This window comes from Macrosteles quadrilineatus, unplaced genomic scaffold (assembly GCF_028750875.1).
Source record: "Macrosteles quadrilineatus isolate MER2022 unplaced genomic scaffold, UCM_ALF_1.0 Scaffold_3__2_contigs__length_128488019, whole genome shotgun sequence".
Taxonomy (NCBI): domain Eukaryota; kingdom Metazoa; phylum Arthropoda; class Insecta; order Hemiptera; family Cicadellidae; genus Macrosteles; species Macrosteles quadrilineatus.
Genome location: NW_026542596.1, coordinates 93,678,444 through 93,750,532, shown reverse-complemented (window position 1 = coordinate 93,750,532; position 72,089 = coordinate 93,678,444). Strand labels below are relative to the sequence as shown.

Here is a 72,089-nt window from a genome sequence, read left to right as displayed (position 1 = left end):
AAACAAGTCTCCGACCAACATCAACATCCTGTTAGGTCTGCTGCCAGAATATGAAATGAAGTGTGGAACTGGAGAACGCAGTGCACTGCCAAACTGTGTTCGTCCATGCACTTTTTCGAGTGTAGGAGTTTTGCCAACGGGTATCAGGTAGAAAGGGTCCCCATCCATGAATTCCACATACTACGGAGTTATGCCAACGGTTGTGGGTTGCGAGAGAGGGGGAGGGGGAGAGAGAGAGAGATTACACGTGACCGTGAGTGTGGCTTCCGCTAGGGGTGGACAAACCAGGCAGGATGCTGACTGTGTTCAAAGTATTGGAGTTATGCACCTCGCACCTGTGACTGTGAAAGGAAATGTATTGAATTTTTAACCTAACCTAACCTAACCTAATCCACTGCGACAAGCGCATAACTGCCAAGCGTAGACAACCCTGACAATCGCTCTCCCTCCCTCCCTCACACTCTTTCTCCCACCACCACCGTTGGCAAATCTCCGCACCAAGAGGTGGCCGAAGGCATCCCCCCATCTACCTGACACCCGTTGGCAAAACTCCGGTTCCCCACTTTTTCAACATTTTCTCACGGTCAGTTCTACGTGGACACGTACTCTCGTCAGCAAAACATCTGATTTATTTTTTCCGCTTGGTAAAATAAAATACCCCCGCCTCAGCGAACTTGCAGACTAAGCGAATTTACATTTACCTGGAGATAATAAGGTATATTAAAAAAAATTGAAATATTGATTAGCTTAGTGTGAAGTAAACAAAATTTCCAAATTCAATTTAAGTAAAGATTAAAAAAATGAATTTCAGGGTACTCTGGTTTTTATAATTTTTCACGTATTTATATATAATATATACATTTGAACGGATAGTGTTTTTGGCCTCTGGGGGTCTCAAAACAAAAAAGTAAATCGGGCCCGGACCCAGGTCTTACCATGAGACCTACGGTAATAGCTTATTACCTATATGGGAAATTCGTTAAAAACAACAAATTTATTTGGTTTTTTATGGTCCTTTAACAAAAAACTCCGAGTGCATCCAATGCTGCACAATATATCAGTTGTGGTCTACTAATACTTGATTAAAGTACTTAATTTGTATACATTCTATTTCTTTGAAAATATTATTATCCTAATAAAGTACCTACATTATTTTTATTTATTTTATTACGTTCATAAAATCATTAATTAAGTTGAATTGAAATATAACATGGCATATTTTGACTATTAGAGGACACCAATTTAGGCTTGTGTTAGTAATAAAACACAAAGAAAATCTTAGGATAAGTGTTGACACCATATACATTGATTGTAATAATTAGTTAATACTGAATTTTATATAAAAAAAAAACTCTGTCAAATACTTTTAGCAGTTTGAATGTTCTTGTTTTGAATTTTCTAAGAAACTGGAACCTACACAGCTTAGAGATTAATTGGATCAACGCGTATCTGTCATTGACTGGTTTGCTTTGATTAATGTCTCAATGAAAACAGCAGCAAACTTGTTGAATGTTTGGTGTTTAGGCAGGTCGAAACTCCGAAGGAGATTAGTTATTAATACAAAGCAATGGATGTAAACTTTACAGGAAATGCTGATATTTCGGTTACTTCTATTTTAATATAGTTTTTTAACGTTTTTTGGTTAATTTACTATATTTAAAAAAATTAATAACATTTGATTTTGTTACTTAATTATTATAACACTTACTACGTAGTTATTATATATACCTTCTGGCATACATGTTTTACATGGTACCTTTTAAACTATTATTGTAGGGGGCCTTTTGATTTTCTTCAGAAAATTATATTTGGAAATCACTTCCGCTATATAATGTATAGTTTGCTAAGGCCATTAAGCGTTTACAGCATTATTTTAATGTTTTAATACATCGAAGAGACATATAATCAATTGTCCAAATCTTCGCTTGTAAAAGTTTACTTGTACAATATAAGTTCCAAAGAATTAAATATAGACCATCAGGCGTGCTGTGGTTACTATAGGTTCTGGCGCACATCGCTGGGTGTGCCATGAAGTTACGGTGTACGCGCTACTTATACAAGGTGCTCCCAGCGGTGTGCACCAGAACCAATGGTAACCACAGTAACCGCAGCCCGGCTGACAGTCTATATTTAGTTATTTTTATCTATGGTATTATGCACAGTTTAGGACCCTTTTATATTTCATGGGTTCTCCACGAACGTGTTTTTTTCACACGTTAATCTACGTGTAAGTTTGAGTTAAACTTTTCCACTATCACCCATCACAATCGTAATCATACTTTCCCATGACGACTAAAATGTTGAAAAGTTGTAGTTAGTTATCAATAACACACTAAACCATTTCCAAAATTATACCAAAATGAAAATCTGTATCAAATCAGGTCTCAACCATCTTTTATCTTGTTGATGAAAATATACTTAGCGCTCCAATAGTTGAATAAATTTGGTTGTGTTGTTATTAATTTTAGTTTATGTTAATGTTAAATGAGCTTAAGGTCTTATACATGATATAATGTTTAGGATTGTTAATGGCCATTCTGTTTATCTTTTCTGTATTCACGTTTAGGGGATTGTTAACTAGGATTTAACGGAGTGCACTACATAGCTTTAAAAATTACAGCTTATTTTAAAGAGTTTGTTACAGAAAATCAAAAATTAAATAAGTCAATTCATCAAAGTAAATCTCTGTATATACCCACTCAAATCTCAAACTCGAAAATGTTAATGAAAAATAGGGGGAGAAATTAAAAAATAATAGTGCTGCACCCTTTTGCTAAACCTGATAACTTTTTAATGGCATTGAATATCATAGAACACACTATTGTCTAGTTGAAACAGCTGTCAAAATGCTATCCTTTTAAATAACTCATAAGGTAAAGATGAGAAATTCCAGGGGGCGGAGCCAGAAAGGATTTTTGAGATAAGGATAGGCTTATCGAGAATATAAGCTATCATCATTCATCATGCCAAATTTCAGCCCAATCCGACCAGTTATAATGCCTGATTGAACTTCAAACAAACAAACACACAAACTTACACATTTATAATATTAGTATGAAGTATGATATCACTAATTTGTTGACTACAATAATTAGTTATTAAGTGAAAATATTTAACTAAAAAATGAATCTACAAGAAAACCAATTCCCTACCTTGATAGAGCAGTATCACTAGTGCAGATCAAACTTGTTGGTTTGTGTTAATGTGTTGTTTCATGCTGCAGAGTTAATGAGTTACATTACATTCTCTAGGGATATCTGCAGGAAATGCTGCTGGGGTTAAGTTGTTCGACAACAATACAACTTAACAAACAACACAACTCTACATCTGTACATCATACGTTCCAGCTCTGGGATTAGCTGTTATTGCTTTATGTTGGAGTTGTGATACATGCTTACCTTCTTCCTGTACAATTCCCTCCCCCCCCAAAAAAAAAAAAAAACAAACAACAAAAAAACTACTAGACATACCATAATATTGATTAGGAAAGTCCAAAATTACACTAATTATAGGTGGTTGATTTACAAAGTAATGTGGCAACTGATTTAGTAAGGAATATGGTAAATTATTTAGCAGTGAAGAAGGAAATTTAATACCAACATTGGAAAATTATTAGAGACTCTACTTCAAACAATATACATTCAAAAACATAGAAACTAGACATTCAGTTACTTAATCATCTATGAATGAACCCCAACATTGAATCAATATTCCGTTAGATCCCACAAATATAAAGTTGGCAATTGTATGTGTAATTATAGTTTGTGATCATATTAGAAATCATAAAAAATCATCACACCCAGTAAAGTTTTATTTTGTTTTAAAATTGTATGTTAAACTGTTGAACAAAAAATAGGTTTAACCACATTATAGTGTGGAATACATTTACTACAATAATATAAATTTACTACAATTAGTTACTGTACTGTTCAAGGTACAAAAAAAAAATGTAAAAAAAGCGAGCGCCACGAAACTATTCAAAAAGTATTTTATTATTTTATTATTGTTATAAGAAGGAATATATATTTTGAACTTATTATCTGTTCAAGTAAAATAAGTGTCAAGAGCCAAATTTTGGGAAAACTGAAAGAAACTGTGTCAGGAAACTGTCGAAAGTTTGGGTAGAACAAGTTTTAATGATTGTTAAACGTCATAAATTGTTCGTTCCTCTTTAAATTACATTGGATCAATTATTCAGTTATATAACTTTTAGGCCATTGGATAAAGTAAGATTTTTTTAAATTCACTTATATACCGCATTACCTTAAGTGGTTATAAAAACTAACCCGGTTTGTGAAAGAATCGTGAATTATACGAAATTTACATAAAAATCTTAGAAAATCGTATTCGCGTTTGTACGAATTGATATTTTATCGTCAATCATTTATCGTAACGGCAAGATTGAGAATGGTCTACGAAAGATTGCAAAAATAATTTGAGAACAAAATTAATAATTTATTTATGAGTTGACGAACCTATTTTATAGAAACATACATATTTTGTTTACTACAAATATATAAAAGGTTTACACGAATAATTTGAAAAGCATTTTACGTACTAAACTAACACTTGAAAAGGTGGAATAAGAATCTGACCACGCACAGAGATTCAGCAGAAGCAATCAAACTCTTTACGTTAGTTTAAATGTGTGAAACGTAAGTTAAACGAAGTGTAACAATCTTACGGTTAAAATATGACACTGTATATTTTAAATAATATGTCTTGTGTTCGTGTTGAATCTTTGCTAAATTGAGCTCTGATTAAAAAAATATTAACTTTATTTACAACTGTTATGAAGTTGTAAATAAAAAAAAGTAAAAAAGCCTTTTAAATGTATAAGAATTAACCGATCTGTATTCTATATGCTGGGCTTTCTAAAATTGTAATTCCTCTTAAGTTTTGTCCCGTAGATATACATAGTATATTCTTCCACAAATTACAGATTGATTATACATTTAAATAAACACTGAAATACTTGAAGTCTTGCTTGGTTTTATTCAGTAAGCATTTGGACCAGAAGTTATAATATACGAGTGATAAAAGGTGGATGTTTAAGAATTTTACTTACCGTTTTTTAAAGTAGCCTTTCAGTCCAGTTCTTAGAATTGAAAAGTTTCTCACAACAGCATTGTTTACTTTCATAACAGCATAGTTTTACTAACATAAGTAACGGAACAATGAGGTTCAAGGATTGAGAGAGAAGAAGTAAAATTGTAATGATTCGTACTTCAACTTATCAGATGTTTAGACCAATTAAACTGTTGAGTGGTGCAATTAGTGTTCGGTACAATGTTTCGTTACATCACTGTCAGTGTGGCAATGAGAGGTAATAAACGAAAACTATTTTTCATGATTGTAATAAATTTAAGTAGTCAGGTTATAATTATTAAACAAGATGTTGTCAATATTAAGGTCATTATGAAGTGGTTCTTAATGACCTTGATATTGACAACGGATCTTGGGAAAATTCAATTAATTTCAAATTGTGATTTTTACCATTCTTAACCGTTGACAACGGTTAAGAATGGTAAAAATCACAATTTGAAATTAATTGAATTTTCCCAAGATAGAAGTAAAACCGATTGCTAATATTAAACTGACACCTTACAATACAAGTAATAGTTTCATGTTAAACAAAATTTAATTTAATTCACTTGGTAATAAAGTGTACGCACAATGTTTATGTAGTCGAGATGGTAATATAATTTGTATGTTTTTAAACCACATCCACAACCATAAGACTTAAGGGTAAAATCTGCTTTATTAATAAATAATGCACAGTTTTAGCCTGCGTTATTACATAAGTTTATAGCTCTGACATAAAACGACAGTACCAGGTTAATTCACATGAACATGACTGGTTGAGCTGGAAATGGTGCAATACTGACAACTGTAAATCCTGGGATGAGTAATAATGAAAGTCTATAAACATCTTGGCCATCAAACTTGCTGAGACATGTTTTAAACAATGGATATTTGTCATGTTTATCTATCTAACATAAATATTTAAAATCGTTAACTCAGGTTTTGTCATTAAATAACACTATTGTTTTACAACAGAGTTTAGTTGAGATTGTTAGATAAGTGTTGTAATATGTATTGTGGTTTTACTAAAATAGTATTATAATTATTATCCGTCATTATCAGTCATATAGTAGTTTATAGTATTATCAGTCATATCGTAGTGTATATTATTATCAGTCATATCGTAGTGTATAGTATTATCAGTAATATCGTAGGGTTGCTGGTACTAGGAAGCTCTAATACGTTCCTATTTCATTTTAAGAATTTATTAGAGTGTAATTTTTTGATTATACGAAATACCACTCGTATTTATTAGATAAAATTGAAAGTGTGGTTGCAAAGATTATTATGATGAAAAACTGCTTTGGAATCAATAATTTAGAAACATTTTCTTATTTATGTGAATTGTTTAGGTTTCCAAAGTTAACGTTTAAGAAAATAAGTTATTCAAATCAGTTAAAAATGTTCAGCAGAAGACTACAATCCCTTTGGTAGTGTACTTTCATTAAGGTAATCAAATATATTTTTTAATGTAAGCTTGCTTGGAAATATTGAGTGGACTGGTATATTAATACAAGAATTTACCGTTATATGCATTTATTTATTTGCTGAAGTTTTATAATACAATAATTAATAACCAGATTTATAGAGTAGGGTAATCATGGTAATCATGGAGTAATCATTGGGATAACGTAATCTTGACGACGGTCCAAGCCACAGGATGTGAATTATCAGACTTGCCAGCTTACATCAGAAGATGGTTACTTCATACTTTAGAACTAAGCTGACAGAATTATTATAGGGTTTTATCCACATCGAGGTTATAGTTGTATTGCTCTATACTAACAAGTGATAAAAAAATTAAATAATTTTCAATTTGATGATTTGTACTGTAAATACTGTACAATTTAAATTTCTACTCTCTACCCATAGTATATGGAGAAAGTATTGTTTTTGACAACATTTTCGAGTTTGAATTTTGAGTGGAAATATCCCTACACAAAAAAATGGTTTTCGAAGTGATGTCTGTGTGCGTGTATGTATACAGAGACGACACTTGTGGTCTGACTTTTATGAAATTTGGTATAAGGGTACTGCCAGAGTTTCTTTTCGTTATTAGGAAATTTAAATTTTTAATGGCGATTTTCTCGAATAAACACCATAACATAATGGCTAAATCGGGTTTATACAAAAACGGTCCGAACATACATCGGTTGTACATGCTACATCATTTAGGGAACCCCTAGTACTTACTACCTTTTTCTAGCTAATTCTTATTCACATAGATTTGAGCAAGTGCTAGAACTACGTAGTACGAACTACGTAGTATGTACTAGTTTTTATTCACTTCACCCAATGGGAGAAAGTATGCCCAAAAAAGAAAGTATAAAAGTATAAGAAAGAAAAGAAAGTATGGGAGAAAGTATGGTTTGATGATACCGTTTTTTAGAAGTAAAAAAGTGTAAAAAATGATCAAACTTTATATTCAATTTCTTTTTAACTCGCCGTAAATATATTTCAAGTATTAAATATTAGCAATACAACATTATTAGCTTTCTTAAAATTGCTACCATCAACATAAATGACGAATCATATTTTTTCTTCATAAAAATAAAACATAGTTTCTAAATTAATAGCGTCTTAAAATGTCTCTCTAAGAAGCAATTAGCAGAGTAAAACTTAACGTGTTTCACTTTCAGTGGAGTTCTTGGCACTTATTTGGTTCATGTTCGAACAGACAACCTTTTCCATTAATATTCAGAGATTAAAGTTATCATAAATGTTTGTGACCATTATCAATAGTTGATTGACTTTCATAGCTAAAGGGACTCTAATTAGTAAAATACAATGAAACCCATTGACTGAAGTTTGGTTTGTGCTTGCTGGCCAATAATTTTACTGTGAAATATGTCATTTATTTTATGTAGCAAGTAAATTTTTAAATCATGTCAAAATCTGCTAATCCTAAAAATTGACAGATAAATCAGGTATTTACGCAGTTAAATATTTATTGGTAATCCGCAGACATTAACACTAACACCATCATAAAGTAAATTTGTTTACTTTTTATTTGCTATCAAAAGCTATGTTTGTATCGAGTATATGCTCTTCTGTTCTAAGCTATAAAAAACCATAACGTTATAATTCTAAGTTGTTTGTGCATAAACAAACATATCATGTTTTGATTCTGAAGAAACATGTTGTTTGTTTACCCTAGAAGACCGAAGCTTGTCATGTGTTTAATTTCAGCCACAATTAACTAGTGAAAATCATCCTTTATATTGCTCTATTATATGTTTGCTGAAACTACTGTGGAATAATAGTTGTAATTTTATATTTATTCTAGAAACTAAGAAATATGATGAATGCACTTTAATATAAATAGTTGTAAAGAAACAATAATGTAATTTCAAATGTACCACATATTTCTTCAAATTTTCTACCCACTAATAAAAACAAACTTCACATTAAACTATAAAATGAAACTGTTTTCAAAATTAATGTCTGCATATAATGAGGCCAGTTATGCCATTCTAGCTCTATGGAGCGAAACATTATGCCTAATTAATTTTCCCGTTATTTGGAGCTTGTCCATACTTATATGACACAAACAGTAAACTTTTAATGCAAAGGGTTATAGCTTTTAGTGCCATAACTGTAAACAGTAATGTTTTAATGCAAATTTAAAATAAACAATCTATGTTATTGAAGGGAGTTTACCAATGCCGGATAAGCTCTCATTTCCTTTGACACAATCCCTTTTTTTCTATATATTCGGTCCTGTTAAATGTGGACACACGGCTTTATACTTTAGTTCAATAGCAAAAGTTAATCATTAAGGAAGTTGACGGATTTCAGATTAGTCCACAAGGTGAAGTCTACTCTCCAAATGCTAGAACAGCTATACCACCTACATTACAGCAATAAAACACGAAGAAAAAATATGACGGTTGTTGAAACAAGTATTACAATTTCAGGTTATACTGAACTTCATTAACTACCTATTTAAGTACTTTTGCATATATAAAAAATAAAACTTTTATCAGAAACTGGAGACTAAACAACTTTGAGATTAATAGGTCTAACGTGTATCTGTCATTGACTGGTTAGCTTAGATTAATAGTCTCTCTGAAAACAGCAGCAAACTTGTTGAATGTTTGGGGTTTAGGAGGCTTAATCCTGTGTTGGCGATTGAGTATTATCTGATTTGTGAGGGTTAACAGAATGTTGCTCTTTTAAATACTTTTAGTTTGGAAGTTTTAGATTGAATTTATCAAAAGTTCCTCACAGTGTTGGGATGTGTAATAAGTCTTTAATAAATATATTATTCAACACCAACGTGAATATGAAACTTTAATTTCTACCTTTTAAGAATTAAGTATGACATTAGTTGAGTAAGTTTAACAAAATTAATTTATCACGTCAAACCTCTCTAGACCTGAAAGCCACTCACTTTTAAAATACAACTATTTTTTACTTAGCCATAAAATAAACAACAAAGACATGTTTTGCCATATTATATGTATACTAGCAGAGTGCCCATCCTTCGTATGGGGTTGGTGTATAAGTATACAATTCTTATTGCATTTATTTAGGATTAACCGATCTGTATTCTATATTCTGGGCTTTCTAAAATTGTAATTCCTCTTAAGTTTTGTCCCGTAGATATACATAGTCTATTCTTCCACAAGTTACAGATTGATTATACATTTAAATACTTTAAATACATTTAAATTTAAAAATTTTTTTATTTTTTTTTTAATTTTAAATACTTGTGCTTTGTATTTGCAATGGGAGACGACACGGTTTTTAGAAAATTTTGTCCTTTTAATTTAGGTTATGCTATATTATAACACATATAACATAGCCATAATAATGTTCTACAACTGCACCCAAACAATAGAAAAAGTAAATGACCAAATATTCGCACAATATCACAAATTATTTATAAACTAAAAATATAAGCATAACATAAAGAATCCTACTTCGACAGTTCCCAATGTGTATCACCGCTTTTTGTTGCTGCTTGGTTCAAATTAGCGGTTGAAAGCTGTTAGTATTTTAAAAAATGCCCTTTTTTGAGCTTGAATGTTTTTATTAAGATCAATTGCGTCAAGAAGCGCAAACAATATAATCAAGACATAACTTCCACAAGAAAACTCATTCCCAACCTTGATAGAGTGGGATTCGTGTTAATGTTTAGTTTCTTGAAGCATAGTTAATAAGTTGATCACAGTCACTAGGGATATCTGCAGGAAATGGTGCTGGGGTAAAGTTGTTCGACAACAATACATCTTAACAACACAACTCTACATCTCTACATCATACGTCCCACTGTGGGATGAGCGGATGTTGCATTATGTTTGAGTTGTGATAAAACTGTACACGATTGTAATCTAGCATTATTACTTAATTTATTTATAGTCCCGTCACGTACTATGAAACCTCCCTAGTTGTATTTATAGTAATAATAGCCCTAAATGTGTATTTAACATATTGTATACTGTATACCTGTGACAACTCGGGGAACATTTTTAAAACTATTATTTGTGGAAGAGTAATATAACTACTAGCAAAGTAACCGTCCTTCGTTCGGAGATGAGGTATATTTCACCCGTAAGAAAAATCCCGTGTTTTATCCATGTGGAAAAATCAGTGTTTTATCAGAAAGTTCAGCGAACACATATTGTGATATGTTATAGCATTGCCCTACTTAATGAGTTTCAACTACGCACCAATGTCTAATGCAGTACTGCCACTCACTTTTGAAATACAAACATATTTTACTTACAAAATATTTATATGCATTTTTAAACTGAATAACACTGAAATAGTAAATAATCAATATTAAAATAATACATTACTGATAAAATTTTTTTTTTCAATATAAGAATTAACCATGAGTAATAGGCCCTAAGTTTATAATTTAAGAATTCGGAACTGTAAAAATAGTTTTCCTCTGTAGTTAAGACAGAAGAAGATAGATGCCACAGATAAACCGAAGATAACACAAAAATACCCCCGCCGCAGCAAACCTGCAGACTAAGCGAATTTCCATTTGACTGATTGGATTTACACTGAAATGTCTACTTAAAAATATAACATTTATTCCCGATTTAAATAGAATTAGTTTAACAAGTACTTAGGTTTGCTGCATCAGGGAGGGTAAAACTGTTTTTTTTTGTAAAATGTTAATAGTTAGTAAGAAATAAAAACATTTTCCAAATTTGATCAAAATATGTTCATAAACAAGCAAACTACAACAGTTTACTCATTCTCCATAAGAATAACATGGGAATTTTAAATTTACAATTTTTTGGAATTTTCTCCGTAACCATTAGGCGCATAATAACGCTTCAATATACTAAATTATTTGTTTTTTGAAGCTCTACAAAATGGTTTGGAAATAAATTGCTAAATTTTATGTTTTTTGGGTCAAAAATGGGAAAAACCTATTTTTACCCCATAAAACCCCCCGTAAACACCCGTTCCCATGGTCCGATCATGCTGGATCGCGAACTCGTTTGAATAAACGTAGGTTTACACGTTTGTACCAAATTTCATCAAAATCGGATCATTTTTGCTCGAGTTATCGTGCTGACGGACACACATATATATATATAAATATATAAATATATATAAATATATATATATATATGAATTTGAACGGATGGTGTTTTTGGCCTCTAGGGACCTCAAAACAAAAAAAAATCGGTCCCGCGTCCAGGTCTTACCATGAGTACTACGGTAATAGCTTATTCCCTATATGGGAAATTCGCTAATAGGCACGTTTATTAAAGCAGCAATTAAGCTATTAACGAGTGCTGTTAGCGAATTTCCCTATAGGGAAGTAGCTATTACCGTAGGTCTCATGGTAAGACTTAGGCCCGGGACCGATTTACTTTTTCATTTTGATGTCCCCAGAGGCCAAAAACACCATTCGTTCAAATTTTTATATATGTATATATATATATATAGATTTATATATATATATGTGTCCGTGAACACGATAACTTGAGTAATTTTTATCCGATTTTGATGAAATTTGGTTTGAAGGTGTAAGGCGGGATAAACTTGAATGAGTTCGCGATCCAGCATGATCGGACCATGGGAACAGGGTTTTATGGGGGGTTTTATGGGGTAAAAATTGGTTTTTCTCACTTTTGACCCTCCAAACACAAAATTTCCCAATTTTTACCTAAACCTTCTTAAAGAGCTTAAAAAAACAAACAATTCAGTATATCAAAGTGTTTTTGTACGGTTATTGGTTACGGAGAAAACTAAAAAAATTGTGAATTTAAAATTCCCATGTTATTCTTATGGAGAATATTGTAAAATGTTGTAGTTTGCTTGTTTATGGATATCTTTTGATCAAACTTGGCAAATATATTCATTTTCTACTAAGCAATAATTATTTTACTTAAAACACACACTTTTTTAGTTTCCTTGTGGCAGCAAACCTAGGTACTCGTTAAACCTAATGTTATTTAAATAGATCGATTGAAAATCAATTCAGCCAAATGGAAATTCGCTTAGACGGCAGGTTTGCTGCGGCGGGGGTATTTTACTAATGTTAAACATCATTTACAGCATCGTGCACTTTATTCCACGACCGAAGAACTTCGTGACTGTCTTCTAAAGTTGACTAAGTTGCACTCAATAAGAATGTAACCCCAGTTAATGTTGTATGTAGATTTGCTACTAAAGTTGTTTTTTGAACACTCTTAAAATACAGTTTGACCCAATGTTCAAAGTAATTTAAGGGAATTGATTTGACCTCTAAACAATGGTAGAGACTACTTTACTCCTAACTTGAGCGAGTCTAGACCAGCTGGTAGAGGGCAGAGCTCTACCCGCATTTAGTCCTTTACAGAGGTCCTGGGTTCAAATCCCTTCAATCACCAATGGATTTTTATCCACGTGATAATGCCACAACCCTGTAGCTAAAAAATAAACAACAAAGAAATGTTTTCCCTCTATTGATGTGATATGTGTTACAATTCTTTACCTATAAAATATCTTTCCAGCAAGTTTGAACGGAATTCTTTCTACCGTAAAAGATTTATTGTTCAACAAATATGTGGTTTGATATTTATTGGTCTTGAGGCATCGACAAGCCTTTTTGGTGGAAGTTGTTTGTGTTTTCATTTAACCTCACCGAGGCTTACTTACAATGGTCTTTCTTTTATATATTTTTACTTGCCGTAGAGATATTAACAGTAATAAAGCTATGACGGATATGAGGAAAGAAGTTATGTGAGCTAAAATCGTGAAGTATAAAAATTGCTCTGAAAAAATTACAGTTTTTAACAAAAAGTTAAAACAAATTTGCAATTCCTTACTCTTGGAGCATTAAAAAAACGTGGTAATCCAACAGGCATTCAGTAAGCTTTTCAGTCATGAAATACTTTAATGTTAAAAGAACATTGAGTTATAAAACATACTTACTATGTTCTAATGAATTTCTAAAATTAACTTTCTATTTCTATTATAAATTAAATACGGTAACAATTTCTCAAATCAATTGTCAGTTGTCCAAGTGAAACAACTGTTAAGGACCATCTCTTGTTAAACTTAAATCAGAGTTGTTTCGTATTTGTGTCAAGAAACTGTCGAAAGTTTTGACGGAAAAAGTTTTAATGAGTCTTAAACGTCACACTGCTTCTTCTCAACGCAGTACATTGCTGAAATTTCAAACCATTGGATAAGGAAAGACAATACACGCTTCCACATTTATAACTTTTCACATTTAATAACACTCGCTAATACTAGGAACAACACACTAGCCATAACTCTTGAACATGCTTTAATCCTCTTAGTGAACTTAAGTAGATCCAAGCTTTATCCATAATGACGCATTAGGAACATTAGCGATGAAAGTAAGCTCAAGCTTTGTAGAGTATTTCTAATAATGCAAATCCAGACTAATACCTTTGGCATTACATTTCTAGGGAGGAATACAGCCTTTGTATTCTTTCCCAGTTTTCCTTCTCGTGTAAAATTGCAGCCTCGATTCAATTATTTGGATGCTGTCGTATATTCGTATATTATTCGAAAGCTCTATTTTCCTCTGTATTTATAAGTATTGTGTACATTTCTAAAGAAGTCTCTTGGAAAACTTGTTGGCATCTGTTTTTCCAGTGTAATATCTATACACTACCATGACCTCATAACATGTTTTAATTACTGAAGTTATAAATAATCAAATAATGAATTTAAACCAGTGAACGTTGTAATTGAAAATGTACTAAATAGTACTTATGAAAAGCATTCAGTAATAAAATCATATTTTGCATTGTTAACACGTTGGGTGCTGATGACGGGAATTCCCGCAATTGCTTAACATTGAAATAAATGCAACTTTTATGTTCAAACATGTCGACAGCACAAATAGTGTTAAATGAACACACAATCACCAAAAGCCATAATACTCATATACAAAATGAATTATTATAGTTGGGAGGAAAGACTAGTACAAATTAATTACGAAAATCAATATGCATAATCCGTTTTATGTTTGTGAAACCACGTCTAAGACGTGTTCACTTATCATATGACGTAAGTGTGGAATTTGCATTGTTGATCAGCTGTTCACAGCTGGCGTTATTGCATAAGTTTATTACTCGGGCATAAAACAACAGTACCGAGTAATTCCTCATAAACTTTGAATGGTTCAGCTGGAAACTACACATTACTACACTATAAAACCTCTGATGAGTAGCTATAAAGCTCTCTTGGTTATGAAATTTGCAAATAAATGTGTTTAACAATCAATAATACTCATATTGAACCAACATTGATTATAGTTGATAAAATGGTTTAACCAAACAGTTTACTGATGCACATAAAAATTAAACATTCATGGTTAAGAAGATTAAGTTAATTTAGGTTTCAAGTGCTTTTGCAAGTTAGAGAATAGAGTTAAAGCCTCTCTCCTCACTCAGATTTAAGTTTTTGTTTAAAATACCTCTAATTTATTTCTCCTCTAACTATTGTTCACTGTTCAGCGAATGAACATTTCTGAGAACGTACATTCTCCTGCGTTTTATGATAAATGGGAGAAAAGTAAATCATCTCTTATATTGTAAAACACCTGTTTTTAGGCGTAGAAGTCTTTATAGAACTTAATAACGTACAGGGTGGCGCAGATGGATCGGGTGGTTTTAAAATACTTGTCAAACTGTCAATTTTAAAGGTATTGGATTGAAATAAAGTGCAAAACGTGTACTTACAATGGAAGTTTATTGACAAAAGATTTGTTAAGTTAGTTTTTAAAAATTACATCCATCAAATGCCTTCCTTCTCGAGCAGCCTTCAACTTCTGAATTACGGGTCTACATGAACAAACCCCGGACCATTCAAGAGTTGAAGGCTGCAATTCACAACGAAATCACATCAATTCCTGGTGATGTGCTTGAGCGAGCAATGCGGAACCTCAAGGACCGACACCAAGAATGCGTAGCTCGAGAAGGAAGGCATTTGATGGATGTAATTTTTAAAAACTAACTTAACAAATTTTTTCTCAATAAACTTCCATTGTAAGTACACGTTTTGCACTTCATTTCAAACCAATACCTTTAAAATTGACAGTTTGACAAGTATTTTAAAACCACCCGATCAATCTGCGCCACCCTGTACAATTATTTGTCTATTTAAATCAATTTTAAGTGTGATAAAAAAATATGTTAATTTATATTTTAACTAACTACGATAAAGATGCATATTGCAACTTTGTAAAATGTCAAAACCAGTTAGCTAAGAAACTACGGGTATGTCAATAAATAAAAAAAGTTTTTGGAAATAATTCTTAACTTATTTAACAGTTTTCGAAGTTCGTGCGAAAACGGGCAAAGGGAAATGAAAAAAAATGTTTAAAAAATAAAATATATATTTTGTTCACATAATTATTCTACAGTATCATGTGAAAAAATACAATTAGTCACATATAACAATTTTAATACCGGAATGTTAACTGTTTTGAAATAAACACAAATTTATTACGAAAAAAAACTATATTTCATTTTTACTTCTGAACGCAGATTGGATGAGGAGGAACATTGCAGAGACACTCAGTGTTGGGCCAGTCTCTACTTGCACTCAGTTTGTCTCCTACCTGCATCTTGACATCACCAAACTGACACTGCAACTCTGTAAAGTGACAGTGATTAGTTACAAACTGTGTACAGTAAGGAGGAACTCTACAGAGACACTCAGTGTTGGGCCAGTCTCTACTTGCACTCAGTTTGTCTCCTACCTGCATCTTGACATCACCAAACTGACACTGCAACTCTGTAAAGTGACAGTGATTAGTTACAATCTGTGTACAGTGAGGAGGAACTCTACAGAGACACTCAGTGTTGGGCCAGTCTCTACTTGCACTCAGTTTGTCTCCTACCTGCATCTTGACATCACCAAACTGACACTGCAACTCTGTAAAGTGACAGTGATTAGTTACAAACTGTGTACAGTAAGGAGGAACTCTACAGAGACACTCAGTGTTGGGCCAGTCTCTACTTGCACTCAGCTTGTCTCCTACCTGCATCTTGACATCACCAAACTGACACTGCAACTCTGTAAAGTGACAGTGATTAGTTACAATCTGTGTACAGTGAGGAGGAACTCTACAGAGACACTCAGTGTTGGGCCAGTCTCTACTTGCACTCAGTTTGTCTCCTACCTGCATCTTGACATCACCAAACTGACACTGCAACTCTGTAAAGTGACAGTGATTAGTTACAAACTGTGTACAGTAAGGAGGAACTCTACAGAGACACTCAGTGTTGGGCCAGTCTCTACTTGCACTCAGCTTGTCTCCTACCTGCATCTTGACATCACCAAACTGACACTGCAACTCTGTAAAGTGACAGTGATTAGTTACAAACTGTGTACAGTAAGGAGGAACTCTACAGAGACACTCGGTGTTGGGCCAGTCTCTACTTGCACTCAGTTTGTCTCCTACCTGCATCTTGACATCACCAAACTGACACTGCAACTCTGTAAAGTGACAGTGATTAGTTACAAACTGTGTACAGTAAGGAGGAACTCTACAGAGACACTCAGTGTTGGGCCAGTCTCTACTTGCACTCAGTTTGTCTCCTACCTGCATCTTGACATCACCAAACTGACACTGCAACTCTGTAAAGTGACAGTGATTAGTTACAAACTGTGTGCAGTGAGGCGGAACTCTACAGAGACACTCGGTGTTGGGCCAGTCTCTACTTGCACTCAGTTTGTCTCCTACCTGCATCTTGACATCACCAAACTGACACTGCAACTCTGTAAAGTGACAGTGATTAGTTCCAAACTGTGTGCAGTGAGGAGGAACTCTACAGAGACACTCAGTGTTGGGCCAGTCTCTACTTGCACGCAGTTTGTGTCCTTCCTGCAAACCTTGAATGCCTGTTAAAAAAGATTTTCGTTTGTAAATTGGTTTGTTGAAATATATGTTTCTATGTAATACAATAGTTTCAAGGTCACGCAACTAGTTTGAACTTCATGAAGAGGTCATCTTCAGAGTCCAGGGGATGTCACAATAACTTCATCGGAAGTTCGATGATACACATATTGTACATTTACACACAAACACGCTCACGATCACGAACATAGTTACGTAAAAAAGGTACATTTACAACGATTAGGAGACAAATGAAAATGGTAACTTATGGATAATGCATCACGACCGGGTGGATGTACCGTCTGGACTGCCTTACCTTCATTTGTTAAAGTAATGTATTTACTATTACTTAACAATATGTTTTAGCAATAAAAGTTCTTATAACAGTAGAACCTTTGACCAATAATCAATGGTAGAACTTTTGAAATAGAATAATGAATCAACCAACCTGAATTTGGAGCTTGGGAACTGCCTTTAGCGGTGACTCCTGAGACTACCGAGTCGGATTTTTCAGCTGAAATATAAATATAATAATAAAGTCGTTCCGTTTTACTAAATACAGGTGTCCGAAATAATACGACTACTACATAATTCCTACATAATAATATAACATAATATAGTTTACCATTGTTCATTAGAAATCCGACCAACCGGTTTATTTGGGAATGTTTAAACTGATAAAGTTGCATTAAAGAAATATAACAAGAGTTTGCAGGTGATAGTAATGTAATAAAATCCTAGGATATATTGTTTGGTTGTCTGAATCAGCAGTACTTTTCTTAAACTTTTTATGAACTTCCGTTACCTTTCAAAACGTTGTTTAGGTTATATATTTTGTTTAATCAAGATTGCGGTTTCTTAAAAATCAAGATCTCGGGGTTCAGAGTCTTTTCGTTAAGTGTACAAAAAACTAAGTTTGGAAAGTAACTACAGCTTTTTTACAACGTGTGAAATTATTCTTGTTAGTATTTTTAGGATACATCGGAAAAGATAAAAATCTCTTATACTAATATTATGCAACTTTAAATTCTTTAAGACGATAAGTTTTGACACTTGGTGAAATATAGTTCACAGGACAAATATATGACAGGAATTACGATCCCATATACTTTTAAATTTTTATTCATTTATCCAAAAGTTAATAATAGAAAAAGGTGTGTTTTAAAGACAGATACGTTGGAAGTTATAGGGCCCCGATAGTAGACACATATTCTTTTTATTATGAAAAAATGAACGTTATAATCTTCTAGTAATATTTGTAGTAAGATTAAAATTGTAAGTTATTGTGTGAACTACTGCACGAAAACTATACAGAGCTACTAATTTATCTGTATCAAATCGAAGAGTGAAAGTAGTCTACGGTTTAACTCACGGCATCGCCAGCCAATAGGACAGCAGTCGTTGTCCCCGTAGTATACCGGCACACAGCCTTCAGCGATGCGTCCGCCATAGTGCAGCTCAAGGTTACAATTAACTTTCTGGCAGAAGGGTTCAACTAGAGTTCCTGCAAAAGAGCAAACAAAGATAAATTTATCTAATGATCTAAACACATTTATTCAGTACTACCTTAGGCTAATATGTTCATTCTATCGTGGTACTCGTAGATTTATATATAAACAAGGCTTCAATTTCCCCCCAGATAATAGACCAATCACAGTTCACTAAACATTGATTGCTTTGTTAGAGGCACAAATTGCACTGAGGCACTTATCAGCCCAAAATACACACTTTGACCGGTAATAATGCTTTTAATCTGTTAGATAATGCACAACACAACACTTAATGTATTTATGTTGGTTTCCTATGTTATTTAAGTTGCCAAAATTTAATATAAATCTAAAAAATATATTGTCTCTAAATATAGAGTAATTAAAATCCTCATAGGCCTTTATTTATGCTGTTAATTTATAGAGCTGCAACTTTTATCTTTGAATAGAAAAATGGATCCCTACCCAAATTTTAATTATATATAAAGAATTGGCAACAGAAAACACTCAGTTTGATTACATGTTATTGAATTGTATATTTTTCCCCATACAAAACAAAAAATCCATGCATCCAATTCAATTTCGATTATAATGTTAAACAACTGAAAAACTTCCAAGGCTTTTTCTGCTGCTCAGCCAAAGAAACCCTAAATAATAAAGAAGCCCATGCCGCAATTGTTTCATGTAAACATTGTAATTCTTCTTAAAATTTGTCACATTAAATATTGGTTAGTTAAATATTGGTTAAAATTGGTTCGATGATCTCACCGTTGAATCCAGCCTGACAGATGCACTGGAAGCAAGGTTCATCCTCTGGGTAGAATTTCTGACCAATCTGGTATTGCTTGTTGTTATATTGACACACAGGTCTGGCAGCCTTCTGTTCAGGACTTTGGTCTGAAACTGAAACTACAATTGTTAGCCAATTGTAATTTTAAAATAAAACTGTAGTACATACATGGTAGCCTACGTCAGTTCATATGTGGATTATCACTGACCCCTGGAATTTGATAGGTTGGATTTGATTTATACGGTTGCAACACATCTGACTGCATACGAAGTTGAGTGAAGGATTTGTGTTGAATGCATGAAATGACAGTTTAGTCATTGACTAAGATCAACTAAAATCTTCTCCAGACAATTTATAAAAACAAACTTTCTAGAACAAGTGGGCCCAGTTTGGAATCATAAAGAATCTACTGATTGACTTTTTTCACATGAACCAGCCATATGCAAAAAACAACGCAAGCGTGATGTCTACCCAGCTACTCAGTTAAGAGAAAACGTCTTCCATATTTACTTCTTACGAGTAGTATTTCAAAGTCGGTTGGTAAAACGATATCGTACGGCCAAAACTACTTTGTCTAACTACTCACTCTGTCAATGTCAGATCCTTCCCTGAGGGATCAATTGTTCCGTAGTTTGTTTGCAACAATTCAGCTCTATACTGCTTGACATATAAAATATAGCGCTAAGAGACCAAGTGTTCAGAAACTGCCAACAACTACTTGCTCTATAATTTAATATTCTCCTGTGGGACCGAGTGTTCCAGACCAACAATTGTTTTGTGGTATGTTTGCTATTTAGCTTAGTTGTATGGCTCAAATTTCTGTCAAAGATTATAAACGCCCTTAGAGACCAAATGCATGGTTCTCGTAAATAAACAGCCAAACTCCGGGAAATGGTTCTATGGGTCAAAATAAAGAGAAAATCATGAATGAATTGTTCCAAAGTATTTTTGTCAACCAGATATCAGCCATTTTGTATTCTTTATTGAAATATATTTTTTTATAGAATCCTGCGTCACTTCGTGACCTAAAATTGATAAATGATAAATTTGATATATAGTTGATAAGAGTGAAAACAATCATTTCTCATCATATACCTATTATTTTCATTATGTGTGCGTTCTCTTTGAGGCATCTTAGTAAAATTACAAAAATGCTAATCAAACATACAATAAAAACAAAAAATCCCTTCTTTGAATTTTAAAGAAATGGCATTACAATATTTTACTTAAATTTTCTAAAACATCAATAAAACATACTGTGAAAACACAAAATCCCATCACAACACAAAATCCAACGTAAGTCATTTTCTTCTTTACATTTTATACAAATAGCATTGCAATATTTTACTTGAATTCACTGAAACATCACCAACTACAACTACAACACCATTTTCGTACGGATGTAAGAAAATGTAAACTTGAAACAGTTAAGATGATTGACGACAGAATTCAGCACTGACTCTGAAAATTTAAAAGGCCTGTAGGACAAAGGGTTTTAACAATATATCATACAAACCACCAAAAGGTACATCTAGAGGATAAGAGCTTTAAATTGACACCAAATATGCCTATAAAAATAAATATTTAGGGGTAGATTTGCTGCACACAAAAATCCAATAAATTCTTTTAATAATATGGATTGTCAAATGTATCGTTATATAAGTTGAGATGTATGTTATAATGTTAAGGTAGAAGAGACCTATTTTGGAAAATAATAATAACTTGGTGCAAATTAAAATTTCAAATTGGCCAATTTAATTTGTATGATTTAAGCTACTAAAAACGGAAATTTAATAAAGAAATGTTGTAGACTTATGCCTATACGCTTTAGGCCAGTCAATAACAGCATTCAACCTCGCAAACGCGCATGTATCTACGATTTTTTTATATGTTGTTAGGTCCCCTAAGAGTAGTTTATACCAAGGTTTGCAACCCTGAAAACCCTGTGCTTCTCCCATGATACTTGAAAAACTGTAAAATTCTGGCTATTTTTTTGTTTTATTAAAAAAAACTGATAAAGGAAGCGTTTATCAGGTATATGTGTCCTGTACTTTTTTAAAGTTAACTAAATTTGCAACAATTGGAACCCAGTTTGAGCCCATTAAGTCAATTTCTTGCAGATATACAGTTAGTAAAAAATAGGACATTTTTTTCAAACATTGAAAGATTATCAGTAGGCTCATTTGCCAAGATGCGTGCAGGCTGAAGTAATGATCATAGAGAAAAGTCTTTAAGAAGGATTTTGTAGAGAATTTAATAAGCTTTAATCCAATTCCAAAGTTGTGTGTCTAGGCCTTACAGTTTCACAAACAAATTTAAAAAATAAAAATATAATATTTTGCGTAAATGTTGAATTTGGGGTTGTATTTCTTAAAAAGATTCGGACTCTACCTTCAAGACATGCTTGGCCTAAAAAAAACACATGAAGTCAGACGAGTATCGCACGTTCACAGGGAGGTCCTCTCAAAACGTCGCTCTGATAAGTTCTGGTCTGGTTTGTGGACATATTTGACCATACAACAAGTACTGATGAGGTCCATGAAAAGCCAGGGTGGGCTCAACATTTGCGAGGAGGTGGAACGTTTCACTGAAACTACGACTCTAACATCAGAACAGCACGTTGATATGAGGGCATCCCAAATTGCGAGAGACACTGCAGATACCAAAAAAATAAAGATCTGGTTCAACACCCACCTTCCATTTCCAGTCAGTGATCGCCTATTTTCTATCCACAGTGGTATCGTCGGAGGCCCTGATAGCAACTTCCACTTATCTTAAGAACTGGGAGCAGGAGGAGTGAAACAAATTGTTGGTAACAACTTTGGTAAAGTGACTTTTAAATGAAAGGACAAAGTGAAGACCTTGACGTCAGGCACCACGTCTGTAAAAGTATTCAACAAGAAAGTTGATGTTGATCTCCTTATATATTCCAGAGGGTCTGCGTCACAAAACAATCAGATGTACAATTGAAGAATTGAAGCAGCATTTTGCGTATGAGCTAGCACCGTATCCACTGTCTTTATTCACTTAAGAAGGAATGCGCAAGGGCACAAAAATCTTCCTTCTATTCAGCATTTACACCGCTCACTGAAAACATCATCCCAGGAAACGAAGCGTTCATAGTGATTGATGGTGGTTACATCTTGCACAATGTTATCTGGCATCGAAATGATTCAGTCAGATGGGTGATGTGGTGGGATATGTCAGCTATTTTTACTTTAAACCACTTTGGTAAAAACGTTGCTGTGGTAATTGATGGATACCCCCAAGATGCAGCTATGAAGAGCAGAGCACTAAACCAGATGAACGCCTGTGACGCTCTACTTCTCTCTCATGCAGTGACATTTTGTTTGATGAACTAATGCCCATCAAAGTGTCCCAAGCAAAAATGCTCTCAAATGAATCTAACAAACACCGACTGATCACCATGTTGTGTACTGAATTTGAGATGCATCGTATTTAAATACATCAATCTCAAGAGTACCCCGATTCTGATATAGTGAGGACTGCCCTCTCCAAGAGTTCATCGTTCGATCAGGTTTTTATCATTGGGGAGGATGTCGACCTACTGGTGCTCCTCAGCGGATTAAGCTCTGGAGTCTGGACAGATGAACGTGTACTTCCAGAAAGGCGGGAGAGGTGGATCAGAGTGTGCCCAATATCCAGCAAATTCAGTATATTTCTTAGTAATAATTGTTTGTTTTTTAGAAGCCATGTGTTACATCTATTATCTATAAAATGTGAATTTCACATCCTTGCACTCTTTAAAGAAATAAACAATATAATCTTAATAACAATAATCTTAATAACAACAATCTTAATAACATTAGTCAGTACCTACATTGATGACATCATTAACGCCTAAGGCCTAGACACACCACTTTGGAATTAAATAAAAGCTTATTAAATTCTCTACAAAATCTTGCCTAAAGACTTTCTCTATGACCATTACTTCAACCGATACACATCTTGGCAAATGACCCTACCGATAATCTTTCAATGTTTGAAAAAAGATTCCTATTTTTTACTAACTGTATATCCGCAAGAAATGGACTAAAAGGGCACAAACTGGGTTCCAATTGTTGCAAATTTAGTTAACTTTAAAAAAGTATCGGACACATATACCTGATAAACGCTTCCTTCAGTTTGTTTTTTCAATAAAACAAAAAAATGAGCCAGAAATTTACAGTTTTTTTAGTGTCATTGGAGTAGCACAGGGTTTACAGGGTTGCAAACTTGGGTATAAACTCCTCTTAGGGGACCTAACAACATATACAAAAATCGTAGATACATGCGCGTTTGCGATGTTTGCCTTTTTTCGTGTATATATTGACTGGCCTACTTATGTTATGAACATATGATAATTAAGTCTAATATAGTGGGCTACTGTCAAAGTGTAGGTCTAGTCAGTGTCAGTGTTGGTGTTATTTTGCAACAAATTTTCAATATAAAGCTACTTACGGCATATTTGATCCACATGACAGCACTTGCCGTTCTCATAGGTCCTGTAGCAGCCAGGCGGAGGTGGTCCGATAAACAGTTCTGGACATTCTATATTCACACACGTGAAGGACATTCTACAACAAACGAAATCGTATGTTTCATCAGTCTTTTCGACACGAGATGAAGTTTAATAAACAAATTGACGAACTTGGTGGAAAATGAACGTTTTATAATGACATTTTGCCCGTTTGAGAAACTATAATATTTGTCGTCACACTGCACCATTCTTAAGCAAACTAAGTTACAAAACGAAAATAATTCCGTGTAAAGATACGTTCCCGAGATGACGTCCATCTTGTTTTTAAATTTTGCCATTGAGAAAACGCAGCTGTTTAATAAGGTGTATTATTTAGTCTATTGCGTTTCTGTTCATTATACTAGGTAGATATGGGGAAGGAGCTGGTCTTGTGACTAGAGCGCGGGACTTCGGTGCCTGAGATTCCGGGTTCAAATCCCTCCAAATCACCAGTGGATTTTATATAAGTGATAGATAATGCCATAACCTAAATTATGATGGTCTGATCAATTCAGGTCTAGCCTGAAGTAATGTGAAAAAAATCCCGGGCTCGTGCCTAGCGTCCTAGGGGAAAAAATACTAAGTAGATATCGATGTGTTTCACTATTGCTTTCTTAAAGATCTTGGGCTTTAAGCAAAACACACTTTTTCACCTTGTCATGCTTATTACATTATTCAACCTAAACAAATTTGAGACCCCTTTGACAACAATCCAACAATCGACTACATTGGATTGAAAAAAAATCGATACAAATGATTGCTTACAATAGAATTAGTGAGAATAATGTACTGCTGAAGTGTAAGGGAGCAAACAATTTGTTACCCCTTATGCGGAAAAAGAGTTTCTTTACACCCACAACGCATGTATTGAAAACGGCTGTTTTTGCCGCAGTATGATACATAAGCCACTCAAATCATGTACGGTACAACGAAAATACATTTGATGCACCCCTCCGGACCCCTTTCAGAAAATCCAGAATTGTGGATTAAGTGAATTTCTGTCTAACTTCCTGAGTTGTTGGAAAACAAAATAAACCTCTTAAGCGAGGATAACTAATTAATTGACCCTTTAACTACATCTTTCCATTAGAAATTGTTGAAGCTGTTTCTAGCTCACATTATATGCACTAATCTCCCCATACAGATAAGAGAATGGTAGGGTGACAGTGTCACGGTTTTCAGCAGAAAGATCGGGAATTGGCTTCTCGGACTGAGCGATGATGCTGCCGAAGAGCTAATCAGATCCCAGTACAGGACATAATGAAAGTCGATGAAATTCCAAAACTAAATTAGGCTAACAATTCCAAACTACTTCAGTGCTGGCACCCTCATTCAAGTATTCTTAGTTATTATATTATAGACCTGTTCAACTCATTTTAAGTAATTGTTCATGTTAATTTAGTCTTTTTTGCCAACGATATGGCAAACAAAAAATTTAACTTCTTTTAATAGTTATTAATAATAATGATTATTTGTTTATTTTGTTAACTTGTTCGTGAAGTGGTGAGCGACGGAGAAGACTCTCCCCACACGCAGATGTACAGTCTTTGTGGGGATTTGTTTTTTTCTTTGCTCATTTGTTTTAAGCCACGATTGTACTCTGATTTGTAATTTTGGAAATAAATATATTCTTATTCTTAATTATTTTCAAATTCTAAGAACTTACTTGTTATCTGGGAAAGACCCGGCACAGCGACATTCTACAATGCATACATCTTCTGTCTCCTTCAACTGGAAGCCTTGCTCGTATTCCTTCCCCTTGAAGTGACATTTCGATGACGTACGTTGGTTGATTGTACCTGCACACGTGTTATATATGCTAGGAATACCACCATGGTAAATTATACTTATACTGTGTTGAAGACATGTAATGCAAAAGTATCATGACAAATTTAATAGATTCTATTGTATTTTAGATTTTCTTTTGGACTCTAATTACAGATGTACTGTAGATGACTTTTTGCAACAGTTGCCATACTATACGCCATGTACCAGTAGCTGTGGTGCGTAGTTTCAGACTAGGCTCACAGTCATTGTTAGCTTTTAATAAATTTTCTTGCTGGATTGCTTGGCTTACCACCTAGAATTGTAAGAGGAAACTTATGTTCGTTTACATAGAAATTTTGTTCTTGTAAAAGTACATTATTTTGAGAGTAATTTACAATTTTAATGACTCATAGGTCCGATTGTGGAATCCATAAAATCCATCTTTACAGTTAATACAATAAGGGGGTTCTTTGTAACTTTCTTTTCTAGTAGCCCAACTTAACCTTTTTGGATATTGAGGTGTCATTTTAAAGCTGTTGATCCATTGGAGGGTGAATGGTAACAAAAAAGGTGCTGTAATTGAAATTACATGAATGTTAGACTCCCCCCCCTTTGCTTTCCATTTATTTCTTGAGTTATCTTTTAAAAATTCAGTGTTGCTGACCGTGGTCCAAATTTCTTTAAAACGAATTGAATGTGAAACGGACTTTGCTGATCCTTTAGTTTGTTTAACCAGGTTTAGTCAGGTTGTAAACATACGGAACATTTTTTGAAAATAGATTCGTAATAGGTTACCCCTTTCTAATTGTAACCTTATTGAGGTAGGTTTAAATGACTATTTATGATGTATTTGTAAAAAATATAAATTTTATTTATAGTTCAATTAATAACTCTCTCAAACAAACATATATTTGACACATATGTTTGAAACATATATTTGAAAGCTCAAAGGGTATTGCATGGATTGGACTCGTTTTGCCTCTAAAAGTTAGGGTTTAACCTATTAAAATGCGCATGCTGCGTAGGGGTCCATTTGTATTTATAATATAAATAATTTTAAACTGCACTGGTGAATTTTCTTGCTCCTAACCAGTACTACTTTAATAAAAAAATTACAATAGTTAGATAATTTAAGTCAAAGGACTCATTAAAGTATATTTCTGACGTATCAGAACTACAGAGAAGATAGAGGCATATACACAATTACCAGCAATGGAAGTCGGGGCAGATCTACATTATCGCAATTAATTACGGAACTCTTTTATACAAACTCAGAAAAAGACAAACAAATTGTAATGTTTTTATTGTTAGTTTAAATTACAATTACAATTAATTACTTACTACAATCGTAGCTCAACGGACAGCCGTCGGCCCCCATCTTGGCTGGCTTGCATCCGATCTCTTTGTAATACTCCTTCTCGTAATTTTTGCACACTCCTGTAATAAATATAATCAAAATAATGTTTACTAACATTAATCAGGAAATAGTGATTTGTGTAGCCTAAATACTGGGTGAAGTGGTACTTTTCTGCACACGAGAGAAATGTTGCGCACGAGCCGTAGGCGAGTGTGGAAGGTCTTTCGAGTGCACCAAAGACAGTTTGCACTCGCGTTACACATTATATTTTACCTACAATTACTATAAAGTGCACCATCACTGATCGTTGTCGTAATATCTTTAAGTGTCCAGCTTATTTTCAAGCGTACACATATTATATATTACGTGCCTAATAAAAGCACTCTTTTTTGTGCTGTTAGGTTGGGAAACTGGTGTTCGGAAAAAAAGAAAAAACTTTGCGACAAAAGTTTCTACATCGAACCCAATGTCAATCATTCATTTAAGATTATTTGCTCTTGATTAACAGCAAAGAAGAAATATTTATATTCAATTTTAAAGATTAACGTTTAGATAAAAAAAAATATTAAAAATACGTTCACTGTTTTTGTGTGGCAGAATCAAAATTGTTAATGTGTAAATATTACTTAAAACAATTTTTTAAACAATATTATAAAATTTAAATGTTCTGAAATGTAAGCCCCAGACATAAAAAAATATTATGTAGAGTTCAATACTCTGCTAAAAGTTTCACTGAAAATCTGCTTTAGGATAAGTAACGCTGATTTAACAAACAAAACTATTAAGAACTTTGTTTACTCAAACAAACATTGCTGACCCACCTTTTACGGTATTTTGATGTGTGAGAACTTTGACCATTTTGTTTGCAAACTGCACTGAATTATTCTTTAAGCACTCCTTATGCTAGTTAATTATTTATCTTCAACTCTTGAATAATTTAAAATAAAATAGTTTTTTTGTGGGCTAATTATCTTTAATAAAGGCCAACTCTTTACAAAACAAACTTTACATCTTATTCTACATACATCACTACATACATAACTTTACATCTTCTTAGGCATACTATTATTAAAATTTCTAATCTACTTATCATTGCTTGTACACTTAAAATTGATCAACTTAGCTTTTAATTGGGCATTTTATAATTTTGAAACGGTTGGTTCAACCTAGAAGAAAATGAAAGGGAGTTTAGGTCAAAGAAGAAATCGGTCAACTATTTTACGATAACTGTAATAAATGTTGGTTATGATATTCGTAACACAAGGACGCAGTTCCAGAAAATACGGAACCAAAGCATCGACCTCCGCCATAGAGTAAACAACGTCACGCTGTCTTTACTTTCTCTATGGATCAACGACTCCCGCCAAGGCGCTCCACGCGCCACCGCGCCGCAGACGGAACTTCACTTTCCTCTAAGGTCGTCCTTCCTGGACTTATTTTTGGAACAGCTGTTCCCGGGAACTTTTCACCTGTCAAATCTACCTGGTTCGTAATTTGTTGCGTTTGGCGTTGTGAAATAATCTTGTTGAAACAGGAAAACTAAGTTTGTAATAGATGAAGTCCGGTTCTATGATTAGATTAAAAAGATAGATGGCATAGAACCAGAAATGATTGGGGAATGAGCCTAGTAATCAAAAGAACTACGAATAAAAACAATTTACATTACTTAAGTATCAATAGTCCTGTTTTAGAATCTAAATTATTCAACTTAATTTTTATGAGATAAACAATCAAATATGTACCAGGATTGTATCTCAACAAAAGGTAACCTTAAAATTTGCCCTGAAGCTAAACTAACGTATTTCTATGTCATCTACACATTTGAAAATTCAAATAGTTGGTAATTGTTTATGTTCGAATCGTTATTATAAAAAGGTTTTGAACTCGTTCAACCTAATTTAATGAACAATTTGTTAATAATAAAATCACACTTAAGTGATTTTTTGTTTAAGGCTGAACAATAATTGAAACGTTAAATGAAATGTACGGTAGTTATTTTATTCTGAAACAGGTTTAATGGATCCTTTTCATTAGAAATAATAATTTCTCTGTTTAAAATATTTCTTAGAAATTTACTGAGGAGAAAAAGTTTATTACGTCGTTTAAAATCAGTAACAAAATTAAACCAATAAACTTAACACTTTTAAACTGACAGAAACACGATGAAAACAACAGTTTGTTTTGCTATATAAGAGGATTTTGAATTTGCTCGATTTTAGATACCCTAACATGTTGATACGGTAACATATTTTGTAATGTTGACATTTGAAATAATAACTCGTTTGAGCCAATATTTTCGAAGGCTTTCATATTTAGATTTTCAGAAGTTGGAAAGCATATATACTGTAGTATTTTGCGAAACCACTGTAAGCAAAAAGGTGTTAAAAAATGTATTGCGAAGCAAACCCCTAAACTTTTTTCTACGAAATCAAAACAATCCCACAAGCGAAGCTCGACCACCCAAAAATCTAGTTAACCAGCAAATTGCGAATTGCTTCATTTTAAAGTTAGATTTCAGATAAGAAAGCAAGACTATACCTTATCAGTTCACATTGTTGCTAAAACGACCCGTAATAACACGAATCTTTACATCCAGTGTTTACTTTACTCATAAATTTGAATTTATAATCAGGGAAACCAACTTTGTTTCATACTCCAAACAAAGACATGGCAAGGAGGTAATTGACGTATTGTTGGAAAATTTTGTAGCGTCAACAGGTTTATGTTCGATATGAACGTTCTAGGAGGGAAATTTTTCAATATTTTTATGTACTAAAAGTTTAAAATCAAGTCATAAATGATTAATACAAATTTTTCCAGAAATTTAACAGGCTAAAAGCTAAGATGATTATTATTACTTATACGTTTAAGCTGACCATAATACCAAAGGACTTACATTATTTAGAACTTAATTTCAGTTGTTTGTTTGAATTGACTTATAAAATGTTATATAAAGGAAAATCTGGAAGAATGCCTTCTGAAGTCATAAACTATCATATTCTATTTCACTTCTTTCCTACGTGTTTAAAATGTGTAATTGTTATTAGTACAATCATATAGTTAAATGTATACATGTCAGTTAGGCAATGTTTTACCTGAAATTACGAATCACAAAACTGCCGTAAATGAGATGGTTAACAATAATTGAAAAAAATATATTTAATGTATTTAATAATTATTCTGTATTGCTCAGAACAAAATGGCTCATTTCAGCTCCTAATTTTGAAGGGAAAATTATTTAAGGTTCTTTCGGTGCACTTCACGAAATAAAATTGTTTTGAGAAGTCTTGTATAATTCTAAGCTAAGAAAACTTCTATCATTAAGGTCTGAGGAAAGATTCAGTTGGATAAAATTTAATAATAAAATGTCTCATTAGGCCATTTAATTTGATAGCAGAAGAAAAGTAATGTGAAAAATCCTCTTTACAATATGTTAAATGAGAAGGCGGGTGATGAGCCAATTCATTATGAACACTATTTTAAGTCTTACAAGTCTTGTGGAAGATCCTGAAGAAGAAAAACATTTTTTGGAAACTGAACTGTGTGAATTACATATTCAAAACAATTCTGTAACATAGTAATTTAATCCTTTCCTTTTAGCGAATTTTCCCATATATGGATTGAGCTATTTTGCATTTCAACATATTTTATGTTAATTTGTTACCTACAAATTTTTTCCACCACTAATTCATGCAAAACGTTCTGTTCAACATTCCTGTTTTCCTACACATTTTAATTTCCTGGTTTTCTAAAGAAAGATTATTGTATCGGAATACTATTAGTTGCTAAATCTTCAATAGTGAAAACATAGTTTGATATTGTGTGTAAAAATATATTTTTGATGGGAATTACATGCCTTAATTCAACAAATTCTTATGTCTGTCTGTCTATCTGTATATCATTTGATCACGATAGAAGTGGGCAAATAAAGCATAATTTTAGCATAGTAAAGATTTTAAGTTTTGATAAGTCTATGATAAACGCATCCTACGTATTGAAGATAGGTGTTATTTGAGAAGTACAAATATATTTGTCCCATAAAGACTTTTAAAATCTAAAAAATGCCTAAATTCTCATTGTATTCGTAGCTAACATAAAAATAACATCTTTACTGTATGGATTCTTTAATGATACCAATTATTCTAGGAACAACTTGACGTTCTACATCCAATTCTGATACTTTAACTGTTTTATACAATATATAAAAAACCCTATACTCTGGTTACCCACAACCGCTTGAAAAGTATACGTGAAATTATAAATTTTGTAAATTGTTAAGTTAAAAAAAAATAAATAGTCTATGAAGAAATTTAATTTTCAATTTATGGCGCCATACTAAATCTGGATGATTGAGTCTAAATTGAATTTTTGAAAACAATAAAACTGCCAATCCCATTAAAAAATATTCCTCTCTTTCGCACAGTAAATGTTTGTTCATAACTAATAAATCATAATATCGTATGTAAGCTAAGTGCTTAGGATTATTGATTAATAATTAATCAAGGTAATTGAACATATTTGTGTTTGATAATGGTAATACATGGCAACTAATTAACATAATTAGTTTTATGATCAATATTCCCAATCAGTGGAAATGCAGTCTATTAACTTATTTATTCTATTTATCAAATTCGTAATGTGTAATTACATAATTAACTAAATTTCCATTTTTCTGTTTAGGCCAACTTCAGAAACTGAAGTTTACAAAAACTTAATGTCAATGTTTAAAACGGATTTCTAACATGTTTTAGTTCTAGTTCAATTCAAGAACTGCTCTCTAAATGCAGAAAATAAGGAAAACTTGGGTTATAAATAATTTCACGAGAAGTGAATTCACCTTACACACATTCATTTTACCAGGTTTGAAATATGTTTGGCTGAACATTTCGTGCTCAGTCATTTGCGAATATGTTGACATAAATCCAAGTATTCTTATCAAATATTATTTAAGCATACCAAACCATGTTGTACGAATATATTCAAAACAATATCCGGATTCTAGGACTTGTTACAGAGGATGTGTGTAACAAAACGCCCTAAGCAGCAAACCTGCAGACTAAGCGAATTTCCATTTGCCTGATTAAATTAGTTGTATTCAAATATATCCTCAAAACAGGTTAGATTTATTCCCAACTTAAATAACATTAGGTTAATGGTACTTAGGGTTACTGCTATGGGGAAGGAAAAAGTGTTTTTGATCAAATATCTAAAGATAAAAATGAATACATTTGCCAAATTCGATAAAAACTATAAACAAGCAAACTACAAGAGGGGTTTTCCTCAGTAAGAATATCTTAGCAATTTTAAACGTACAGTTTTAGAAATTTTCTCCGTAACCTTCATCGTATAACAACGCTTAAATGTAGAACTGTTTTAGCTCTATAAGATGAGTTTAGTAAATATTGAAAATTTTATGTTTTTTAGGATAAAAGTAAGACAAGTTTTGGACATTTCAAACCCCATAACAACCCCTAACCCAATCTTGCTCGTCCTCAAACTCATTCAAGTTTATGTCACCCTACACGTTCATGTCAAATGAAATTAAAATTGGACCAAAATAAATCGAGTTATCGTGTTCAAATATTACATATTATATTATATTATACTATATCATAGTATATTATATTATATTATATTATATTATATTATATTATATTATATTATATTATATTATATTATATTATATTATATTATATATACCTCCAACTCATTATGTAGCCTTGCTCATGTTTTCTTGTACTGCGTCGATTTTGCTTGTTCTTGTTGTCGATCATAAGAGAATTATTATAATGTTACTTGTTCTTTGTTTCTTTATTAGTGTTAGCAAATTACTAAACTTGTTGTTTCCCATGTTCTTGTTAAATTGTTGTATATTGTTGTTGATCGTAGTAAGATTTTTGACACATACTATTTATTAGATTATTTTTAGTCTGGCCTATCTTCATGTATGTATGAGATGTATTATGTATAAACCTGATGTAACGTTTTGTCATCTTTGTATGTATATGTAAAATGGAGTTTTCCGTTTATAAATAAATAAATAAATATACAAATTTAAACGAATAATGTTTTTGAACTCTTGGAGTTCAAATCAAGAGGTAAATATGTTCCGGGTCTAGGTAAAACATATTATGAAACAATCAGCAAAAGATCGCTAACCACCAAAAATTACATACAAAGTAAAAAAAATGCAGTAACTATTTTCAAACTCACTAGATACTATTTCAAATTCTCCAATAAAACATAAATCGTATCAGCTGAAACATAACTAAACCACCTTAACTGTCCATAACATACCTGCAGCAAGAGCTAGGATCGCCGATGTCGTTATCAGAGAGGTCCACATGGTGACAGATAGGCTACAACACTGAGTTGATTCACTAGACGACCAGAAGGTACAAGCTATAAGGTAGATGCGCTCCCCACCATGGGGGACTGCTTGCATAACGTGACCTTGAGCATCTGGGGGCAAAGGTCAAATGTGTAATATGGTGGCTACCGGTTCCTCTATCACCGGATATTTTCCTATCGTACTTCAGCTTCCTTGTTTTGTCTTAGAAAGAAGGAAATCTACATATAAAATCTATTTTTAGTTTATGGAGTACAGTACTTTAAATATTAAATTTGCTAGATTTTAATATCATGTAGCATTTGTTTTAATTATAATTTATTATCCTTGGTTCCTGAAATTTTTTTTTAATCGTGCTTTGAGATATTTTCTCTTTTTTGGTGGAAGAAGTACTGAGGAATTAAAAATGAAATGTTGCAAATATGGTTATCTATATTATTAATACGCTACATGAAACTAAAATAAGGCATTTTTGTTTTAAGAACTAGCTCCACAAATTATATACTAAAATGGTCGCCTAGGTATGTATTTGCAAACTGACCTTACATTTGTTAAGTCCTAGTGGCTCTGTTGTTTTAAAGTTTCCATGTTATCCTTATGAAGAACATATTTGTTTATATTATGATCAGATAGATAATTTTATAATATTTTAGCTGCGATTTAAGGAAACGTGTGCTGCAACCATTTACTTACTTGGCTTAAATAACATATTTACTATTTGAATTTGGGTTAGCGTAAATATTACAATGGAAGAAGGCGAGAAAGCCTAGGCAATTTGATACACTAAATAGCTTATTTCCTATATGGGAAATTCGCTAAAAGAAAACAGAATTAACATTGTGATGCATTTCTTGAGCAATTATTGTAAAAGCCGATTTGCAAACTTTGGAAACATAGGAAAGTCATTGAATACCACCAAGTAGAAGAAATAGACATTCTTTTTTAGAACTTATAATCGTTATTATGGACAACCTAATGAGGCTACGTCTATGAGTGGGAAACATTTGTAGAAAACACTTAACAAAATCAGCTTTTGGAAAATTATAAGATATTTACAAGAAATGTTGATTATATCGAACTGTTATGTGCATCGTGAGTATTTCCATAATATGTAAATCGACTCTTATAAAGTCATCGGAAATTATCACTGTAATTCGTTTTAAGTTATACTTCGCAATTGCTCGAATTCGAGCAGCAGGTACAATAGTAGTTTATTATGCACTGTGTACAGTCCCTTAACTAATTACATTCTGAAGACTCGTTTGGCCATTTTTCTTATTTTCCTCCACGTGTTGAGTTTCTAGATGGTGTTTTTGGATGTAAATAATGTGTTTCACTTGTTGTTATGTATTGGTTTTGTAAAAATAATAGCTAGGCTAATTGGATTGTCTATCAAAATGTATTTCCTCGCAACCAGGGCTTTCTTTGTTATTTTAAACATTGAAGGGCAAAAATAATATTTTACAAATGAGGTGGCTAAAATCTTTCCCAGTATTTGGGTGTCAAGCAAAACTTTTCCACTATTAAATTTCGGAGGTTTTCATAAAACGTGTTTAAGTGCTACAATATGTTATTTAAGTATAAACTAACTTCATAATCTTTCAAAAGGCATTTTTCCTCACATACTTGTGTTTTCCTTACTTAATGAGGGAAAAAAGAGTTATTTTAGAATGAGAGTTATTCGAAATATTAATGACTGTTAAGTTTTCCCATTTAAATTTATGATTTAAATTTATTACATTATTATATTTTACATACATACAGTATGGTCAATGTGTTTTAAATAGTGTAGTCTGGTTTAAAACTGGTAATAAAAAAAACACTATAAAATATATAGTCTCCGTTTATTTTGTTTTGAGAACAATTGTTACACTCTATTAAATAGGCCTAATTAAAAAAAGTAACTAATATTGACTAATAGTACATAATATTTATTTTATATTGCAACTTTGCCAATGCTAGAAAAACCTATTTGCACAGGATATCTGTACACATGTATGTAGGCCTAAACTCTGGTTACATACATGTTAAACCCATCGGTGTATAATAACATCGATGGTAAAACCAAATGCAACAAATAATGTGATTGTTTCCAACCAAACCAACCAGAGAACGTTTAATGATATGTACAACGGTATTATCAAAGCAGGTATAAATACATTTCGCTTTCAAAAATACATACTGTATCACATTTAAAAAGAAAAATCTATTTTCAATTAGGAATATACTAGTAGATCGATGTTACAAAATCTAGCGCAGGGGACTAAATTTACAATCTTTGTGCAACAAAAACCATTATGATAAAATATATAGCAATTTGAATTATGTAAATTCTTCCATGGCCGTATAAAACAAAATTGACTATATTTCAAGCCCTAAACTTTATTTATAAATGAACATGACTATTTGTTAATGAACTTTCTTACCTCTAAATTCACGATACTACACCAATGAATGAAGGACCCAACCATTTGTGAATAATGTCTCATTATCAATAGAATAGTATTATAGAAATCTAAATGTATATTTATAAGAATATTGCTGATGGAAACTTTATCAATATTTTAGGAAAATCATTTAATGCCTATTAGGGGGAGATTCCTATCTTGGACATTGTTAATAACACTCATGCACTAGTGGTCAATTATAAATCAATATCGTCAGTTAAACTGAACTTTGGTTTTTACAAAATTACGTTTTGCTTGCCAGAATAATTAATTAAATTACAAGGGGTTTTTAAACGCATTTACGTAGTCAAAAGTTGAAGTGGTGTGAATAGTTTTAGGTAATGGTAAACATAATGCTACTGGTAATGATATGTCCAACGGTGTAAATGTAGGAATAGTTAATGAATTAAAAATATATCAAACACAATTTTTATCATCATAAAAACTATTTGTGCAAGCGGAAAAGAGCTAACCAAGTTTATGGCCTCAAAACTGGAAGCTTGCCACTTGGGTGAAATAATGGTTGAAGATTATGTTATCAACAACGAAACAAATGGGAAACAGTATATTCCTGATAGCGTTAAAACTTCCAAAACGAGGTATTTATCCCACGGGGAGAGCTTTGTTTTGTTGTTTCGAAGATTGACAGCACTTCGGTTGTTTTCTCTAATTGTGTGGCAAACAAACTTTATTCGGCCAGATCAGTATAAAGAATTTCCCATATAAGGAATAAGCTATTATTGTAGGTCTCATGGTAAGATTTAGACCTTGGACCGATTTACTTTTTCGTTTTGCAGGCTTTCGTCGCGTCAGGGGGTATCGATCCATAAAATTGTAATGGGCCCTTTTCAACTGTGACCCCAAAATTGGTTCGATACGTTGTTTAATGTTAAGTAAATGGAGGTTATAATTATAGACGAGTATTAAATTATCGATACAGTAAATTTGGTGTTTTAACCAACAACCCAATAAGAAATATTTATATTTATAATTTAATTACCATTGTAAAACGCTTTTGTCCAGTGATTTTAGTTGATTCTGTTTTTTGTTAGTGAAAATCAGTTAGGGCGATCTAAGACCGGTGTGTGGAACATACAGCTGGCAATGGAGTGATAAGTGAAGGAGTGGACACTAAGCATTCAAAACAGGTTCATATTTGAACCAAAGCCAGAGTCTATGAATTGAATTCCAAGTCTGTTAAAACACTTCCAAGTCATCACTGTTGGAACTTCTAGTATAGAATATGGAATACGGGTTATTCTAAACATTCAATGATGATTCAATCAAAAATTGTCTTACTGTGTTTGATAAAAAAAACAAAAACTACTATGGTTTTACTAACTTGTGATATTAAATCATGGGTATTTAACGAGTATTTACATGTCTCGATTAAAAGTTCAGTTTTGGTTTTTACGTTGCTGACATAAGATGTGTCAGTAAAATTTTGTCTTTTTGTAAAGAAATTGTTCATATCACGGACATAATTACATCAATAATTGTGGACAAGTAGTTAGAAAGTCACATACTTAAAAGCGTAATGATAATGTTAACCGGTAATAATTTACTCCAAGGATCGAACCAGGCTCAATATTTGACTAAGTTCATTGAGAAATAAAAATGTAAACTTAGTTTGGTAGAATCGATTCGAATATAAAGTTATAGTTTTGGTATTGGCCATAGTTTACAGTTATGTACTATTACTATCTCATAATTGCATTGATATAATGTAGCTAACAAAAGGGAGGAATTGGATACTTTTCTAGGCTTAATGATCAGTTAAGAAACATTTTAGTTTGTCATATGGGTAGTTTGGTACCATGACACAATGAGTATTTAGCAAAATCGGCAGTTATTAGTTAACCTTTTCTTCGTCATTTTATTTTCAAGTTAATCAGATCATAAACGGTGGGTGAGGTTGAAAGGAGTCCCTTTATCCATCAACGAATGAAATTCTCACATTGACATATTTACTATAATAATCAACTTATCACAACTAAGAACGGCTACAATTGCACCGAATGATTACTGCTGCTATGGCTGCATACTTTTTCTTACTCAATAATTTTAGTCCATCCCTCTATAAATAGTATACGGAGAAAGTATTTTTTCACCAACATTTTCGAGTTTGAGTTTTGTGAGGATATTCGCCCCCCCACGGCACAAAATAATTGGTTTTTGAGAAAATTCCTGTGTGTGTATTGGTGTGTGTAGATTTGAACAGAGCTTCATACGAAATTCGGTACGTATTTACTAATCCATGTTATCTCTACGGTTTTGGCAGTTTTATTAAAACTTGATTCATAATTTGGTGATTTTCCAATTAAATCCATAAATTGACGGAAAATCTGATTAAAAAGGAAATGGCCCAATAGATTTTAAATAAAATTAAGTATGTTGTAGTTCTGTTAACAAAACAAGGTACAACCCCTATTGCTGTTAAAATAAAGATAAGAAGTTTTTTTAACTTATGGAATTTTACACAATAATCTAAATCCACAAAAATAACGGTAAAATTAGATTTAAAAGACTGCTCAACCGATCTTGACACAAATTTAGTATGTTATATTCATTTTAACTCTAAACAAAAGTGTACAACTCCCTATGATGTACAAGTTATGCTTCTAAAGCTATTGCAACTTCGTGATTTTCACCATAAAATATCATAGTTACTCCCACCAAAGAATAAGAGTTGTTGAAAAGCTAATGAGAGAAAGTATGTGTAAGATTGCTGATACCGTTTATTTTGTATTATGAATAGGCCTAATCTGATTCATTTAAGTTTAACATGAATGAGACCAATTATAAATAATAAACACAAATATTTAGGGTGTAAACAATATTAACCATGAATTAATTTTCATTTATATTTATAAACATGATACATTAAAACATAGAGGCTAGTGAACTAACTACCATAAAATCACAAGCATAAGCTTGCTAGCTTATCTCGTTCTTATCAAGAATGCCAGGTCATTAGTTTTACAAAAAGGAAAACTTTTATACTTTAGTCTACAAATTAGAATACGAATATAACCTAGATTGTGAAATGTTAAAATTACATCTACGTACTTACAATCACCTTGTTTTCAATTCAGGTACAACAAAAGAAAACAAACTGACATGCGGGTCCGCAAACGAACTCAACAATACACATCAACAACTCATTGTTTATCTGAAACATAACAAAGGGCAATAACAGTAACAACTAGTTGCGAAAGTCACTAATTGGCGTTACCTACTTCTACATCGTTCAGCTTACCATTCATGGCGGTAGAAATTTGCTAGTAGTTCAAGTATTTCACATATAATTGGTTTAAGAGTCTTTGGAGCCTTGCGGCCACCTTGGATTATTTCAAACAGCTGTTGAAGGGCTATTTATCATCCGAGAATATTTTTTAATACCAAAGGTATTGTAATTTAAGTATCGAGTTAACTGTGGGATCAGAAATTGCCTTTGTAGTTTTGTCATTGTTTTCGAAGGGAGTCCATGGAGGCTAACGGCAATTTTGGATTTGTCCACCATAACAATAATGTTAATTTTGTTAATTTCACACAGCCACTAGACTTATTTACCATCCCAAGATATTTGATAATGGTTTAATTTACCTCTGTCAATAGGTATTATTACCTCTGCCAATATATTTGTTCAAATACCAAGGTGATTGTAATTTTCATATCGAGTGCACTGTGGGATTAGAATTTTCATCCTACTTTTGTAATTGTTTTATGAGTTATAACTTCTAGGCCCCAAGCAAGAGTCCTTAAGCAAGAGTTAAGAAACCCACGTCTTGAACTATATGGCATTATTTTTTTTATGTTGTTTGTCGGTTGATTTAGTTTAATTTAGTTTTAATTTAGTTTTGTCGGTTAGTTTTTAATTTAGTCGGGGTTTGGATAAAAAAAAATGAGTTCCCCCGAAATTCACACAAAAAACTTTCAAAATCTTAAAATGAAACTTCCTGCTAAGATTGCACGACCACCAAAAACATATCTCTGTACATTTTCTTGGAAAGATATTTGATGGGGGGTTTTGACTTTTTTCACCCTGTATAAATAATGATGTGCTCAACTGACGAAATGGTATTAAAGCAAATGGAAGGTCTTGGATTGAATCATGATCCTGGATCAATTGTTTCTGCTTCCAGGGTTAAAACAGAGTTAGGGTTATCTGCCATGAATTTTACAAATGGCTGGTTTTGCCGATCCTTTATAAAAGTCTAAGGATTTGAATTAATCTTGATCGCAGTAATAGATTAGAATCGTGTTCGTACAGGTTAATAAAAAAAGCCTACACGTAAATATGAAAAGAGGAAAAATGCCTCTAAATCTTAATTGAGTGGAAAACCCCTCTGTTTGAGGGGAACCAATAATGGAGGGCTGTAATTAATTGCCAACTGATGCACCCTGGCAAGAGAGAAATGCTTTCGATTTTGATGGGCAAAATAATATGAGAGTTTTTTGACGGTCCAGGCAAATTTTGTTTTCTTTCATCTTACAAAATCACATGCTTAGATTGTCGATGTATGTTCCAGGCATCTGAAACGGAAAATAAAGGAAAAATTGTTTTGGGTGATGGTTGTCATAATTGAGTGATCTTTATTACCCCAAATCTGTGGGGATTCATAACTGTACCTCTTTTTTGATTTTCCAATTATTTTTTTCATTTTCCAAGCTGTTATTTCAAGATGAGATTTTACTGTTAATTAAATTAAGTGTAAAATCTGGAAGGTCATCACAATACTTGTATATCTTAAATCTGTTGATGAGGGTGTATCAGAAATTCTTTGCACCATTTTTTGATGATCATCAATAAACCCCTACCCTCCTCTCTTTATTTGACCTTTTATGTTAACCAAACCATTTGCATTTTTGCTTATTTCCAAGAGAAGGCTCAGTGTGGTTTTATTAAAACAAATTAATATCGAAACTTGTTATGATTAGTATACAAATAAACAAAGAAGTGATGTGTAAGTAGACATTTAATCATAAATAAAAAAAATCAAACCAGTTATTCACAAAAAGGGTTTCCAAGTATATAGAAACGTGTAATATATATATGTGAACTTTCAGCTCAATTATCCTTGAACAGGAATTTCGTCTAAAATTAAAAAATATAGGATGCAAAAGTGCACACACATTTTTACAGTATTCCAATATCTTCGTTTCTAGGTTAATTGAGACATTGTTTTGAATATTTTCCTTAGTAAGATTCTCCTCTATACTCGAGCAAAAGCAATATCCTCTTCGAATACAAACAATTAAGCGTAGCTTTGAACGCTATTGGTGGATTCCGGCAAATATTGGAATGGAACACACTGAAACACAAGCTGCTTCATATTCAGCACGAGTTTTCATGTTTTCGATTAAATATTCCATAAAAGTACTAAGATATGGATCGTAATTAAACTCTGAAATTGAAACAATTTTAAAATCATACAATAGAAATTCTTGAATCAGGTAGTTATATGGTAAATACAAATTTTTGATTGAAATGTAGTATAATAAAGTAATTTTTACTCTCAACAAAATGCCATAACCTGTAATTGTACATTTAAAAAATAATGACAATTTGTATATTTTCCTTATAAAACTCATAGTTACTCCTGATTACCTATTGTTATTGTTTCACCCTTACTGTATTAGGATGATCAATACTAATGTTAGGCTGATAGAAGAAAGTATGTGTCAGTTTGCTGATACCTTTTATTCTGTCACACAATAAAACCAGAAATATAGTACCTAGAAGAAATCAGACCAATAGAAGCAAATACCAACCCATCGACGTTATTGGTTGGATTCTGATAATTTTATCTCAACCTCGGCATCGGCTTACACCCTTTGTGAGAGTTTTGTTATTCAGGGATTATCCTCTGAAATGATTCAATGTAAAACCAAATATAGAATTCTTGTTATTGAATGCATGTTTTAGTAAATATACTAAAACATAATTTGAAAGGGGATGAGTACAAACTGGGTTTTGGTGAAAAGTCATGATAAAAAAGTGTTTAAAGGCTTAAGTTGCTGTTCTTAATTAAAATTTGTGTTCATAAATAAATTAACTGAAAATATGCAATTAATACATCAAAACTTGAACAAACTTCTGGGAGCCGTATAACACATCAACGAAAAAATTGAAATAAGTTGAAGACATTAGCTTAATTATAACAATCAATACAAGTTCAATTAATACCCCCGCCACAGCAAACCTGCCGACTAAGCGAATTTCCATTTGTCTGAATTGATTCTCAATAAAATTTATTTAAATAACATTTTAGGTTTAATGAATACCTAGGTTTTCTGCTACAAGGAAACTAATAAAGTGTGTATTTTAGTAAAATATTAATAGTTTAGTATAAAATAAATAAATTTGCCAAGTTTGATCAAAATATATCACCAAAACAAGCAAAATACGACAGTTTACAATATTCTCCATAAGAATAACATGGGAATTTTAAATTTACAATTTTTTGAATTTTCTCCGTTACCAATAACCGTACAAAAACACTTTGATATACTAAATTATTTGTTTTTTTAAACTCTTTAAAAAGGTCTAGAGAGAAATTGGGAAATTTTGTGTTTTGAGGGTCAAAAATGAGAAAAACCATTTTTTACCCCATAAAACCTCCCGTAAAACCCCGTTGCCATGGTCCGATCATGCTGGTTCGCGAACTCATTCAAGTTTATCCCGCCTTACACCGTTAAGCCAAATTTCATCAAAATCGGACAAAAATTACTCAAGTTATCGCGTTCACGGACGTATATATGTACAGGGTGTCTCAGACCACCCGGCCGGCTTGTATAGCTCCAATATAAAGCAAATGGAAACCTAATTGCAACTGGAACCCCCTATTTTGACCCCAAGGAATTCAGCTAAATTATTTTCAACCCTAAAAAAGCACCCCAAAGGGCAGATTTTGGGGGGTGGGGGTGGTTTTTGGGAAAATTTCAAATGTAAAGGGGGGTCGTGTTATACCTCTTTTTAAAGGTCCTTTAGTCCTGAGTATTTTAGTGGAAAAAGATTTAAATTATCTTCATCCCTATTTACAGGGTGTTCAAAAACTTACAAAAAATAGACTTTTGAACTACTTTTTACTGTAAAGAGGTGGAATTTTGTGGGGGGTTCAAATTTGCATAACACTTTAATTAATAAATGAGCTTTCAAAAAACTCTGGTTTTAACCCTTTTGCTATCTTTTTACTTATGTTACGCATTTTCAAACTTTTTGAAGTTTCAAAAGCTGTTATCTCAAAATTTTCAAATGGCAACATGGGTTTATTTACAAACCACATTGTAGCCCTTAAAATTTTCTATAATTTTTGTATTTAATGTTTTTTGGTATCTTCATTGGTTAAAGAGATATAACGAAATTAGTGTATTTTAATGTTTTATTAAATGGTATTCAAAGTGTTTACTGTTGCAAATGTACACCTCTAGGTCTCAATTAAAACAAATCTTGTCTAAAAAAATAAAATAGGACTCAGATTGTCGATCCTGGAAGATTTATAAAGGAAAGAACACAACTGCAAATATTCTTAGTTATTCTACAATTCCATGGCTCTAATAGTTCTTTGAATGAATAATTTGTTTGAATCAGCATTAATAGCCTACATACCGATGGACTTCTACAAATGCTTAAATTGCCTTCCATTTTGTTCCATGCAAACCCCAACTCTGTTATGCACGTAGTACTTCTTCTCCACTATTATGGTACTTTATTGCTATTTTACTACCGCAGGTGCATTCACCTCTTGTACAGATCCAGTAAGTTCCTTATAATTTGTTTTATCTGATCAAACGTGACCAGTTTCACGCACACGCTCATTGATTTCATGATGATTTTTTTTTATTTACCAGTTAGACAGTATTCATTCAAAGCACTATTCGATCTTTGTAATTGTAAAATAACTAAGAATATTTGCAGTTTTGTTTTTTCCTTTATTAATAATCCAAGTTTAACAATCTTGGTAGTATTTTAATATTTTAACATAATTAGTTTTAATTGAGACCTAGACGTGTACATTTACAACAGCAAACACTTTGAATACCATTTAATAAAACATTAAAATACACTAATTTCGCTATATCTCTTTAACCAATGAAGATACCGAAAAAAACATTAAATACAAAAATTATAGCAAATTTCAAGGACTACAATGTAGTTTGTAATGAAACCCATGTTGCCATTTGAAATTTTTGAGATAACAGCTTTTGAAACTTCAAAAAGTTTGAAAATGCGTAACATAAGTAAAAAGATAGCAAAAGGGTTAAAACCAGAGTTTTTTGAAAGCTCTTTTATTAATTAAAGTGTTATGCAAATTTAAACCCCCCACAAAATTCCACCTCTTTACAGTGAAAAGTAGTTCAAAAGTCTATTTTTTGTAAGTTTTTGAACACCCTGTAAATAGGGATGAAGATAACTTAAATCTTTTTCCACTAAAATACTCAGGACTAAAGAACCTTTAAAAAGAGGTATAACACGACCCCCCTTTACATTTGAAATTTTCCCAAAAACCACCCCCACCCCCCAAAATCTGCCCTTTGGGGTGCTTTTTTAGGGTTGAAAATAATTTATCTGAATTCCTTGGGGTCAAAATAGGGGGTTCCAGTTGCAATTAGGTTTCCATTTGCTTTCATATTGGAGCTATACAAGCCGGCCGGGTGGTCTGAGACACCCTGTATATATATAAATCTATATATATATATATATATATATATATATATATATTAATAAATAATATGTAAAATGAGTAAAAAGATAGCAAAAGGGTTAAAACCAGAGTTTTTTGAAAGCTCATTTATTAATTAAAGTGTTATGCAAATTTAAACCCCCCACAAAATTCCACCTCTTTACAGTGAAAAGTAGTACTTATATAAAAATTTGAACGAATGGTGTTTTTGGCCTCTGGGGACATCAAAATGAAAAAGTAAATCGGTCCCGGGCCTAAGTCTTACCATGCCACCTACAGTAATAGCTACTTCCCTATAGGGAAATTCGCTAAAAAGATTATAGTATTTTAGAATTGAATTTTGGACATTTTCTTTGTGATCTTAAATTTGTAATTTTGGATACTAAGAACATATTTAACCGAAGAACATTTTTGAGGAGAAGTTAGCTTTAAGTATGCCTGCAAGCGTTAACCAAGCCGATTAAACGTATTTTCCTACATCACTTACTCGATGTACTTGGCCTTTAAGGTTTAAGAGTAATACTACTTCCATATACTACTTCGAATAAATATCTAAGAATTTGGATAATATGACATGGACATAAATTAGAGTCAAATCCATTAAATTGTAAAGCATGTGGATGCTTTATGTTAAATTGTAAAAGTTAGTAACTATACAAAAGAAAATCTGATTTATATCCATATAAAGACCAAAGTACCCATGAACTTTTGAGAAAACTAAAAGTCACTTCCCCATAAACCATATACTTAAAATGCTCGTCATGACGATAAATCTTGCTCTAAACTATCAATTGTTTCATAAATTGCCCTATAAAGTTGTAATTGATTTCAAAAGGGAACTTTCCATATACCTAATGTTAAAAATATCTCAACTGTACCATAGACTAACCAACATCACAAGTATGTGACTAACCAACCTCTAGACTATGTATTTTATCTATGGCTGTACTTATTATTTGTTTGCTATTCTTTCAATTTATTACCTTATCAGTAGTCTAGTCAATAAAGGGATTGTAGAGGACATGGAGAGGGGGAAATGTTTTTTCTGCGGGAATGTGTTCGGGGTAGTTAGAAGATAAAAATACCAAAAGTCCCCGCCCCTGGCCCTGCTGCTTCAGCGGGGGGAGGGGGGCAAAGGCCCCATTTTTTAGTTTTTTACTTCTACACTGAAAACCGTGCATCGCACGGAAAAAATGTAAATTATAAAAAGAAAGATGATAAAATTCTCTACAAGAATGGTCATATTCATTTCTACCGTATATGCATTAGTTTAAAAGATATTCTCAAAATAATATAAAAATTCTTAAATAAATTGATTTTTTACGCGTTTTTTGTCAAATAAGTTTATATAATCCATTAGCCTGTTGTTGTTTCACATCAATCAGGATAGAAAACAGGTTTTTGAACACTAACCTATATAATATAATATATCAATCGTATATATTGTGTTAAAAATAGCTTATATAAATTTAAATAAAATATGTATATTTGTCATGGAAACAAGTAATTTTGGCATATTTATTCCCTAAAAATTAAAAAGATTATGTTTGTTGCTATATTTGTCCAGGTTTACTTATATCAATCACCGAAACCAAGACTTAATAATATTGTTCATGATCTCTCCATAATCCAATTCTTGTTCATTAGACTCAATATCTATACTGTTAATACTGTTATATGAAATGGCAACCATACAAAGTAGGTATTTTAAACCAAGTGTGAATGGAGATGAGTGTAGGATGAGTGGCGCGATCTTGTAGTCTTGTTAGTGACTCCCCACCTTAGACACAGCTGTTAATTAATAGCCCATACAGCTAATGGCAACTAAGGGACCTACAGTTTATAGTGGAATCCGAACCACATTTATGCCTTGGTAATTACGAATTGGTCTAATTATCAGGATAGTACTGCGGATAGTCGTAGTACTCACCCGTGCGGACGTTAATCCACACCAGGGAGTATCGCATCCACCTTGCATGCCTATAAATATCCACAATTCGTATAAAAGGGGGGACATAACCGTATCTATATCATTATTATAGATATTTTTGAGGTTAATATAAATAATATTTATGCTTAGAGCATAATAAACTCTTTAATTATATATTACCCTCATACATGAGCCCAAAACGTTTAATTTGAGACATAAATAAAGTCTTTCGGACAATTACTTCAAAAGATACAGCAAGAAATCTAAATTTCCAAGATGGCGGCAGTTTTTTTTTCAAAATGGCGGCCGTTCCCCAACTGGGATTTCTTGGGACTTTGTGTGGGCCACTCAGGACATTTTTTTGAACATTTCCACCAATTTTCAGCCTGTTATCAATTTTGTCCGGGTCATAACCTAATTGCTCTGGACTAATAAATTTAAACTATACAATATCATATACAAAGATAGTTTCTAATCAGAACTCCCCCCCCCCCCCAAGGGACCGCCACTAGTCAGTAGATATTCATTTGAACAGAGACACCAAAATTATAGTAACCAGGAACAGTTAATCCCTTAACCAAGTTTTTTGCAAATGTACTCAAGATTATAACAGTGCCTGATGTGCAATTTGTGCATGCAAGAAAATGTCCAATAAGTGTTCTCCGTTATGCCAGAACTGCTAAGGGATCTTTTTACATGAAATACCCATTTTGATGAATGAGGAAGATGAAGAATATACAGGCCTACACCGAATTCTCACTTTGATAGCCAATATTGAGTCTAATCAACAAGAATTGAATGATGGAGATGTCCTAGATGGTGGTTTTCAGTTCCAGATGGCACCAGTTTTTGGGACAGAAGTCGGACCCTCTCGTCCCAAGTGAGCCAGACCATGAACAATAATATTAAGTCTTGGTTTCGGTAATTGTTATAAATAAACCTGGACAAATATAGCTACAAACATAATCATTTTAATTTTTCATGTAATAATTATGCCAAAATTACTTGTTTCCATGACAAATATATATAACTTATTTAAATTTATATTAACTATTTTTAACACAATTTATACGATTGATATATTATATTATATAGGTTAGTGTTCAAAAACCTGTTTTCTATCCTGATTGATGTGAAACAACAACAGGCTAATGGATTATATAAACTTATTTGACAAAAAACGCGTGAAAAATCAATTTATTTAAGAATTTTTATATTATTTTGAGAATATCTTTTAAACTAATGCATATACGGAAGAAATGAATATGACCATTCTTGTAGAAAATTTTATCATCTTTCTTTTTATAATTTACATTTTTTCCGTACGATGCACGGTTTTCAGTGTAGAAGTAAAAAACTAAAAAATGGGGCCTTTCCCCCCCTCAACCCGCTGAAGCAGCAGGGCCAGGGGCGGGGACTTTTGGTATTTTTATCTTCTAACTACCCCGAACACATTCCCGCAGAAAAAAAATTTCCCCCTCTCCATGTCCTCTACACCCCCCTTTTGAGCATTCATTGACTGGACTACAGGTGTGATTATTTGTTTGTATTACTGTATTCTATTTTGTTAATTTCAGCTTAACTTAACCAATCAATAGTTTTATTAATATAATACTTATGAAGTCAAAGCTTTGTGGGTAACAGCTAGTTTCTTTAATGTTTATTTTTTGTTAACAACAAAAGGTTGTGTAACTTGTTTTACTATGAATGTAATGTTTATATCAAAATTGGTTTGTCAAATGGCAAACATTTGAAGTAAGTTTTCAAGCAGTGTCAAAATCTAATAAGCACCCAGTAAAACTCGTAAAAAAACTACTAAGAGATCCGAGGCAAGGCTCATTCCAACGTAGAAATGGGAATCGACAATTCCTTGGAAGAAATTATGCTTCATTTTAGCTAGTTGTTAATTAATGGCGTTACAAGGAATGTTGTAGTTTTGATTTCTTCAAATCTAAACCAATTAAACGTTTTAGTTTTCCCAAAAAGTTTATTAAATACAGTTCTGAGAGAAATTAGAAGAGTTAAGTATTAGTATTTCGTCGAAAATGATTAAAAGTTCAGTTTTCTTTAATCAAACTTTTAGTAAACAATCTAACAAAACCGTATAATTTTAATACAGTAGTTGTTTTTTCTACATGATTATAAAGAAAAAATAGTCACGCACTAGTTAAGTTTTGTAAATTATCATTACTTTTGATCCATATTTCAAATGTGACATTTACCATTCATGCTGGTATTTGTAATGACGAAGACAAAACTGTCATTAAATAGTTGTGGAAACTAGTTGCTGAATAAAAATTAGTTCTAAATGGTTTTCAAAATTACAGTATTATTAATGTGGGAAAAACTGGATTTAAAATTTTTTTTCAATAAAGTGATTTACTCAAGGTCACACAACATCTAATATATGGTTCTAGGCATACTTACGTAAGCCTAAATATGAATGAAAGATGAGTTTGGGATGGATGATGTGCCGCGTGCAGCTTTTGATGCTGACTAATATCAATGGGTTCTTTAGCCATGGCATGGCTATTTTTAAAATCCCTGCTCTCCATTTTTTAAACCATAAAATGCATTCACAACATTGCATGAATGTAATTATGCATAACGACTTTAAAAAAGATATACATAATTTGCCTCCAGGATTGATCTATTGACATAAAATGAGGTTACTAACCTGTCGTCAATCAGTCCTCTATTGTCTTGGATGACTAGTTTCGGGGTTAAAACCCCATTTTCAATTTTCTTCAGTCGTCAATTGTCAAACATATTTTCTTGCATAAGCCGTCGTCAAAATTACTTCACACATACACATAAACACACACGAAAACATTTATATTTACAAATCATGTACATGCGCGTGAGGCCGACCAAGGACAAAACCAGACTGCCTTGCAATAAATGTCCTTGCAAATAAATCCTTCTGCAAATAAATGAGTCTGGTTTTGTCCTTGGCCGGCCTCACGCGCATGTACATGATTTGTAAATATAAATGTTTTCGTGTGTGTTTATGACGATTGTGATTGTGGTTGTGATTGTGTATGTGTGAAGTAATTTTGACGACGGCTTATGCAAGAAAATATGTTTGACAATTGACGACTGAAGAAAATTGAAAATGGGGTTTTAACCCCGAAACTAGTCATCCAAGACAATAGAGGACTGATTGACGACAGGTTAGTAACCTCATTTTATGTTTAAAAAAGAATCAAACCAACAAAATGTCTGATTATTTGTAAGCAAATGAAATATAGGTCTTAAAAGTCTCTTGTGAGCTGCATGACAAAGCTCCCAAATATTGAAGATTTTAGTGATTTTCAGGGCTATATTTGGTGACAAAAGCGTTTACTGAATAAGCTAAATCATTCAAAGTATGATTTGACCATTTCTCAGCTGTATAAGACAATATGAAGTTTTTTTATGGTAAAATGTATTCAATTTCAAAACTATTTATTACGCGATTAAAGGGGAATACATTTTAAAGGAACGGAGCATTAAGATACTATTCAAGATAAATATAACAGAAAAATAATACTTGACACAACATCATACAACAATCAATCAACAATAATCAATAATAACATGATCCGCAGGACTTATGCAGTACGTGTGCGAAGCCGTTTATAGGTTTATGGAAAATCCAGCGATTTGTGGATTTTATCATAGAATGTTTGGTTTTTAATCCCACAAGAGAGCCAGAGTTTTCCAATATTTCAAATAAATATATCATTGTACAAAACGGTGATGAAAGTTACCAAACTCAGAAGTACAATAGCTTGTATATTGATGTAACAAGAATCTAATATATTGTCAATTAACGTAATGCATTCGATAATTTATTCAAAATACTTATAGATCTAGTCAGGAGTATTGTAAATCTTTTTTGCTTTTATGAAATCAAATCAAGCAAAATACTATCAGTCATATCATATTTACATATATTTAGTAAACTCGAATTTGGACAAAATCTAAGGTATGTTTTAGTGATTTTGTATTCGAATATTTGAAGATATTTTTATAGGCTTATATCTCATAGAAGATATTTAGGCATATGTCTATTTAGTAAATACTAAGTAATAGTAGCATTACACAGGTGACAAAAATTTATCACAAAATGAAACTGCATGAAAGTACAAACAACAAAATTTGTATTTTTAAAATCCTGATTAAACAACTAAGTTCATGTAAGATAATTTAACAGATGTAAAGTACGAAGAGAACTGTACAAGAAGGGAACGCATGTTCTTTAGGTTGGTGTGGTGATTATTTAGTCATGGTAAGCTACTGAATATTCTGATGCTGTTCACACTGAAATCAAACACACGCTTTTTAGAAAACTTATACAAATGTTTTTATTCAGATTTTGTAAATTCTAGCTAACATAGTTACATGGTGTAAATAAATATCAAGGTACATAGGATTTAAACGGTATCAATCGCTAGATTAATAAAATATTTACCGAAGAAGACTAAACGGCTAGTCTAAGTATCCTCTCCTATAGCAATCTTTCAAATCGTACTATGTAGTTCGATGGGCCATCAAAATATTATTAACTCTGGACCGTCGTGTCGTTACTTTACCCCATAGAAAAAGATATTTGCTGATTCGTGGAGTATAAAAACTGTTCTCGAACGTATAACTCTTGACTATTACATTTGCAATGAGGTAACTATTGAAACTTTTTAGAAAAATAAAGGAAGAAAGCTAAAAGAATAAATTCACGACAAGAAGAATTGATCTTCAGTTCAAAAGGAATGTATAATATTTTATACGACCTTTTTTATTCAGTATTCAGACACTTTGGTTTTCCCAAGACATTCCCAATATAAGTTCCATTCATATGTCTTTGTTTTATTGAACAGATCTTACTTTCCATTCCCTGATTCGTGTGACTGTTGTTTAAGTAAACATAGTATAGTGTTTTGCAAAAAGAGCTCCACACTGTAAAGACTATTTGTGATTCTGTGTTCCTACTCCTAAATCAGCCACTAATTATTGATGGAGGAGTTATCATCTATTTTTTTTTATCACGCCACCTCAGTTGTAAGTTAGGGAATTTTTTGATAGTATATTTCGTACCTAAGGCCGAAATTGAGATTTTGCCGGCTCGAGATCGTTGTTTTAAGTTCGAGACGAAGACGATCGAGAGCTGCAAAGACCTTTTGGCCCGTGGTTCGAAAGCTATTTTTCACCACACTATACCCTATCACCACTATTTACCAAAATAAATGCACATTTACAGGCAACACACCAACAACATAAAGGTTATAAGAAAAAATAATTCATTAGAGGAACCAGCAAAAACAATAATAAATAGTTGCTAGGAAACTGTGGCAGTAAAACAAATCTATTGCAATGTATATACGGATCCTGCATGTGTATCTAATATACATTTACGGGTTTCGGCGCTGGACAGCAATACGTAGCTTTCAGCCTCCAATTAACGTTTGTAAAACGGCTAAAACATCGTGTGGTTAAACAACTGTTTTAATTTTGTTCAATCTTAAGGTCATAAACAGGGGTTTCAACATCTTAACATCTTAGTAATCGCTGTAGCCTCTCATCGGAACATGTACGTTACCTAGAGAGTACTTGATAGACAATTAATCTTATATTCTTACTTATTGGTATATTGTCCCTTCGTGTATATTAAGTAGAATCTTACACATTACATTCAGGTATTTTTTCCTATTAACAACAACGATAAAAAATTGAAGTTGAAAAACCTCAGATCAGATTAAATACAGAACATAAAGTCATATTTAATCTACAGCTTGATCCTCTTCAACACGTTTTGTAACAAAGATAATTCTGCAAAACAGGTTAAGCGTATTATAACACTAATTAGAAATGACAAGTAATTCTTGAAATTACCTTAAATCAGTTTATATCGAGTCATAAAGAAGGAAATCATTGCTGAGATGGAAATCAAACTCGGTGTGGATTTCAATTGAAGCTTTTATGTAAAGGAGAAGAAACCAATTTGGATTTGTTTAATTGGTTTCTAGGGAAAATAAATGCAAAAGATTGATTGATTATCTGAAAATATTTTAGAGAAACACGAGTAATTGAATTTTTCAGTGTATCATGTTCAGGATACCTTTACAAATTCTTAGAATACAGTTTTATTCTCAAATCTATAAAGGTAAAAAAACACACGTAGGCGTACTAATGAAGAATATTTTGTTTTATCTGATTTCATTGTCCATATTCATGTCCATATTTATTGTCCATAAGGCTGGATTCATCCGGTTCACTTTTTTAAAGACTAAATAAAAAAGATATCTTTGAATATTCAATTGATTTGGTCATTTTTATTATATGTAAATCATGTTATTCCTATTAAGTAGATATGCTCTATACAAAATGAATTAATTAGTGTTAAAAAGAAAGATACGTTATTTAATATTAATGATTTAGTGAAGGCAATCTATTATGAGATGCAACACCAATAAATCCTTGTTTTACTACAGTAAGCCGCTGCGTACCAGCGTAGCTCACTTAGTCTTAAGCGCGATTGAAGGCACTAAAGAATTCAATGAAGGTACTGAGAAACTGTTGTAAACAGCTGTTGCTTATGGGTCAGCTGTTATATTGTTGCAGTTGACACTGACCAACCACACCGATGTTTGATTATATTTCTACACGAATCATGATTGCCAAACAATACTCATTATTCTATTCCTCAAGTTAATCTGTAAATACTTCATACATGAATGTGGCTACAATACTTAATATAAGCTGAGAAACTACTAACAAAATTGCAAATGAATTTATAGTAAGCCATTATGAGTAATTCAGCTAAGTACTGACTGTTTATTCAATGCATGTATAAAATCCCCCTTTTAACTTATTAACTAATAACCCCCCCCCCCCCAAAGTATTATACTCATGAATTGTGGATTTGTGGACAAAATAAAACATTTTACCGTAGTTCCGTAGTTTATAAAGTAAAAAAATGGGATAGTAATGAAAATATTTTTTTGTGAAGCTTGTTATTACATTACCAAAAAAATTAATGATATAAAAAACTATGCAGAATGTCTTTAACGTCTGATTATGTCGTTATCTCAGAGAAAAGTTTATTTTATAAAGGAAAGCTAAAAATAACATGTTTGTCGTAGTTAATATTCAAGGAATATCTTGATGGGTAAGCAGTATCCAGAAGCAAAGTTTTCTCATTAGGTTACTGCCTCTTTCATTCGTATTTCAAGGTTGACATTTGCAAGACATTTTAACATTATTCCACGAATTTAGAGTAAGAATTAATTTACTCTTATACACTTCAAAAGTTATCGCTTACTTGTAAAAAGTCTCTAACTCAGTGCAAATATTATTTTGGTTTAACATTAAGGTACGTTTAAAATAATTTTACGATTTAATCGCATTTTAAACTCTTTGAGAATTACTTTATAACCTGCTTACATATATATAACGTCTATAAAAGACCTCATTAATAAAAGAACAGTAGAAAAGATACCAAATAAGAAAATGTATTTTTGACGCTATTTCAGGTGGTTCATTTTAGGTAAGCTGTCGTAGGTTCATGTGGTTTAGAGCGTCCATTGGATCTTAGAATTGCTAGAAGGTTTAATTCCGTCTCTTTAACTTTTTTTTTAGAATTACATATATTTTCTATTAGACTGGCTGGGTAGCTGAGTGGTTTTAGTGCTTGCCTTACAATCATAAGGCTACTGGATCGATCCTGAGAAAAGTTAGTAGCTTTTTGATGAATCGGACCCAGCTGTCCCTGATCATTGGGCTTTAAATAATATTACGAATTATTACGAGCTGAAATGTTACGATTTTTAGTTGTAAAATAGGATAGAATCAGGCCAAAGTAGTCAGGTTTGTCTCATTGTACGACCAAAAATCCCATTTTCCATTAATTTAAAAAATTAAAATGGAGACCATTTTTAAATTTCAAGTTGAATCAACAGGATTTTTCTAGGATGGGTCTCTTCCATAGGTACAAAGTTTCATAACGATCGGTTCTAAAAATTTAAATTTAAAAATGTTTATGTAAAAAATAGAATATGGCTGATATCTGGTTAACGAAGCGATTTTGGAAAAAGAATGTTATTCTAGATTTTAAATGTATTTTGACTCAAGAAATCACTTCATAAATTATGTCCCCACCTTTTTTGAACACTCTGTATATCTTTTAAAAATGAGAAATGTTAACCCTCCTTTAAAACTTTGTTTTTATAAAACTAAGTTTTTAGATACGAATAAACAACAAACAATAAATATTGTCGTTTCAAGGAAGTAAAATATAAAAATGCTTTTAAACCATACCAGCTTTTAGTATGGATATGTTTATTTTGGAAGTGTAACAAACAAAGATAAAACATTCCCTCTGAGGATTTAACATGAGGAAACATATTCCTAATCCTGATGTATTAGTTTGATGACAATTGTTATTCACGCCTCCTCTCGTGCTTTAGTGCTCTTGTTTGTCAAGTAAATCTTTTGAATTTTTTGTAAAGAAAAGTCCTCTCGACAATCAAGAACCTTTTTAAAAACTAAATAGTTTCAAAACAAGTGTTTACAAGTATACAGTTTAAAAAAAACAACTTATTAAGTTCAAATTAAAGATACTTGTGATCCAACCATACTGAGATTAACTGATGGAAGAGGAGAAAGGGAAATACATTCTTGAATCACTAACACGTCGTAAATACCTTGACTTCGAAACAGTTAAAACATTTAAAAGTGTAAAATCAACAATTTATAAATAATTAGGGTTACGTACCCTATTTAGTCCAAATTTCCTCTTGTAATACATAGAGTTTGTATACATTTCAAGTTGAACCAAACTCATAATCAAGAACATGAAACATCCTCTTCAAAGAACATGTTCAAAGCACTTAGAATTAAACATTTAACAACTGGTAGATTTAGGTTATGGAGACGGATGGCGATAGACTTTAACTCGCCCGGCTATGGTTTAAAGATGTACATGCATGTGCGGTTTACTCAAAATGAAGCATCTTCGAAGAGGATGTTTTTGTAGTATCGATGATCGGTAAATGCAAGCTCGAAATGTATACATAATCTATGTATTAGATCAAATGTTTTGACTGAATAAGACCCAACCTCGATTATTTATAATTCAGCAATTTGGGAGATAAAAAACTGAAAAAATCAACAACTTACATTGCCTCTACACAATCGGTGACTTAAAACAAAATGGTTATGTTAAACAGTATCAAATTACTATTGCTCTTTAATACTATTGAGATTGTGCTAGTTCCAGATGTATCCTACATGTAATATATTACTGTATATCTAATAGATATCTGGTAATGAAACGGACGCTGAATCTGGGTTAATCCTTCTTCAACTGTTGGTTGCAGCTAGTTTGATGAGCTGAGGATCGTCGTGATATATGTAGTTTTTTTCAATTTATAACTCGTAAAATCATTCTTGTTTACCTCTAAAATATGTAGAATCTTTTTGTATTATCGTTTGATACATTGTAATTGCATGGGGAACCGAGTAGCTATTGCTCCCCTTAAATTGGAGGGCGGTGGTTCGGTTCAAAGAGAAAATGATTCTACACCAGATGTGATTTGGAACTGGGCTATCATTAATGGCACTACCCTAAAAGATATTAAAACTAAAAATTAGCAAGACAAGACCTATCTATAAAAAACCCCATGCTAACGGTGTAGGTGAATGTATAATAAATTTTTCAAAACAGTTTTTGCATAATAGTAACCAATGGTATATTCACTTTTGGGTGATAATTACTTGTCATTCTCACAATGAACTTTGCTTTGCCTTTTGAACATAACGTAAACAAATTATTGTATGGCAATTACCGTTAAGTATATAGTTATTAACATATTCAATTCATAGTAAAAAATAAATGAAATGATTTAAACATTTCAAAAATCATATATTCTGTGATATATAGATGTAACAAGGTAATTTATTAATAAAGTATTAAATAAATTTATATAATTTACTCTGTTTGGAAAGTTTATACATGTATTAACAAACTAAAATGGAAAACAGGGGAAAAGAATCTATTTAATTGACTCTCCTGGTTATTCAAATACAAATTAATTGTAGCTTGTAGATTGATTGATCTGCTACCAGTGAGGGCTTTACTCTTTGACGTAAAACTTTAGTTGTATGTTACTTGAAGATTAACATTTTTTTGCAAAGTATCAAGGAATAAAGTTATTTTGCATTCTTTTGAAATGTATATAAAAGTATTTTCAATTGTCTTAGAAACACGATGAAAGATTTTAAAACGACTATACACCAAAATCTACAATTCGAACAATTTATTTTGAAGTTTGTGAAAGCATTAATTTGAAAAATAGCATGTTTCCTACATTTAAATTATATTAAATGTTTTGGAGCTAAAAATCTACTGTTGTGAAATATACAAATTTTTAAATCCTCATGACAAAATTTTTAATTTCAACATTAACAGCAATCGATTTATGAAAATGTTACTGATTTACAATAAAATTATTTGTAGTTTTAAGTCATATTGTGAGATCCTTATGATCCTTGCAAGAGTAGGCTGGCAGTCCTATCATAACAGTCTGTGTTATCTTACTCAACATTGACCTTACGATGGTTTAAGGATAGAAGCCTTCATTTCCACAATACCTCGTGTGGCCTTTGGATACATTCAGACATACTTCATCAAAGAACAAAGCGTCAGAAAACAGTTTTTATATTTACAATTTTTAACTCATTATAGATTAGAATTGTTAAATGACGGTATACAAAACGTATAGGTATTTTTAATTACTATTATATGGAGTTAATTCCAAACAATTGATGTATTACATAGTTTTAAACATTACTTGACTTGTTTAACACAACAAGATGGTCTTTTATTTTAATTAGTTCAATTCATTTTAAGCTGTAAGAAAAAACGATTTTGTTTAAAAGCGGAACTTTTAAATATATTTTCAACATGTAATTTTTTACAAACGTAATAACTTTCATTTTTATACGAGTTCTTATAAAGTATCCACTACTAAACTCTTTGTGGGGCTATTGATAATCATTGATGTGAGTTTAAAAAATGTATAAATCAAAAGACACATTCTAAATTTTTTTAATACTGCAGGATAGTTTTTGTAAGTCAAAATAATTTATGTTGTTAATTTGTTAATTTTTAGTATGCAAGTTGTGTATTTTTAGAATTCAATAAGAATTTACTTAAAAGAAATGTGTGGGTATATTTGTGACACTAATAGATCAAAAGAAATAGGATAATCGTAGGGTTTCTAAAAATACCCTTTTACTGGAGCTACACTCACTTAAGATAATTAATATATCCATTTTGGGAAGTAGCTTTGATGTGAAATTAGCCATAGAGACCAAGCTGTTTTATTAAAGGATTTATAAATTAAAATTTTTATTGTTTAGTTCTACTTATATGCTGGATTAAAATCACTCTGATCTTGATATGAACGTTTTTGTTAAATCTAAAATAAATGTACATATATTATACTAAGTAGTAAATGGCTACAATATGCATCCAACAACATCAACTATACCTCATTGTATAACTAAAAAAATGTGTTTTTCCATAAATAAATTTTTTTTTTCATTTATTCAAAAAAGTATAATGATCACAAAACGTACTACACAGGGTGGCTGAAATAGTATATTTCGTACCTAGGGCCGAAAATGAGGTTTTGCCGGCTCGAGATAGTTTTAAGTTCGAGACGAAGTCGAGAACTTAAATCGATCGAGAGCCGCAAAACCATTTCGGTCCGTGGTACGAACGCTATTTTTCACCACACTATACCTTATTACCACTATTCACCACTATAATAATGCACACTGATAGTCAACACAACTACAACTTTAAGGTTATGTGAAGAAATAATTTGAGGAATCAGCAAAAATAAAAATATATAGTTGCTAGGCAACGGTGACAATAACACAATTCTATTGAAATGCTATGGATTTTGATTATGTATTTAAAATGCATTCATGTTTTAAGTAAGTAAGCGGACAGCTGATTTTGCGGCCCCGGCCTGTAAAAACCTGCTCGGTCCCCAAATTATGGACAGCTGGCATCGCCAGCAAAACGTAACTTTCGGCCACCAATTAACGTATGTAATACAGCCAAAAACATGATAGTGTGGTGAAAAGTAACTTGCACCCTCATTAACGTTTTAACCATTTGAGATATTTTTAAAATCGGTTTGTGGCAACCTTCTTATATCTGACGGGCTACAATAATGATGGTTAATTTAAAAAATTTATTTTCTCCAGGTTGGGTGGGTAGCTAAAAATATTCAAACGGGAAATATAGTCAACTTTCATATCATTTTACATGTCTTCATGAAACCAAACAATTTGCATAAAGAAAATATCCGACCACTTTCAACAAGATGACAACTAAAAATGTTTAAGACGCTGGTTAGTAATAGTATATTTCGTACCTAGGGCCGAAAATGAGGTTTTGCCGGCCCTAGATAGTTTTTAAGTTCGAGACGAAGTCGAGAACTTAAATCGATCGAGAGCTGCAAAACCATTTCGGTCCGTGGTACGAACGCTATTTTTCACCACACTATACGCTATTACCCCTATTCACAACTATAATAATGCACACTGATAGTCAACACAACTACAACTTTAAGGTTATGTGAAGAAATAATTTGAGGAATCAGCAAAAATAAAAATAAATAGTTTGCTAGGCAACGGTGACAATAACACAATTCTATTGCAATGCTATGGATTTTGATTGTGTATTAAAATGCATTCATGTTTTAAGTAAGTAAGCGGACAGCTGATTTTGCGGCCCCGGCCTGTAAAAACCTGCTCGGTCCCCAAATTACGATGACAGCTGGCATGGCCAGCAAAACGTAACTTTCAGCCACCAATTAACGTATGTAATACAGCCAAAAACATCATGGTGTGGTGAAAAAGTAGTTTTTAGCTACCATTTTGTTTTTAGTGGTCCGATTTATATTTTTTGTCTCTCAAAATCAATTGCCAGAATACCCTCACCTACTTCTTCTGTGCTTATGATGTTAAATAGGCCCGTAATAAAGTACCACCAGTAGGCTACTATAATATTTTTTTAATAATAACTGTCAGAAGTATTATCGGTGATACTAATTAACTTGAAAAATTCAATAACTGTATTACTTCCGGCTATATTAGTTTCTAAAGATTTTACGCAAAAAATACAAAACTCTTTTTATCAGGCACTGCGAAATTTCATTTCTTCACATTTATCCTAGCGTTGGTGTTTTATACGTTTAACGTAAAACGATCCGATAAGGGTTTATCAAAACAAAATGTATTTTTTTACAAAACAATTATTATATTGATTTCTAAAAGCATTGAAACTGCTGAAATGTTGAAGGGTGTTATCAAATCAATTATGACCAGATTCCTTTTTAAAGATACTAATGCATGAATTAAATTACCTCGACTTGTGAAGATATAACTATACAATACGTGGGTGATACAAAATATTATACACCTTTCATGTTGTATTATCAGCCTAAAAACTTAAAGATAGTGTTGAAAAAACAACCATCACTTTATGAAACTCACAAAGTAAATTGACAAATATTTATTAGAAGCTTCAGTTTCGGCATTAGGAAGTGAAACAATTACATTGTTCTAAAGTCAAACTTAGTCTTTAGTTTAAGGCAAACTTTAGAACTTTGCCTCCCTAACATAAAGTTTATTTTTAAATAAACTGTAGATACTGTACAAGGAGCCCCTATTTAGTTTATCAATTGATAAATATTGCTTTTGCAATCCGGGACCTTCCAATGTGCCTGGAAACGTTAAAATATAATTGCATTTCACTTAGTGTATTGCAAAGTTATTGTTTACAAGAAAACTCTTGTTATGTCTGTGGAAGTAAATTCGCGATTGAAAATGTTGATTTATTCACTTATATTCAAATACTTTTTACTTTTCCTTTTTTTTACTCCACCGAGAATCATGAGAATAAGCGTAAAAATAATGTTGATAGAAGTTTAATTTAAAAAAAGCTTTATTACTACAGGAAAGAATATACAGATTTATGTTAACTTTGACCACGTTTATAATGTACATGTATACAAATTGATCTCATTCGCAATCAGTTATGGTGGTAATAAAATTTCTTTACGAACAGAAAAATTAAAAAAACGACATGTCTTTACTCATACATTCACTACAATCATAAAAACCTTAGACGCATAATTAAATAGCTTTGCTAGCATAAATGAGAGTAAAATTGTGTGCATTTACACATAGCTCCTAAGTTCAAGAGAAGCTAAACAACTCCTTGGTATATTGCCAAGTGCCATTAGGTTCAACTAAGAGGTACTTTTGCCCAGTAATTTGTTATGACATAAATTTGATAGTTTTATAATAAAATTATAACTACAAAATACCAGATGAGTTTGCTTAAAGAAGCTTCAGGTATTCCCATAGGTTCAAGAGGTTCATGAGGTAGGTCATTAGCCTCATGTTTAATATAATAATGTTTTGCGTCGTTATTTTTATGCAATTTAAAAATTTGATAAGCTGTTAAGTCAACATTTGCCAAGGTTCTACGATGCACATTTGAGCATGTTGTATTCAACATGTATCAACATTTACTTGTGTAATAAAATTAGGGAGGGTTCCTTTACGAATCTTATCAAATAAACGTACATTTATCCATATATTTTTAAGGCTACGACTGCTTAAATCTAACTCATATTTAGTATATAGTAGCCATAAAGTTTAACTTTCAACCCAGAGAATGTTAGGGTAGACATTAGGAAATTTCCCATTCTATATACGAATTAGGAAAATTATGTCTTACAACTTTTAAGATTGATTGGTAACTTAAAATAAAAAAGGCAGTAGATTAAAAAATAATAAAAACACGAAAGAAAAGGTTATTGTTTTAACGAAATTCCCTAGTTTTATCTGCCAAAATGTATACAGTGTGTAAATTAAGTCTTGAAACAAATCTATATTTTTTAAACCGAAATAGATAGAAATATTCTGTTTTTGCCGTTGATTGTTAACAAAGGTTCCGTAAATTTGTACATCAAAAATATTTTTAACCTCCCTAACAGAGTAGGAGGTAAGGAGTAACTTATTTTTTTCCAAATAGCAACCCATATTGAGTAACCTCTCATTTTAAAGGATTTGTTAAAAGAAACACAATGACGCAACCCGGAGGTTGATATTTCACCCCTAACAAAAATGGCAGGTATTCCAACATTTGATTTACTGTATGTGAAAAAGCACCAATTTCACAAATATGGAAACAAATCTGTATTTTTAAAACCGAAATAGATAGAAATATTCTGTCAAATTGATTGTTATCATAGGTTCCGCAATATTTTAAATTAACAATATTTTTAACAATATTTTTAGGAAATTTCCCATTCTTTATACGAATTAGGAAAATTATGTCTTACAACTTTTAAGATTGATTGGTAACTTAAAATAAAAAAAGGCAGTAGATTAAAAAATAATAAAAACACGAAAGAAAAGGTTATTGTTTTAACGAAATTCCCTAGTTTTATCTGCCAAAATGTATACAGTGTGTAAATTAAGTCTTGAAACAAATCTATATTTTTTAAACCGAAATAGATAGAAATATTCTGTTTTTGCCGTTGATTGTTAACAAAGGTTCCGTAAATTTGTACATCAAAAATATTTTTAACCTCCCTAACAGAGTAGGAGGTAAGGAGTAACTTATTTTTTTCCAAATAGCAACCCTAATTGCTTTGAAGGATTTTTAAGGATTTGTCAAAAGAAACACAATGACGCAAACCGGAGTGATATTTCACCTCTAGCCTAAATGGCGGGTATTCCAAAATTTTATTTATGCGAAAAAGCGCCCATTTTGTAATACCCACAATTTTGGTTAGGGGTGAGATACTCACATCGAATTTGTATCATTGGGCTTCTTTTCACAATCCCTTCAAAATGAGGGGTCACTCAATAGCGGTTGCTATTTGAAAAAATAAGTCACCCCGTATCCCCTACCATGTTAGGGGGGTTAAAAATATTTTTGATGTAAAAAGTTGCGGAAACTTTGTTAACAAATGTTGCCACAGAGTATTTCTATCTATTTAGGTTTTAAAAATACAGATTTGTTTCAAGACTTAATTTACACACTGTATTTATACTGCCTCTCTACACATTGCAGGATGTTACATATGAATTGCATTTCACGTTAAAACCCCTACAGTAATGCACGAGGATTTACCGATAAGCACGGCACAAGAGGGAAGATTACATGTGGAAATCCAAGCCTACGCATTTGTTGCGTTCGAAATCGGATCGTATTGCTCCATATGGAAACAACAGCTACCAACTATGTTTTGAATTGAAATTCTGACTGATTTTTGATACAGTAAAAAGAGTACATTCATATTTGGATACACTTTGCAAACTATAAAACCAACAGTTGGAATCAGTGTTTGCCATCCTAAATGAATTGCATGATATTCAGTATGATTATTCAGTAATAAGATTATTATTTCAGTATGATAGTCAGTAATGTAATTTGTAACTGCGCATACATCGCCATTGAACACTACTCTAATCAAATCAAGTGGCTGGACTAATTAAGTGATTAATAACTTAATGAGATATCAAAAATAGATGTTTGAATGGAGAACCGCAAAATATAGACCAATGCATATCTTGACCATATCATATTTTAACCAATATTTATTTCTCTAAATCTCAAAAGTGTCGGACCAATGAAATACAGATATGTATACACATTTTAGTTTCAAGCCGTCATTTAATTTGAATTTAAAAATGTTGTCACGATTAAGTTAGGCACGTACGTATCGTAGTGAAAAGCTTAACTTTAGTTTTTATATCAATTCAGTTGGCGAAAGCATTAATTCACTAAAAAAAAACAATTAAATATACTATAAAGTTACTATGTACCTTAACATAAGTTAGCCTGCAATGTACGAGAAAAACTGAATATTACTAGGAATATTGCACATGGTAATACTTTTTTACATCCTTGTGTAAACTATTTAACAAATATATCGTAAAGTTAATATTTATGTTTAATTTACACCATATTAATATCCATACTGGGACGGACCAAGTTAGACAATGGATGTATCCCAGGACTATGTATGGCTCTTTGAGTCCATTGTTGTACATTGTTCCAGGCTTCTCACTTGAATTGTAATCCACAATGCGGTATATAATTCAGCAGAGACCGCGATAAGGCTTTCCTAGAATCTTGCTGTATTACGTCATAATCATGAAATAACTGCACGAAACTTATACAGGGCGAATAAAAAGTAAGACCCCACATGTAATATTTTGCAAAGTAAATATACAGAGATACCCTTTTGGTGGTCGTGCAAACTTAGCAGGAAGTATTATTTTACGATTTTAAAAATGTTTTGTGTCCTCAAAAAAATGAGGAATATTGGAGAAAATTGTGGGGGATTAAAAATTGGGTGTTTACATTTAAAAATTTTGAGTTGCTCCCAATAACTCAAATTCTTTGACACTGAAAATTTCAAAATTATGAAATGAAACTTCCTGCTATGATTGTACAACCGCCAAAAGGATATCTCTGTATATTTACTTGCAAAATATTAGGTTGGGTCTTGACTTTTTATTCACCCTGTATGAACATAAATAGATTTGGTCGTGTAAAAAGTAGCCGGTTTTTTATTAATGGAATGATAAATCTCTAATTCACAACGAGTCATCTACATGAAATGAATAATTATACTCTATCCAAAATTTCACGAGACACAGGCGTGTAGTGAAATTGTAACAAATGGTTAGATTTTTTACCAACCAAGTACGACAGTTTATATGGTATAAATATAAATAAACTATAATAATATAATTTTAATAAATATGGTAAAACAACGCCTTAAAAACCTCTTCTTCCAATGAATAGTTGGTTACATGTTAAGTTGGTAGCCTATAATGTATAAGCATAATGCATTATGCAGGCATTCTATGGAATGCATAGGTAATTTATACATTGCCTGAAGCTTTTAGGCAAAGTATGAAATTAAATATTAACAATAGGATTGTTTACTCTTTGTAAATTATATAGAATATTTATAGGTGTATACGGCAAAGTATTCAAATAAAGATATGCGTACAAAATACAATTTACTTTAAAATATTAAAATATTATGTGTATGGTTAGGTAAGGTTGTTTTATTTTAAATTCGATAAGTTAAGAAAAGTCTAGCTCATACAACAGCGTATTTTATGCTTTACATGTAGTGCAAACGGACATTATAGAATGTCTAGGATAAGTATATTTAGCATTATTCAGTTTTGTCATTGTGTACAATTTCTGATTAATGATTATATGCCTTGTCTGGTAATATATACAGTATATAGATTGCAATTAACTGTTTTATGAGTTCTGCAAACCTTTCATTGAATACATATCCGTAGTGTTTAGAGAACGGTTTTACCATGAAGATTAAGCCAGTAGCTACTATAAGGAAACTAACATGAAAATAAAATCGATTGAGAAAAGATCAATAATATTGCAGCTAATGTTGAGTTTTAAGAACACGAAGCTGAAGTTTAAGTGTTGAAGAGTAGCCAGAGTCTACAATTAATTTTATTTATAACTATTATACAGTAGTTTAGAGTTTTATGTATGAATCTATGTAACATAGATCAGAAACAATCCCATAGGGCTTTAATGGTGCAAGCGTAATAATGTTTCATTGTGTTTACATCACGTTAACCAAGGGATTACATTTATTTTTAGTTTAGTATGCAAATTATATTTTAATCGTAGGAAAATATAATGATAGGAATTCAGTTCAAATTTATTCCTATTGTTCTTTCAGTTTAGTTGTACATTTGTGTATCCATATATCTATTCTATCCATTTGTGTGCATTTATATCTATTCACAGATAAAATACAATAAATACAAGAGAACAAACTGCAAACACACTATTTAATAACAATTATTTTATTACATTGCGTAAACATTATTACTGTAATAAGCATACTAAAAAGTATAGTCAATGGCAGAATTTTATTCAAGAAAAGACTTCAAAAACCTCAAAACTCGTTTATTTGGACACAGACATGAAACTCTATATAGCATTTCCTCTCGTCTACCATATCGTCGCCCGTGTAAAATTCCATGTTGTTTTTAGATTTATAAGTCTTAAAAATTTATTCATAGTAGAATTTACATAAACTAGAGTTTTGCCTAGACACCTACACAAAAGTTAGCAGTTTTCTTGCTCAACAATTATTTAAATTTGTTGGGACATAAATCACACTTTACTCAAAAGTTATGTACAATATTGTAAGACATAAATGTAGATTAAGAATGACACTTGGTTATAATGATTTTTTTTTTAAGGAATATTTGCAAAATTCTTAAGGACATCACCGTAAAAAAAGGAACGACACAATCAGATAAAGCATAAATTGCCTCTACTTTCAAATGAAAATGAGAATGAGACGTAAAACACAAAAGACGCATTATCTACTCGGAGGTCTCTCTGGTCACAAATTAACGTTTACAATGGAACCAAAGTCATAAACCTTTTTGTTCAGCTGCTGTGACTTGAAGATAAGTTTTATTGGAAAACTCGAAAGATCTTAATTTTGTCAGATAAAATCTATTAGTCATTTAATGTTCTTGGATTTAATGGACAATTTTTTGATGTATTATTACTGTAATGAAATTGTAATATGATTAATTAACTTGTATAACTCACATTACTTTTACAAACACATGTTTTTGCATTTATGAAAAGCGTTGGTAGGTGTATTTCAATATCAATTGAGTCATGCTTGAAATAAAATTCTTTTAAATCCATTTAAAGTTTTTCATACAGTCAATTAGTCTTTTAAGCCATATTTACGCACAAATAACTAAACGATATATATATTACATGCATAATATCATAACATAATTGTGCTAGATAGAATTATTTTATGAGTAGTACCCCGTAAAAAGCCCAATGTCTGAAATTTGTAATTGTGATATACCGGTAGCTTTTAAAATGTTTTAAGGTTAAAGAAAAAAATCAAGTAACTTAGAAACATAGAAAATATAGTAAATGCTATGAATAACTGAAAAAACGAGTATTTTGCGAAAGTATTTACAGTATATATTTTGAACGATTTTAACCCAAAAAACAGCAAATTTTGTTTACATTCTCAATGAAATAAATAAACATGTTTTCACTATTTACAAGCTTGCTGTACTTCTTTGACTATACGTAAGAATATTTTTTGTTTACATTGTAAAAACAAAAATGGGAACAGACAGTCAATGGTGCGGAAGAATACTTCTCCGAAGGAGCAACAGGTGTTGGGACCGTTCACTGTAAACGTTGTCCCTTTAACATTTATGGGATATATTTAGAAAATGTTTCACTGTATTTTCAACATCGTATAAAATATTTGTGAACCATAAGAGTGAATACCTTTTAATTACAGACGTTTCTTAAGTAATCTCAATATATAGTTAGTAAATTGACCAACACAAAATCTAACTGTTAGCTTACTGGAAAATACCAAACGATTTACATTTTATTTTATTTCAGTGATCTATATAAAGACTAAAATTATATACAGGCTGTGCTAAATGCCACAGAAAGGTGATAAAGGTCGATAGAAAACTGTAATAGGTATGATATGCTATATTTGTTACATCGTACAAGACTCTCATAACGAAATAACGAGACTGATTAAGCCTGATCTTATCTTTACATAACATCTCTCCCTTGTTAGCTGGCAGCGTTGTATTCTTATACCAATCTGAGAAATAATGAGTTATTATTTAATGCTTTTGTCCTGACATTAAAATCTTGAGACTAAATTCTAAACTACTATTTAGATGAAAAATAGTAAGGATAATTGGAGATACATTTTACCTGTGTACCGAGGTAAATTAAATATTCAGTTTGTTTGAAATGACCAAAACAGAATTAAATTATTAAATCAAAGTGTACCATCTAATTGGCAACATGGTAAGGGGTATACTTGGGAACATGTTTTGGAGGTTTTAGTTTAAAATCAACTTGGGGAAATGAGCTGACGTAGGGGTTTAGCACGGGGCTTCGGTACATGAGGTCTCGAGTTCAAATCCCGCAAATCACAGATGGATTTGGTTCATTTCATAATTCCGTAACTCCCTAGGACATGCTTGAAGTAACATGTAAAACCTAGATCTTAGTCCCCTAGGATATGATAATGGGACAACAATAATAGTTGTGTATAATAGTTGTGTAATTTTAATATTTTTGTAAATAAATAAAATTACAATTTAATCAGTTTTGAAATAATTTATAGTAGCCTACGAATGTTAATTATGTTAATTATATGTGTTAAATATGTATTTTACATATTGTATCTTTACTCACGTAGATTATATTCTCTTCAATCCTGGTTTTAGGATACAAAATTCGTTTGAAAGCATTCCATTAGTTTTAAAAGAAATCAAAATTGCGTCTTCGTCGACAAAGCTATCATCCACTTAACAAGTATGACTGACAAGTTTCATTGTTAAAGTAAGCTTTACCCCATTATCTGGTGTTCGAAACAGTAAACCCCGGTATATTTGGATTATTTAAAAACTAATCTAATTTTGTACAACATGTGCTTTGCTGTTCAGTTCGTCTATGCACTATTTGGGTTTGCATAGGGATAAGAACCTCACTTAATGACATTGTTAAAAGTCCTATTCTTTGATGTTAATATTGATGACAGTGCAATCGCTGTAAATTTAAGACTTCCCAATAATATTTTTTTGCAAGGTATTTTTTCAGTAGTGTCGAGTAGAGCTTTAAAAATAATAAATGCGTATAATAAACGTTGTAAAATAATAGTAATAGTGTTTTAATAATAGTTCGTGCCCTGGAAATATCAACGAAGTTTGTGCACTCTTATAAGAAAAGTTTGCTAAAATCTTGAAATTAAGGATAAAATATTATTATGATAAGGAAAATGTACGTATTTTTTCAGCTTCACAATTGGCTGTTCTACTTCCACAGCAGTTACATAGAATAACAAGAGCTAATTTGTATGCAACCATCTGCTTGATTATTCAAACACTGTGGTGACCAACTGCTGGAAACTTTCTTCTCTACATAAATAAAGTTTACTCTCTGAAGCACAAAAATAATTAACTAATACTATATATATACTACTATATATTACTGTACGAGTGTCTCATATAGATATTGATGTTTAAATCTCATTAAATGTTTATCTTAATATTTATTTTTATGAAGCGCAACACATTATTGAAAATATCTTATTAATAGAAACATAATTTGGTACAAAAAGTGTCAACTTTGTTAGTGATCTTAAGTCTTAAACTATTTCATGTAAATATATTCATTTTGAATTGAAAAATTACAAATTGGTTGGCTTCTATAATGGTAACTGTTAGAAGTACTTTGGTCTAATATCTAGTGCCTACCATCTGTACATAAAATTATATGCTGTATTAATTGTTGATAATCTAATTACATTTCTTTGTTTAAATTTCATCAATTCTTTCTAAACCATGCTAAATAAACCACCAATTTCAATTTACCTTTTTTATTTAGTAAAGCTGAATCAAGATTAATCATTATTAATAACAGTAACATTCAGAAAAAAATAAACTTTAAAAGATTTTATAAAAACTATAATTCTCAAAATTGAGTAGTTGCCTACTTAATGACACAATTAAAAAGCTTCTTATAAGAGAAGGCAATTGCAAAGCACTTTTTAAAAGTAATACGGCTAAGGACACGTTTTTAATATCATAACATGAAAAGAAGTATAACATTTTTAACACACAGTAGTACACTTTGTCTAAATATCTCTCTGGATGTATCAACAGTTATGATTGGCTTGGCTTGAGTTGATCGTAATGTGGAATATTTCAGTAAAAATTACATTTTGTTAAACAGATTTACACAACGTCTGGGGAGTTGCCAGGATATCTTGTGCCGGATTTGGGGAAGCTCGTTCCAGCAATATTTATACAATTCTCCTTAAAACCTTGGCACTCTCTAGCTTGTATTGTGAACGATTAGACACCAAGTAAATACAACAGTTTAAATCAGTGTGATATACTCAGCTTTATTTGAATATTAATTATATTCTTGTTATTTAGCATATTGCATTAGCAGCACTTTCACGCTGTGATATATTGCAGTATTAATTAATCACTAATTAATTGCTTGAATCAAACCATTTTTACCACTAAGGGCCACTCTTCCAAAATGTAGTTTAACCTCAGATTCACTTTTCCCAAAACAATTTCTCGGTCTAAAATATTTTTTGATTAACACTCCGAGTGAAGCTGGATTAATTGGCGATCTATGGGTTAGACCAGGAGAGAAGAATAATAGCTTGATTTTGATTGGCTCTTGGCTGACTTGTTACGTTTGGCAATGACAAAAAATATCGAAATATCCTTGTTTGACGTTTGTTCGAACCTCAAATAAGATGAACTGGAAATAAATTAAGAAATAGCAAACCAGAACCTATGTAGATAATTCATTGCCATTTCAAAATTATTCCACAGATATGATTGTTTTAAGGATATTAAAAGCATAAGACATTCTTATTTTAACCCACCGATTAAAGTTAACTGAAATTAAGTAAAATTTGGGGAAAGCGGCCCTTAACCACATAAACTGAATTCAAGGTAAAGATTTCTTGTGTATTGTCAAATATTTTACAAAGTACGACCACTCGTTTCAAACCTTAAGGACTATTGAGTTTATAGCAACGTAATTGTAAATCTTAATCTCTTAAGTAGTAATAAAACCACATGCACACACAAAAAGCCGCATATACGTTGAATCATTTGACAAATATTTGGCCAAACATAACATATTAAACGTAAACAAACAACAAACAAGAGTCACGACCCTGTCAGCAACACCCACTCGTCTGCAATCAGTGAGAAAACTTTATGTTTATCTTTGTTTACTCTAGGTTTACAGTGTTACGACGAGTAACATACAACCTCTATGAGAAATCAAATAAATGAAACCAAACTCGTGGTTTCTACACCTCGGGTCAAAAAGAGCCACTTTATGCCGTAGTGATGAATACTATTACGCTATAGGTACAATCCCTAGACGTTGCTAGTTGCTAAAAAGAAACGAGTACTTTACTGATAGCCGAGCAACAAATAGTGGTTAGGTCTAAAATCAAACTTTCAAAATCGATTGTTAGTAACTAAGGACTTCCACTGTTGACAATGAAAACCGCAGCCTCAAATCGTCTAAGTTGGAGGTTACAAGTTTTGCAAACTTAGAGACGAAGATCTACAGCTCTGTTGGGAGTTCAGGATACATTCGAAAGTTTTACAAGAATTATGGCTCCTTTATAAATTAAATTGTGCAATCGTATGGTTTAGTTGTTATTCTTCGTTCCTTAGACAAATGAGTATAAGGTTGAGTATTAAATAATTCTGTGTAGGTTTAAATGAAAACCACATTGATTTTTATGTTTTTCAAATTTAAGATAATTTAGCATGCACCTTTTTGTCATCCTTTTCAAACTGATGCACATACTCGTCTGAGTTATATGATGTTTATTCAGAAAAATAAACCAAAATAAATGTTTAAATTGTCTTGATAAAATATTAAATTGTATCTTACTGGTTATCAAACGGACAACGTTCTATTTTGTCAAAAGAAGTATATTTCAAGAATAAGGCAGTTTTAATAATAGGTTGTTTAAAGCAATTTGTATTTCCTGCAAGGGTTCGTTTAGTAGTGCATTTTGAAGATAAATACATAGCATATTCCGGCTACAAATTTATTGCCAGGATTTTATTTTAGCTGCTATTGGCATTGTTTGATACATGATTTAATTTTATTCTCATGACTTTTCAGAATCATTTACTGTAAAGACATACAATGTTATATTTAATTGGTATAAGTTTTCTTATCTTTTATTTGTACCAACTCAATTTAAAAAAAGCTTAAACGTAAGAAGCTAAGCATAATCACTGCACCTAGTATCAACTCCGTTACATACTTTTATCTTTTTGCCCGTAAACAATGATTGCATAATACCTGACAAAACCCCCTCCCAGCAATCAATGATACATTTGAATTCGATTTACAAAGCCCCTTAGGTTTATTAAAAACAAGTTTAATTTTAAAAACAAATTACGGTTCCGATTTCACATTTGATGACGTAATCAATCATCTCTGTATTTTTTACAATCACTGCGAGGTGTGCATAATGAAACAGTGTTTAAAACACCGCAATTCTCCGTCTTTATGTTAATAGTTATCATTTACTTTGAAGATTAATTATAAACAAGAAAAATATTAATATGATTTACCATGAATATGGCTGAATAAAACTTAAATTGTCCAAAGGTTT

At 31.9% G+C, this 72,089-nt stretch overlaps 1 protein-coding gene across 1 annotated transcript; it reads right to left on the bottom strand.

Annotated features, from left to right (window-relative positions):
* Nucleotides 1-16,048: 16,048 nt before the first annotated feature.
* On the bottom strand, nucleotides 16,049-49,729 carry LOC128989374 (uncharacterized). The gene is made up of 10 exons (XM_054411263.1): nucleotides 49,607-49,729; nucleotides 39,256-39,307; nucleotides 33,637-33,801; nucleotides 27,324-27,419; nucleotides 25,882-26,014; nucleotides 24,158-24,273; nucleotides 19,675-19,809; nucleotides 18,792-18,923; nucleotides 17,868-17,933; nucleotides 16,049-16,878 (listed from the first exon to the last, which is right to left on the bottom strand). Exons 1-10 carry the CDS (start codon nucleotides 49,727-49,729, stop codon nucleotides 16,049-16,051), a joined length of 1,848 nt encoding a protein of 615 aa, XP_054267238.1.
* Nucleotides 49,730-72,089: the final 22,360 nt, after the last annotated feature.

Bases quoted from the DNA above. Each gene is read 5' to 3' on its own strand.
- LOC128989374 (XM_054411263.1), bottom strand. From the start codon at position 49,729: ATGTACATGCGCGTGAGGCCGGCCAAGGACAAAACCAGACTCATTTAT. The intron at 33,802-39,255 runs GTCAGTTTGTTT...CTTTGCCCCCAG, and splicing joins GTTCGTTTGCGGACCCGCAT to ATGCTCAAGGTCACGTTATG. The intron at 18,924-19,674 runs GTGAGATCATCG...GCTCTTTTGCAG, and splicing joins CTGTCAGGCTGGATTCAACG to GAACTCTAGTTGAACCCTTC.